Genomic DNA, 60,948 nt, shown 5'->3' with positions numbered 1-60,948 from the left:
TCTTTTCAGACCTGGGGTACTCGTTGGAGGTGCTTGGTCTGGGGATGAGAGCTGGGGAGCAGGCGCCCTCGTGTGCTGTGGAGGAAGCTATCCCCTGGTCTCTTGCACCTACTAGTTGCCAGGTCTGGACCAGGCCGAAGGTGAGATCCTAGTTCACCCCAAAGGTGAAGGGCCCTCCGCTGGGCCTCGGGGAGGAAGAGAGGTTCAGGGGGGAGGGGATGTCCATGCTGAGTCGTGAGGGGTGAGTGGAAGTTTGCCTGATGGCCGAGGGCAGGAAGGGAACTGTGGGCAGAGGGCACAGCTTGGGCAAAGGTGTGCAGACTGAGGAAGAGGGTATCCGATTAGAAGGCAGCAGAGTGAGGCTGGGCAGAAGCGGGGTCCTGTGTGTGTGTGTGTGTGTTTTGGGGGGGGGTGGTGAGAGGCAGGAGGGGGATTCTAGGCAGGATGGTCGGGTACAGGAAAGGCCGAAGGCCAGCAGCAGCTGGAGCCCAGGGCAGTGGGAGCATTACGGTTTTGGGGGGCACTGTGGTTGTCGGGTTGGGGGTAGAAAACATGCTCTGGCCCCCGGGAGGGGGCGATTGAGGGAACCTTGTCATGTGACCAGAGTGTCCATCCTAGAGTCAGTCACTGCTCCGCGTGGGGACGGGGAGGGCGCCAGCTGCTCTGGGACACCTCCCTGTCCCTCCCCCACCCGCCTCCCGCTCCTGTCTCTGTCACTCACAGGCCGGCCAGGCGGGGCAGCCATGGCAGCAGCGCTGGTCTGGATTCCGCTCCTTGCTGGCAAGTCGGGGCCTTCTTCAGGGAGAGGCCGGGATGAGGGGAGGATGCAGAGGCAGTTCCTCGGGGAGGGCTCGCGGGGCGAGGCGGGGTCAGGCGGACGTGGGGTGTCGATGTTGTTGCTGGTGGGGGAATCCAGGGGTCTGGGGCTAGGAGCTGGGCCAGGGCTCAGGCTCTGGTGGCCCTGAGAGTGCAGGTCCCGAGAGTCGTGGGCCCTTTAATGGCTGACGGGCCGGCTTCTCCCTAGGCTCGGGCTAAATTTGGCCCTGGAGGGTGTGGGGCCTGCTGGATCCCCTTTGCTCAGCTCCCATTAGCCGCTAGCGGGGGCCCTGATCCCCTGCATGTTAGGGGAGGTGGGTGAGGGCCCCAGAATGCCCACCCTCCTCCTGCACAGGCTCCCACCCCTCCAGGCCCCCGGACATTCAGCATGGGGTTCTCTTCTAAGTGCTGTTACCACACTCACGCCCCACCCCTCCCAGCCACACAGCCTCTGCCACTGTGACCCCCGCCAGGGCCTCCAGGGAGGAGCGGGGAGCTCCCTGAGTTCAAACCGGCCTCAGCCCTGGTCTCCGCACCACCAGGGCCCCGTCCTCTCCTGGGAGCCAGTGGAGGAGCCCTCTCCTCTCACACGCCTCTCCTGTCCCTTCGGGGCGTGGTGGGGAGGGGAGCAGATCCCGTGTCCCCGGCTCAGGCCAGTTTGGGGCTGTGGGTCCCCGCAGGTCTCCTGGCAGGGCTGGGGCGCCCCGAGGCCCAGCAGACCACCCTGCAGCCGGCCGTGGGCCGCTTCTTCGTGCACACCTTGGCCCGGGAACCCGCCCTGCGCCTCCCTGAGCACGTGGGTGAGAGGAGCCTCCCGCACCGGGGGCGGGTGGGGGTGCCTGGCCCAGGGCTGGTGAAGGCTCCTGTCACGGGCCCAATCCCTTCCTTCCCTCCCGCCAGCTGTCCCACCCGCTGTCCCCGTCACCTACCACGCCCACCTCCAGGGACACCCAGACCTGCCTCGGTGGCTCCGCTATACCCAGCGCAGCCCCCGCCACCCCGGCTTCCTCTACGGGAGCCCCACCCCAGAAGACCGCGGACGCCAGGTCATCGAGGTACCGGCAGGGCCCCGTGGGCGGGTGTCACGTCCACATGCATCGTTTATATACCTCTGACGGGGTAACAGCGCGGTCCTTTCCCCGCCAGGCCCCAGCTGCACGGCTTCTCTCCCCTCACCCCACCTCTCTGGCTGCTTCCCCACCCCCTGCAGGTCGTAGCCTACAACCGGGACAGCTTCGACACCACCCAGCAGAGGCTAGTGCTCTTGATCGGGGACCCAGAAGGTACCACCTACCCTGCCCACCCCCCACCCCCCCAATACCAGTCTTGGGGGATCTCTCCTGGGAGAGGGTGTGTGGAAGGAAAGACTTGGAGAGAAGTGGGGAGCAGGGCGTCCTGGGAAGCCTCGGGGGTTGTATCCTTGGCTGCTCTGCTGGCCGCCAGTCTGTGGGGTTGGGGAAGGGCGTTTGGGGCCTGTGATGTATGGGGTGCAAAGGAGAAAGGAAGGAGTCTGAGGAGATCGAGGGAGGAGCTTGGGTGGGGAGGCTTGGGAAGGATCTGTGCAGGGCTGGGTGCAGCCTGAGGTGCCAACCTGGCCCTTCCAGGCCCCCGGCTGCCATACCAGGCTGAGTTCCTGGTGCGCAGCCATGACGTGGAGGAAGTGCTGCCCTCAACCCCTGCCAGCCGCTTCCTCACAGCCTTGGGGGGCCTCTGGGAGCCAGCAGAGCTCCAGCTGCTCAACGTCACCTCCGCCTTGGACCGTGGGGGCCGTGTCCCCCTTCCCATCGAGGGCCGCAAGGAAGGGTAGGCATGTGACCCCGGAGGGCTTCCTGAAGGAGGAGGCACTTTGCTTCCCATCTGGGTGGTAGGCATAGAACATGGGTCTCCCTAATTTCCAGGCGGGGCATTACCCACCTTTGCACCCACCCCCTCAGCACGGTTCTACGTAGTTTCCCCATAAACATCTTTGCCAGACGCATCTGGCCACAAGCATTTTTGCTGCAAACGTTTTCCTGCATAACTAACTATCCGTGAGGCAATTTCACCATAAAGATAAGAGAATGAAAAATAAAAGAGGGATATTAAAAAGGAAATAAAGAAACATGAACATTTATAACAAATAAAAGACTTCATTGCAAAAAATGAAAATAACATTGTTTTTGGAGTCTTTGTTCATAGGATTATGAATTTTTTTTGCTTGATGACTAGTCTTGCTCAGCATCACATTTTTTTGTTCACTAAAGTTTCTTCCTTAATTAGGAGAGGTATCAGTTTCCAACTGGAGACTCAATCATTAATGCTCTTGAGGACTTGTGAGTTAGAGGCTGCCCCTTCTATTTGTGTAGCTTGGTAAACTGTTGGTTTTGACGGCTGGGAAGGAGGAGTATATTCACCAAAGGATTTGCAAACTGAGATGTGATCATTGTCTAGCGGAGCGCGGCGCCTGGCTTTACACACACCTTGGCAATCTGGCTCTACTGGTAGCTGCTGTCCTCCACGATTTTCAGACCGACACGGCTACGTGAGGGTTCAGATTTGTATAAAAATGGGAGTCCTGGGAGAACTTTGTCAATGGAGAAAGGAAACCAAACTGACAAACTACATTAAGTCCGCTGGAGTAAACCAGACGGCCCAACAGTCCAAGGGCCTCACTGTCAATGAGTTATGCAGAGAGCAGGCGCGTGGCGAAGATGTTTACGAGGAACCTTTGGACACGCCTCACCAGGCCCATCCACACCTCCCAGCTCCACTCCACTGGCCCCTTCCCTCTGGCCACACCCTCTGCTCCCTCCTGCCCCTCCTGCACCCAAACCCTGGTTATCTGGAACTCCAGCTTCCTGTGCCCATGAGGATGTAAAAGGCCCACCCTTTTAAAGGACATTCGTGGAGGGATAAGGCCCCCAGAAGCCTGGACTGCTCTGTGTACTCTCACCATAACCCGCTTTCAGGGTGGCCTTGTGACCCCCGCATCCCCAGTGCTGGGTGACACCCTCCCAATGGCTGACAGTGGCTTCTGTCTGCGTCCAGGGTGTACATCAAGGTGGGCTCCACCTCACCCTTCTCCACCTGCCTGAAGATGGTGGCGTCTCCCGACAGCCATGCTCGCTGTGCCCAGGGCCAGCCTCCGCTTCTGTCCTGCTATGACACCTTGGCACCTCACTTCCGCGTTGACTGGTGCAACGTGTCCCTGGTGAGGAGGGACCCTGGCTTGGGGGATGGGGGGGAGGGGGGGAAGAGGAAGAGGCATGGCCCCCATGACAGTCTGCTCCATGCCCCTACCCATCCCAGTCTCTCTGTTCCATTTTTTTCTCTGATTATCTGCCCCCCTCTTTCCTCTTACACACACACACACACACACACACACACACACACACACACACACTTCCACTTTCTACCAAAAGAGGGCGGCAGAGTCCATAACCCAGAAATCTCTGGCTCCTGAAGTCCCCAAATAACTCCCACAATGCAGCTCCCCACCAGGGGCCTCTGGGTGACCGCCGTCTGCTTCCTTGTAAGGCAGTGGTTCTCAACCTTCCTGATGCCGCGACCCTTTAATACAGTTCCTCAAGTTATGGTGACCCCCCAACCATAAAATTATTTTCGTTGCTACTTCATCACTGTCATTTTGCTACTGTGATGAATCGTCATGTAAATATCTGATATGCAGGATGTATTTTCATTGTTACAAATTGAACATAATTAAAGCATAGTGATGAATCACAAAAACGATATGTAATGATATATGTGTTTTCCGATGGTCTTAGGTGACCCCTGTGAAAGGGTTGTTCAACCCCCATAGGGGTCGCGACCCCACAGGTTGAGAACCGCTGTTCTAAGGTGTCCCCGAGTAAATCTGCCTGCGGTGAGGGGCAGGTAGTTGTCACTCACCACTGCTCTCTGGGTGTTGAGGTATCTCAGGTCCCTGGCCTGCTCCGTCCCTGTGAATTGACCAACAGCAAAGCCAGGGACGGTGATCAGCAACATTCCTGAGCCCTTGCTATGTGCTGGACACTACATTCAACCAGTTGTATTCTTACCGCCGCCCCAGGAGACAGGCACCGCTGCTAGCAACCCGACTTTACAGGTTGGGGAGCTGATGCCCCTACAGGGAAGTCATCTCAGCCAAGCACTTGTCTGGGTCAGGATGCAAACCCAGGCAGTCGGACCCTGGAGTGTACTCTAACCATTGTGCGGCCCTGCCTCTCTGAGATCCCTCTCCTGGCTCCTAGTTCAGTGCCTGTCCTGCTGGGTCACCAGAGCTGCCCCTTCCTGTGGTCGGATGGGGCAGTAGATAGTGGCGCCCCGGGATCACTGCCCTGCTCCCCCGGGCAGTCTCTGAGTCCACCCATCTGCTCCTGGGTCAGTGCTGGGCTCTCTGAACAGGTGGATAAGTCAGTGCCAGAGCCTGCAGACGAGGTGCCCACCCCAGGCGATGGGATCCTGGAACGTGACCCCTTCTTCTGCCCACCCACCGAGGCCGTGGCCCGAGACTTCCTGACCGACGCACTGGTCACCCTCCTGGTGCCCCTGCTGGTGGCCCTGCTGCTCACCCTGCTGCTGGCCTACGTCATGTGCTGCCGGAGGGAGGGACGGTGAGTGTGGGGGGCAGGGGGCAGGTTGTGGGACTCCTGTGGCACCTGTACTCTGTGGGGACCCAGACCCTCAGGGAGTGAGGTACTCAGACAGGAAGGGAGAGGGGGCCCCTTTCTAGGTCCTGCCTGGCACCGGGAGGGGGTTGTGGACAACAGTTAACCCCTCCCCCTGCTTTTCCACAGGCTGAAGAGAGACCTGGCCACCTCTGAGTGAGTAAGGGAAAGCGGGGGGCTGGGTGGGAGTCCCCTACCCTGTCAAGCTGGACCCTTCCACCTCCATGAGCAGTATAGACAAACCAGATCATTCTGAGAGGAGGGGGCCACCCTGGCCTCTGAAGTCCAGCCCTGGCTGGCTGGACGCTGGGCCTGACCTGGCCTGGGCTCGCCTTTGATTGTTTTGGCTCATGAAACTGTCTAATGTGGGATTGGACGGGGAGGGGACCTGGAGAAGCAGCTGAGACACCTTCAGCACACTCACACCCACACTCACACTCACACGCATACCCCTACACTCACACTCACACTCACACGCACTCACACTCACACCCACATTCATACCACACTCACACCCACATTCATACCACACTCACACCCACATTCATACCACACTCACACCCATACCCCCACACCCACACTCACACCCACACTCACACCCACACTCACACCCACACTCACACCCACACCCACACTCACTTCGCTCTGAGTCAGACACTTGGGCTTCAGGCCGGATTCTGCCACACAATTACTGTGACGCGTTCTGGCCTCGGTTGCTCTGCTATGGTTGGACTAATGTTCGTGGATGCTTTCCATTCCCCCAGCCCTTCCCAAATCCACCTCACCCCATTTTGCCCAGGTTTCCCCCAACCTTGGCCTTAACCCCTCCTCCAGGGCCCAGCCCACTCCCTTGAACCCCAAAGATTCCAGGAGGCAGGTGTTAAATAAGGCTCCTTTTATTCCCACTCTCTGAGCCGTTGCGGGCCTGGCCCCTCTGTTGGCTTGCTGGGCCTGCCTCCTCAGGTGCGGGGGCATTTGGCCACCCTGCGAGCCCCCTTGATTAGCTGCTTGGGTCCCTGCTTGGAACTCAGTAGAAACCTGCGCCCGGCCCGTGGCTTCCCCGGCTGTCGGCGCTGCCTCTGCTGCCCCGGCCTCTTGGCGTCGGGCTTGAAGCTGGAGGTGTGCTTCTTGCCCATGCGGAAGGAGCCCGAGGCCCCCTTGCTGGTCACCTGCCGGAGCAGGCCCTTGTCGACCAGCCCCTTGAGCACTTTCTTGAATCGCCAGTCGTTGCGGGCCATGTTGTAGCCCGTGGTGATGAGCGCCTTCTTCAGGGTGGCCAGGGACACGCGGCTGCGCCCCTTGTCCGCCATGACCTCCAGGATCACCTTGGAGATGCTGGGCTTCTTGTGGGCTTGGGGGCAGGCGTGGTGCCCCGTCTCGCTCTTGCTAGGGACTCCGGACACACTGGCCTGCGGGCCCGCACTCAGGCCGCTGTTTGAGGCCAACGGCGTGGTGGAGGGTGGCGTCGAAGTGTCTTTCTGCATCTCTTCCTGGGGTGGGTGAAGGGCACTGGGCACGAGGACCTCCAGGATGGCGGCTAGAAATTCCACTGGGTGGCTCCTTGGTGGCTGAGGTGTGTCCCAGCTCTGTTCCCGTCAGAGGCGTCCTCCGAGGGCTCTGGCCCAAGCCTTCCCTGGGTGGCCAGGAGGAGGACCAAGGATGGTCACCACGGCTGGGCTCAGCAGACTTGTGCCTCTGGCGCAGGGGCTGGTCAGGTTATTTCTGTAGTGACCTCAGAGGGACATTGTGAGGCCACCAGAATCCTGTGAGGGTCACAGTGGCCCCATTGTCCCCTCCTGGGAGGGGCAGACAGGAGATGCCAGACAGTGGGGGCATCTGACTTGCCAGGTACTCTGGGGAGAAGGGCTGTGGACCCACGCGTGTATACATGTATATGTGTGAGTGCCAGCAAATTTCAGGGTATCCTGAGCCCCCAGTTAAAAAAAATCTTTTTATTGATCTTGAGAGAGAGAAAGAGAGAGAGAGAGGAAGGGAGAGAAACATTGATTTGTTGTTCAACTTATTTGTGCATTCATGGTTGATTCTTGCATGTGCCCTGACTGGGGTTCGAACCCCCAACCTTGGCATGTTGGGATGATACTCTAACCAACTGAGCACCTGGCCAGGGCTGAGCCCCCAGTTTTAAACCCACCATTTTGACCCCACCATCTCAGCCCATTGATCAACTCCCTATACAAAGCAATGAACAGGCTTTTTTTTCTCTCCCTATTTTCCTTTTTATTTGATAGAAGTTTCCCCATGGAGATCAGTGATTTTCTATGTCCATTTTACAAGGGAGATTTTATTCCTCGGTTTCCTTTGGCCTCTGCCATCGTGACTGTAGACATTCTCTTCTGAGCAGCTATTTCCACCGCGTCCTGCGTTCGCCGGGCCAGGGTTGTAGCTCTGATGGTGTCAGGACAACCTGCCTCCACCAGTTTTGAATCAATAACTGATTGTACCGTGTGCGATATTAGCCCTTGTGGGTTTGGACTTTCTGTTGATTTATTTCTACAAAATCCTTTTTTCCCTCTTGTTCGGTCACTACCATTTTTCAGATTATCCTCAAATTGTGATTCTGCTGCTCGCTTTTCACTATGTCAGATTCACTGGTTGGAAAGGCCTGCAGTCTCGGCGACCCTCTCCTGTGATCCATGTGGTGGAGAGTGTGTGTGTGTGTGTGAGTGTGTGTGTGTGTGTGTGTGAATGTGTGTGTGAGTGTGTGTGTGTGAGTGTGTGTGAGTGGGTGTGTGTATGAGTGTGAGTGGGTGTGTGTGAATGTGTGTGAGTGGGTGTGTGTGAGTGGGTGTGTGTGTGAGTGGGTGTGTGTGTGAGTGGGTGTGTGTGTGTGTGTGAGTGTGTGTGAGTGGGTGAGTGAGTGTGTGTGTGTGTGAGTGGGTGTGTGTGAGTGTGTGTGAGTGTATGTGAGTGGGTGAGTGAGTGTGTGTGTGTGTGAGTGTGTGTGTGTGTGAGTGTGTGTGTGTGTGTGAGTGTGTGTGTGAAGCCTCCCCCTTTGTCCCTTCACCTGCCCCCGTGCTGATGTGAAAGGGCTGTGGGGACAGGCACCTCGGCTCTGGCTCTGGCTCTGGCTCCTGCTCTGGAAAAACATCCCCAGAGCATTTTCCCACCTGTGTGTGTTGCCAGAGTAATGAGACCCAGGTGTGGGGCTGGGAGTGGGGAGGGGGCCCATGACCGAAGGCCCTTTCCCCCACGGGGTCACTGCCTGCCGCTGCCCCCCGCCCTCAGCATCCATACCCTCCTTGCTCCCTTTCCCCCTCAGCCTCCCCTTGCCTGGGAACGGAAAATTGTGTTTTGGACAATTCCGCTTGCCAAATTCCAGACTCAAGAGCTCATTGTGACCCTCCCCTCGCCTTCGAGGGTGACTCCACCTCCTCCCTGCGGCCAGACAGCACTGTGTCCTACTCCTCCCTCCCCCCGCCCCCAGGAGGGCGGCCCATTCAGCAGGAAGCTGGGCGTCCTTCCTGGAGTCTAATCTGCAGGCTCTAGCTGGAGTCTGAGTCTGTGTCCACTAATCGAGGCTCGGACACGAATGGGGATCACGTGTCCTCCCCCAGTTGATCCGTAACCCAATGGCAGGTAGGGTTGCTTTCCCCTTACGTGGGACCCCGCCCCTTTAAGGAAACCAGTTCTTATTGTTGGTAATGAAAAGTCCGGGCTGTCTGTCTGACCTGGCAACCAGGTAGCCTGGGAAAATGTCTCCAGGCTGGGCCCCCCAAGTGTGGGTGGGTTTGTGTAGAGGGAATTGGAACCATCCCTCGCTGAAGGCCAAGCTCACCAGGCCTCCCTGCATGGAGGCCAAGTGGGCTTACCGGATACAGTAACACCAGGGACAGCAGCAGCGGAAGGCTCCCCATAACAGCAGCTGCCACTGGCTCCACGCCGGCCCGGACGCATTCCCAGTTTTTCCCGTATTAACTCATTTAATTCATACAGCAGTTCGCCTTGCCGTGAGGAAACGGCGGCACAGAGAGGTTAAGTCACTTGCACACGGCCACGCAGCCAGTAAGCAGTGGAACCCAAACCCAAAGCAAAGAAGTGCTGCCCCACTTCTCAGAATGAACTAAAGCTTGCCCCTCGACGGCAGAAAGCAAGCCCATGGGAACGTCAAATGAGAATGAGGCTGAGACTTCTGAGGGGAACTGGAGCTAGGGCTCAGGAAGGACTTCCCCAGGGTGTGGCCATCAGTCCACTCGGGCCTGTGGAGGGTGGGGCCTGGCGCAGGCCTCAAGGAGCCGTGGCTTGAAGCAAAGATAGGGAGACAGATTCAGAGTCTGGAGCTCAACAGTCCTGGGGGCTGACTGGGGGGGGAGGGGACTGGGGGGCGGGGGGCGGGTGAGGGGGTCAGGTCTGAGCAACCAGAAGGTGACTCAGCGAGGCCTGGCAGGACTTGGGGAAACAGCTTGGACGAAAGCCAGGGGGTAGGAAAAAGGGGAGGGTATAGGTCTGCCAGCCTGGGGTGGGGCTGGGAAGGGGAGGAGAATTGGATGTTCAGTGGTGGGAGAGAGTATTAGGGGAGGGAGCTGAGTGGTGGAGGGAGCCAAGTGGTAGAGGGCCATCTATATATATAAAAGCCTAAGCAACTGTTCCATCGACCATTTCCTATGATGTGCACTGACCACCAGGGGGCAGACGCTCAACGCACAGGCATGGGAACATGGAACAGACTGATGAATCTTTGAGGGAAGAGGGGGGAGGACAGGGAAGGGCGGGAAGAGAGTAACTAAAGACTTTATATGCATACTAGAGGCCCATTGCATGGATTCGTGCACTGGTGGGTCGCTTGGGGATCAGGCCGAAACTGTCAATCCGACATCCCCTGGATTGCGAGAGGGCACAGGCCAGGCCAAGGGACCCCACCAGTGCACGAATCCGTCCAGGGGGCCTCTAGTTAGAATATAAAAACAGGAAAGAAAGCCCAGGAAATGCTGGCCTCTGGAAATATATATCCACTGTGGTGTCCACTCATATCTTATCATCTTGAGAGCTCCTACCACCTGCCAGACACTTTTCTAAACACTCATTTAATCCCGCAGCAATCCTAGGCGGTAGCTCTATTATTAGCCCCATTTTACAGTTGAGGGAACTGAGACACAGAGTGGTGAAGCAACTTGTGGAGGACATACAGCTTTGAATCCAGGCTGTCTACACCCAGAGCCCCTGCCTCGGTCACAGGCCACGGAGCTGGCGCCATAGAACGTCTTGTTTGTCCTCCCTCCGCCCATCGCGTGTGTGAGGCTCCCCCGCATAACAGTAGGGAAGGCTGTAGGGGGGCTCAGAGGCAGTGTCAGGCTGGACCCAAAGTCGGGGGGCTGACTCCCAGGCTGATGACTCTGCCGGTCCTGTGCCCCAGCCTCCAGATGTTCCACCACTTCACCATCCGTGAGAACACAGCAGAGCTGCGGCAGATGGCAGCGAGGCGAGAGGTGCCCAGGCCCCTCTCCACCCAGCCCATGTTCAAGGTGCGCACCGGCCAGCACGAGCCCATGTTCAACATGCGCCCAGGCCAGCAGCTGCCTCCCCAGGTGGACAGCGCCCAGGTGCCCCTCATCCTGGACCAGCGCTGAGGGCCCGCCCAGGTGGGTCCAGCAGGGCAGTGCCAGCCTCATTTCTCTGGGAACAAGATGGCCTTTGTGTCAAGGTTGGGGCAGGTGGAGGGGGGTAGAGGGGGGTGGAGGAGGTCAAGGGAGGGACACACAGACCTGCCCACCCACTGAGGCAGCAGTGAGGGGTGGCTCAGCAGTGCGGGGTCCAGGCCCCCCAATTCCAAGCACTCGTGGTCAGTGTGTGGTCAGAGTGTCAGGGTGGGGAAGGCAGGAGAACCAGGGCCTGGACCTCACAACCCCCACTCTCTCCCCGCTCTGCTGTTCCAGCTCCAGCCTCGGCCTCGTCCTCCCTTCGGCCCCGACTCACAGAGCAGCCGCCACCCAGGGCCATATCCTTCCTCCTGATTCTGGCTCCCGGTCCGATGGCCTCCAGGCTTGGAACAAGCAGAGGGAGGAGGGGAGGGCAGGTGAGGGATGTCTGGGGTCAGGACACCCAGAATAAATACCTGCAGCTCTGCCCATCTACTGCTGCCCGTGCCTTCTTCTCAGCAGCCTCCCTGTGCCCCTCGTTGCCTTGGGGCCGATGGCTTAGGACCAAGTGGGGCTGCCCCTGTCTGATGGTGGGGCTCCTGGTCGAGGATTCCTGAGGAGGGCCAAGTCTCTGAACCTGCTCCAGTGTTCAGAAACAGATGGGCAAGGGCCCCCACATTGTCCCTGGAAGGGCCCCCAAAGTGTCCTACTCCTTTCTCTCTCTCCCCAGAATCCCTACCTTCAAAATATGCCCCGAATCCATCCCCTTCTCACGGCCTCCACTTGCCAGTCCTGCACCAGGGTCTCTCTCCCTGACCCTGAAACAGCCTCCCCTCGTCCTCCCTGCCCCCTCCCTGCCCCACCTGTCTCGTCTCCAACAGCAGCCAAGCCCATCCTTTAACAGGAAAAATCAGGGGGTCTTGCCCTGTGCTCGCACCTCTGACCTGTGCACCTCTCAAACCTCAGCACCCCACCCTCTTCACTCACCGGCCCCAGCCACACTGCCTCCTAACACACTCATTTTAGGCCCCGGCCTCTGAGGTTCCCTCTGCCAGGAACCCAGTCCACCCAGTGCACACAGCTACCTCCTCATTGCAATGTCAGATCCTCAGAGAGGCCCACCCCTCCTCTGAGAGCCCCCTCCTGCCCAGCCTCGGGGCCGGAAGAACTGTTCTGTGTGGTGTCTTGCTGGGGTCCTCGATCCAGGAGGGCAGGATGCTGTGTGCCCCTAGGGGGCACAGAGCCTGCACACAATAGGCACTCTGGAAAGATGCTCTGAAGGAATGAATGCAGGTCTGGGTTGCTCAGAGCTGGGCAAAGAGGGTGCGCCAGGCCATCGCCAACGTTTCTATCATCGTGTTCTGCTCCCCTCCCTGCTGGGCACCCTATACCCCCAGTTAGTTAATCCCATAGGCACCGGCGGGGGCCGGCAGGGGCTCAGTGTTGGCACTGTGTGTGCTCAATAGACGTCTGTCTTTGGGGGTTCACCCCCCAGCACGTGGGTTCTCTGGCGAGCAGGTGCCTCTGATTTCTCATTCACAATTTCCTCCTTTTCCCGGGGCCCCTCATTTGGCCAAACCAGGAGCTGCACGGAATCTGCTCAGATCGGAGCCGCTGGCCTGGGGCGGCTCGTCCTTGAATCCTCCCCCTGGAGGAGGGGGTCCCTCTGTGCTCCCACCTCGGGCCTCGGGCTCCTCCTGTGCCCGCCGCCGGGACGGGACGGAGGAGCTCAAGGCCAGCCCCTCACTGCCCTCTGCTTCCTGCTCTGCCTTGGACCTTGGCAGCGCCTTCTTCCCTGCGCAGCTCCAAGGAGCACACGGGAGCCTGGCTGCCGGCCTGGGAGGAAGTGGCCCAGACAAGTAGCTGGGAGGATGGCGTGACTGCACAGGACATCGAGCTGTGCCTGGTCACACTCACGCGCATGCCCAGCCTTCCCTGGCGGCACGGGAGGGCACGGCACACTCGGCACCCCTGTACTCACTGGGGGGTAGGATTCCACTGGGCGGTCAGTCCTGCTCCTCCCCACCCCCCCCACAGCCGAGGACACACAGCCAGTGTCCCCACCATCTCCACCAGGAGACTCCACCTCACGCCTTGCTCCACCCTCGGCTCCTGCCATCCCTCAGCTGGCACTGCCCACGTGGCCCAGGGAGTGGCCTCCACCTTCACCCTAACAGAGCCCCACACGTGGCCTGACTCTAGACGTTTCCTCACTGCCTCTCCGCCAGACACGGGACAGGGGCACCGCCCATGGTGGGCCCAGCCCTCACCCGCACACACTTCATTTCACCAGAGCCCCCTTGGCCTGCGTGTTGGGGTTCAGGGTCAGATGGAGCTCTAACACCTAGTTTACTCACAGACATTGATTGTGGCTGCCTCGGGCCCTTGTGAGGATTTGGGAGGGCCGACGAGTGCCCGGCACCTGGCGGCTCCCAAGCATGGAGACCTTATTACATACAAGTGCTCACGCAATCACCCCAAAACCAGAGGTCCGTGGGGTCTCCCTGCCCCCTAAGCTCCAGGTGAAGTGGGCTCAGTTTCTGTTCTGCACCCTGTGAAGAGTTCACGCTCTCCCCGTGAGTGGGGGGCGGAGGCTGAAACCCTGCGGCTCTGGGGCCTGGTCGGCTGCCCGCGCTGCGCCGTCTGGTGGGGCAGCTGCTGGCCCCCCGAGGCCGCCGGGCATTTGAAATGTGTCCTGTCCAAGTTGAGATGGGCGTCACGTGCAATGGAAATGGCAGCACTGGGGGGTATATTGGTTCAGTAAAGTCTATGCTTACAATGAACGTCACCTGTTTCTTTTTTTTCTTTCTTTCTTTCTTTTTTTAAATATATTTTACGGATTTTTTACAGAGAGGAAGGGAGAGAGAGAGTCAGAAACATCGATGAGAGAGAAACATCGACCAGCTGCCTCCCGCACATCCCCCACCGGGGATGTGCCCGCAACCCAGGCACATGCCCCCGACCGGAATTGAACCCGGGACCCTCCAGTCCGCAGGCCGACGCTCCATCCACTGAGCCAAACCGGCCTCGGCTCACCTGTTTCTTTTTATAGTTTTATTATGGCCGCTGGGACATTAAAACTACTTACGTGGCTCACGTTATATTTTGATCGGGCAGCGTGGGTTTCATGGCTCGTCCTTATCTCCACTCCAGATTGACCCAAACCCAGAACTCAGCCCCTTCCCTCGCCTGCTCCAGGCCCACTCACACCAGGCCTCTGTGCCTGCATCAGTTTTCCAAAGCCTCAGGGAGCGGGCAGGGCTCCCCACGGCAGTGAAGTCACCGAAAACTTGATTACGTGGCCGCCTTATTCTAAGGAATGTGCTTTGCTCGCCGCTCCATCCCATCTTTCTCTTCCGCCCTCTGTCTTATGCTGAGAAAACCCCACCTTCTCCAACCCGCATGCACCGCACTCACCTCCCTCGGCCTGGCCAGGGGCGTCCCCGCAGCCGCGGAGATCTCCGTGTGCGTGAAGGTCCGATTGCCCTCCGAGACAGAGGCGCCTTCTCCCAGGGCCTTGCCTCCTGCTCCGTGGGCATTGCCTAGCCTACCTTCGTTCCCTCCGGGCACACACCAGGAAGGGGACACAGAGACACAGCCGCTCACGGGCCCTAGCGACCCACTGGCCCCAGGACTTCAGGACGACGGTCTTCCCCCCGCCCAGCCCCTCCTAATTTCCCCCACACTCCTCCCTGCTCCGCCCGCCCCGCCCCGTTCATCCTCATCACACAGGCGGGCCCTCCCAGGCCCTGTCGTGCCCACGCACACACGTCCCCAAGGCTAGACCCAAGCCTTCTCGGCTCATACAGGGCCTCCTGCCACCGTGTGTGCGGGGGGAGCTGTCCCCACATTTACAGACCCCTCACCCATTCCCAACACACCCGCACACGTGCAAGGCCCCTGTGAACACAGACACACTTGCTCCTCGGTGGGTGGGCACCCAGAGAGGGAGACATTCTCACCCACACAGTGTGGCTGGTTGGACCCCTCTCACTCCCACCGCCTCCCACACTCACGGCCGCCTCGCAGCCTCCTCCTTGGGCGGGGGGGGGGGGGTGTGTGTGTGTGTGTGTGTCTCAGCTTTGAGAGCAGCCCCACGATCTCCCGTCCCACGCTCTCCACACGCCCCCCATCTGAGGCTCCCACACTCCAGCTAGGAACCCCTCCCAGCTCCCCTACTCTAAACCTCACCCAGCTCCGTCCAGGAAGGCCTGGGAGGCGCCTGGGAGGCGCCTGGGAGGCTGAGGGTTAAGGAGCTTGGGAAAAGGGAGGGGAAACCCACATTTTGGTCACAGAAAATCCTGCCGGCAGATGGGCTCACCTCACCAAGGGGACCCAGGATTCTGAGAGCAGGAAAAAAATAAAACATCCAAACAAAGCCACCTTCTTTTCTAGAATTTTCCATCTGGATCTGACTGAGAGGTCATCCGCAGGATCATGGCCCATCTCCTCACAGAGAAGCAAAAGGCGAGTCCCTCGGAGCAGCCCTGGGGACAGGGCCGGTGCCACCACGCGGGGGGCAGCAGGGTCTGGGGGAGCCGGTCCGCGCGGCTGTATTTAGGGCAGCCGTGATGTCAGCGGGAAGGAGGGCTGGAGTTGGGGATGTGGTACAATGGCCCCTTTGTCCCCCTCCTCTCCTGCACACGCACTGAAACCACATTCTGGCCTCACACCACGTGATGCAGACACGGAGCTGCACAGCTGGGCACCGCCACCCCCACAGCCCTGATGTCCCGTGTCCCCTCCGGTGCCCTCGCTGGGACATGTGCACACGCACACACACTCATGCACCTGTGGGTGGATTTGCATACATGTGGTGAGAGGCGTATTCACTCCTTGCCTAATGGCCATAGGTAGCTGCTAAAATTAATGACTAAAACTAATGACAATTTAAAATTGAGTTGCTCAGCTGCACTACCCACATGTCTGGTGCTCCGAAGCCACGCGTGGCTACGGCTGCAGCGTGGACAGCACAGGTGGGGTGCCGCCCAGCGCTGCAAGAGCCCTGGCCTGCGCCTTCCCCGCTGCCTGCTCCCACCCGTGGGCTGGCTGGCTTGCTCCTGCTCTCACACTTGCTCTCTCAGTTCCGGAAGGCACACAGCTCCACACTCTCACCTAGAAGGCCCGTGTCCCTCTCCTCCTCTCTCTTTAGTCTTTCCATATCCACGCACAGCCTCTGTGCCAGCCCCGCAGCTGAGCGCCCGGCCTCCGGCCTCCTGCCTCCGTCAGCTGCTCCTGGCCTGGAGGGAGGAAGGGTGACGACAGGGCAGCGCACAATGACAGCACTGCCTGGTACTGAGGCGAAGATGAGTTTGTGGACAGGGAGGGCTCTGAAAAGTCAGAGGGGGCAAACTCGGCTGGGGCGGCAGGAGGACGAGGTGACATGAGACATTTGAGCATGGCTGGGAGGGGAGGGGGAGGTGTGTGAGCAAAAGCAGACATAAAGGAAGTTGCACAAAGAAAGGCCTGGCCGTGGGAAGTGGGGTGCATGTGCGGGAATTTCGATCACCCTCTCTGGCTGGTGTGCAGGTGTGGGCAGGGGAGGGCACAGGGAGAATGCCCAGGTGCATAGCGGCCAGGTAGAGCCTTGGATGCCAGGCTCAGGAAGCTTCTGGATCCCCCAGGGGGCAGGTGGGGAAGGGGTGAGACTGCCCAGGGCCCCAGGGGCTGGAGGTCCAGGTAGATGGGGGTTACCTAGGCAGGTGCCAGCAGGCCACTGATGGATCAATCCATCAACACGGCCCCAGGTAATTTGCATATGACTAAGCCCTCCTTGTCATGCCACAGCTTCTTACCCTCTCTAGACTAATTCCCTGTCTACACTGTCCTGATTGTGTTAGAAGTGCTGATGATGAATTATTCAAGGCCATAATGAATGGCCATGACTGCTTAATGAGGATCGCAGGCTTTTCCATCTTTCCAGAGGCCGGTGGGAGGAACACGGAAGTTTAGGCCTAAGACCTTGGGTGGGAGGTGGGGGCAACTGTAACGTCTCCAGGCCTCTGGGTGCCTGGTCTGCTCCGGACTTCGGGCTCTCTGGATCCTGTGTTCCCACTGACTGCACGCTGTCTCCCTTCCCCCTTGGGGGCCTCAGGGACTCAGGCAGGCAGGGGTGTGGGCAGCAGAGGGGAAGGGAAAAGGGAGAGAGGAAGAAGCAGGAGTAAGAGGCAAGGATTTTAAAAGGATAAGGAATGGGCAGGGGGCAGGGGCTGGGCAAAAGGACCTGTCCAGGCCACCCCACCCCCGGGGGGCCTCATGTCTTGGGGACATAGAAGGCCAAGAGGGATCCAGTCCATGCTCAGCGCGGTTGGGGCCTGTCGCCTTCCAGGTGGCACCTGCACGTGCCTTGTCTGCAGGTCTCCCAGGCCCCTGGGCAGCCTCCCCGCTCCTTCCCCTGGAGTCCCGGAGGATGAGCAGGACCCCAGGTCTCCCCACAGGTCTCTGCCAGGCGCAGGCACCCCCTTCACGTGCTGTGCCGCCAGCTGCTCCTTCGGAGGAGCTCAGCAAGGGCGAGGCGGGGCGGGGGGGCCACATTCCCCTCCGTGTTTGCCCAGGGAGAGGCCTTGCTGAGGGCTTCTAGGTACCCTCACCGGTCCCACCTCCATCACCTAGTCCCCCAGGGGCAGTGCCTTCTCATGTCCCCCCAACCCTGCAGGGTGCCCACAGCAGGGGAGAGGGCAGCAGAATGGATGGCTTTGATGGGAAAGTGGGCATGAGGCTCTGGAGGGAGTTGTGTGTGTGTGTGTGTGTGTGTGTGTGTGTGTGTGTTGCTGCACATGTACTATAAGGGGGGAGAGGGTTTTGGGGAGACTTGTAAGGAAGCTTGCCTGAGAAAGGGAAGAAAATAGGTTAAGGTATACGAACAGTAAGAGGGAAGAAGAGGGACCAAGGAGGGTGCTAGATGCGGGGAGGGGATGAAATGGGCAAGAAAAGGAAGGAGAGCCCCCTCCCCCCCCACCTCCCTCCCCACCCCCGACTCCAAGGAAGGAAATGAGGAGGCCACTGCACGTATGTTGGGTCATTTCCACATGCTTTATTCCAGCAATCAAAATAATTAAAAACATCTCAAATTATTATACACATACAAAATAGGTACAGAGTCTTTTGCTTCCTCCCACCCCAGGGGGAAAACTGCTTTGTGCTTTGGGGAATTTGTGCTCTGAAACCCAGGAGGACGAAGGACAGACTAGGAGAGAGGAGTGAGGCTGGGAGGAGCTGAGGAGGAGGGGGTTTCAGAGAAGAGAGGTCTGGAGAGAGAGGCCCGAGCAGGCGAGGGGGTGGGGAGAGAGGGCGAGGAGTGAGTGGCACACGCTCTCCCCTGTGGTAAGTAGCACCTTGAGAAAATTCACATGCGTCTCCATCCATGAGAGAAAAAAAAACACCAAAGAATTCAGAAGACTTGGAACAAAAAGGAACATTTGCTGGCCTGATGGTCAGGGTGGGGCATCTCCACTTCTATAGCACCAGTGATCCTCTCGCCACCCCACCCCATCACAGAGATGTAGCACCTTTGATATAAAACGGGGCGCCCCTCCCATCCTGCCCCCGTCCCGCCCCCACGCCGTTGCCCCGGTGACACATAGAGAGGTAGTCTTTCAGCAACACAGTTACACAAGGAACGGAGCAGTCTCTCCCATCAGCCCTGGCGCACGGGGACCGACACGTTTCCACTGTCGTGGCCCCTCCTGACTCTCCTTCAAAACAGGCGATGCAGGGCCTGTGGCCCCCCAGCACGCCCTCCTCAAAAACGAAGAGGGGAATGTGGCGAGGCCCGGGGACCTCAGATGGTGAAGCTTCTTTGGCAGTCTGAGAACCCCAGGTTCCCCCGGGGCTTGGGGGTGCGGGGTGAGGGAGGGCCACTCGGGTGTTTTAGCATTGCCTTTGGTTGCTGGGCAGACAATGCATGGTTTCCTGTGTCTTTGGGGGAGACTTAGTTTTGGGGAACAGTGGAGGGGAGGCCCCAAGAAGGCATGGAGAAAGGAGCAGAAAGGGCAGCGTTGGGGTATCATACGCCCAACGGGCAGAAAAGGACTTATCCCCACATGGGTCTTCAAGCAAGTGGACCAAGCTTCCTTTTTTAAAAAGTTATTTATTTATTCTTTTTTTTTTGGTTTTTTGGTAAGGTTGAATGTGGTTTTGGTTTTTGGTCATGTTCAGTTGGTCAAAGATAAAAACTAAGTTTGAGAGATGAATGCAAAGGAAAAAAAAATTTTCCAAAGTCCATGTGAAATTGGTTCCCATTTTTGACTTTTGGGGGGGGTTCAGTTTGGGTTGTTTGTCTGTTTCCGAGGTCAGGGGCCATGGGTTTGGGTGGGAGGGAGCCAGGTGGGGGTGGAGGGAGTTTACAGGAAGCAGACAGGGCCAACGTTCATGCCGAATTCCTGGTCTGGGGCGCCAATGTCCAAGGGGGCCACATCGATGATGGGCAGGCGGGAGGTCTTGGTGGTTTTGTATTCGATCACTGTCTTGCCCCAGGCTCCGGTGTGACTCTGGGCGGAGGGGAGACAATGGGAGAGGGGGCGTCACCGGTGGGAGTGGGGGGCAGGGAGCATGAGGGCCTGCCTGGAAAGCCACGGCCCAGAGAGGGGCCCTTCCCCGGGGACTCACCGTGCAGCCGTCGTAGGTGACAGTGTAGGTGAAACGGCTGTTGCCCTCGGACCGGAGCTCGATCTCGTTGGAGCCCTGGAGGAGCAGGGACTTCTTGAGGTTGCCTGTCTGCTGGTCCAGGTAGGCCACGCTGTTCTTGCAGTGGTAGGTGAGGTTCTGGGAGGCCTCGGTGGACATCAGGCGCAGGAAGGTCAGCTGGATGGCCACGTCGGCGGGGTCGGAGTCCTGGCCGCCATACTCGAACTGCAAGAGGCCGGGAGAGCGAAGAGAGAGTGAGTGGCCGTCCTGGAGCCTCTAGTCCTGGCCCCGTCCCCCTGGAGTCCTCGGACAGCATCGTGACCTCCCACCCTCTGTCTGAGCCGGTCTTAGGGGCCCAGGACCCCAGCTTTTCCCCCCGGCTCTGTCCGTCACACCCAGCAGAGACCTAGAGCACCCAGACCTTCGCTCACGCCCCTCCTGCGCCCCCCGCCCCCCATCTTGTGAGAGTGGCTCCGGGGTTCAGCTCACGCACCTGGAATCCGCCGGTCATGCTCTCGCCGAACCAGACGTGCTTCTTCTCCTTGGGGTTCTTGCTGATGTACCAGTTCTTCTGGGCCACGGTGGGCTGAGTGGGGTACACGCAGGTCTCGCCGGTCTCCATGTTGCAGAAGACCTTGATGGCGTCCAGGTTGCAGCCTTGGTTGGGGTCAATCCAGTATTCTCCTGCAATGGGGCAGGGCGAGGCGGAGTCAGGGGAGGCCTGGGAGGCAGGGCGCGCCTGGGCATGGAACCCCTCGGGGCAGGAGGGGGAGGATGGGCACGGGGTGGGCGGGCGTGTCCTCACCGCTCTTCCAGTCGGAGTGGCACATCTTGAGGTCGCGGCAGGTGCGGGCGGGGTTCTTGCGGCTGCCTTCGGGGCTCCGGATGTTCTCGATCTGCTGGCTCAGGCTCTTGAGGGTGGTGTCCACCTCGAGGTCACGGTCACGGACCACATTGGCATCATCGGCCCGGTAGTAGCGGCCACCATCGTGGGCCTTCTCTTGAGGCGGCTGGGGCATGAAGCTGAAGTCGAAACCGCCACTGGGAGGACCAGGGGGACCAGGGGGGCCGGGAGGGCCGGGGGGACCCTGCAAGGAAAGGGAAGAGAGTGGGGTTCTCTGGGGTTTGAGCATCTCAGGGCTGGAGGGCCACGAGCAGACAGGACGGGGAGCTACGTACAACAGGACCAGCATCACCAGTGCGACCACGAGGACCAGGGGGTCCGATGGGGCCGGCGAGACCGTTGAGACCGTCTTTGCCAGCAGCACCGGGAGAGCCGGGGGGACCCTGCAGAGGGGATGATGGTTAAAGACAGTCTGCCCGGAAGCACAGCACCGCCCCATGCTGGGGAGCAGCCCGCCACCCTCCCCGCCTGGCGCTCATCATTGCTCATTCCCTCCGCTGGGCCAGGAGCCCAGGGGGAGGAAGGAGCGGGCGGGGGATGCCCAAGGCTGGGGAGATGGCTTAGGACTCTGCTTCCCCTCCCCCAGCCCCGTCTCTGGACCCTTCTCCAGAGAGGTGAGGAGCGCCTGTGTCCCAGGCCAAGGGCCCTGACGTGAACCTGGACTTGGGGCCCAAGAAGAGGAGGTGGAAGGCGAGACTTACTCGGGGGCCAGCGGGACCAGAAGCTCCGGAGGGACCTTGCTCGCCAGGAGAGCCCTGAGGGAGACACAAAGGCGATGCAGGCCCGTTTCGGGTCAGTGCGGCCAGCAGCCTGCCCCACCCCACCAGTCAGGGAGTCTGCAGGCTGAGACCCCCCCACAGGCCTTCCATACACCCTTCGCCCTCTCAGAAGCGCCTTGGAAATGCCCACAAATGTTTGGATCCCAGCCCTCACTAGGGAGAAGTGAGCATGACTATCCAGAGGGGGAAATTGAGCCAAAGTGCCCCCCGCCCCCCATCACACAGCAAGTCCTGGGGAGAGGGTAAGAGAAGACTCAAGGGCAGTTGGGGCTGGGGGAGGTACTCACAGGAGGGCCAGGGGGACCCTGGAGGCCGGAGAAACCACGGTGACCCTTGATGCCTCTGTCACCCTGTTCGCCTGTCTCACCCTTGTCACCACGGGGGCCTTGGGGTCCCTAGAAGAGTGGAGGAGACAGGATGTCAGGAGGAAGGTCCGTGAGCACTGAGTGGGGTGCTGTCCACACCTGGACAGGGTTCTGAGGACACGAGGGCCAGGGCAGGACTTACAGCGGGGCCACGGGCGCCAGCGGGGCCGATGGGGCCGGCAGGACCAGCAGGACCCTGGGGAGAGCAGAGAGGGCATTAGATCCGGGCCCAGGAGGCCCCGGCTGAGGGCTGGCCCAGCACGAGCTGCTGTTGAAACCACTCCTTGGCCAGATCCCCCTTTCCTCCCATCCTTCCCACTGTGCCCCTCTCTCCCAAGCTCCAGAGGAAACTATGGAATTCAGGCTTTGTGTAAGCTGGGCAGTTAACTGGGGACAACTCCATCCTCGGAGGCAACGGGCACTGTGGGGAGGGGCCTCGAGGCTGAGCTGTGGCTGTTTTCTGGGGAGCCAAGGGCCTGGCCCCCTTGCAAGACCTCCAGTCCTCCCCCCGCCTGGCTGAGGTCAGATGTCCGCCTGCAGGACCCTAGCGGCCTGGAGCGTCCCGGCCTGACCCAAAGCAGCCAGCGGGAGCCCAGCTACTTACAGTCTCACCACGGTCGCCACTCTTGCCAGCAGGGCCGACTGGGCCAGGGGCACCAGGAGCGCCAGGAGCGCCTGGGGGTCCAGCAGGGCCGGTCTCACCACGGTCACCCTGGGAGGGGAGAGGAGCAGAGGCCGGGTCAGCCCCAGATGAAGGGCCCGGTGGGGCCGGGGGAGCAGCAGACGCGGCTGTGGCCCGGGTGGGCGCAGCCGTCTCACCTTGGGGCCAGGAGATCCATCTCGTCCGGGGGAGCCCTCAGCACCAGGTGATCCCTGCAGGGAGCGGGAGAGAGGTCGGCATCAGCCAGGGGGAGGGAGGCTCAGGCCAAGGCCCCCATGGCCCTGCGGTGGGCACTGGCATCGCACAGGGCTGGCAACTGCTTACCTCACGTCCAGACTCGCCAGGGGGTCCAGCCAATCCAGGGGGTCCCATGGGACCAGGGGGGCCACGTTCGCCACTGGAGCCAGAAGGACCTTGTTTGCCAGGTTCACCCTTAGGTAGAAGAAAGGGTCAGGCCAGAGACGGGGCGGGGGGGTCCTGAGAGCCCCCTGGTCAGCTAGCACATTAGTCTTGCTGGCTCCACCCCCCATCCTGCACCCTCCGAGTCCTATGACAGTTCCTCTCGGGTCCCCCAAGATGAGGGGGCACTCACAGAGGGGCCAGGAAGACCGGGGAAGCCTCGCTCTCCTCGCTGACCGGGCAGGCCGACCACACCACGCTGTCCAGCAATGCCTTGAGGTCCAGGGGTTCCGGGGGAGCCCTGTGGGAGGCAGACAGCGGTGAGGGGCCCTGCCGTGGCCAGGGACCACTCTCCCCCAGCCAGGCCCCTCCGGAGCGCGCACTTACAGCAGGTCCATCAGAGCCAGGGGATCCTTTCTCGCCAGCAGGGCCGGGGGGGCCAGGGGGACCGACTTCACCGGGACGTCCAGCGGGGCCGGTCTCACCACGGGGGCCTTTGCCGCCTTCTTTGCCAGCAGGGCCAGGAGGGCCAGGGGGTCCAGCATTTCCCTGGATGAGGAGAAGAGGGGCTGTCAGATTCCACCGGATTCCAGAGCATCCCTGGGGCCTCCATCAGGCCCAGGGCGCTCCTGACAGCCGGTGCCCCCCGCCCCGCCCCTCCCAGCAGCGGAGTCTCCACCGGGGATACTCACAGAGGGGCCGGGGGGACCCACGCGGCCAGCAGCACCAGGGAAACCAGTAGCACCCTAGCCGAGAGGACAAGGAAGAAGTCAGGGGGAGAAGGGCGCCCTTACCTGGCCCAGCCGTCCCTTCCTCCAAACCAGCCGGGGAGCCCAGCAGACACTCGGAGTGAGCTACTCACAGGGGGACCAGCGCTGCCGCGGGCACCTTTGGGTCCAGGAGCACCAACGTTACCCTGGAGGGGAGCACAGAGGCGTCAAGGCTGGGCCAGCCCGGGGTCCAGGCCTGTGGCAGCTCGGGGCCGAGGGCGGGATACTCACAATGGGGCCCGGGGGGCCGGCGGGGCCAGCGGGACCAGCGGGACCAGCATCGCCTTTAGCACCAGCATCACCGGGTTCGCCTTTAGCACCAGGCTGGCCATCAGCACCCTGGAGGAGGAGGAGGAGGAGGAGGGAGTTAGTGAGTAGAGGGGAGGGATATGGCAGTGTCACAGGTCAGCTGCTGGGCTGGGGCAGCGACTCGGGGCAGGAAGATACTTGAATGGGAGACATCCCAGCCCCTTCCCCCTCCCGACTCAGGACGCTGCTTCTGTCTTCATCCAGGCCCCCAAGGCCCCCGGTCCCAGTTGGTGAGAAGAAATGAAGGGAGTCTTGATACTCACAGGGGGGCCAGCGAAGCCAGCAGGGCCAGGGGGACCAGGCTCACCACGGTCTCCCTAGAAGACAAGGAGGCCGACTGGAGAGAGGCCCTGGCGTGGGGGAGGCGGGAGGGGCGCTGGAGGGACAGGCGAGGAGGAGGGGCCCTGAGGAGGTTCTCCAGGGGCCAGGGATGACAGCCGAGGTGGAGGAGGGCAGGAAGGGCTGGGGGACGGCGGAGGAGAGAAGGGCCAAGGGCGAGGCGTGCACTCTGTACTCACGGGGGCACCACGAGCTCCAGTGGGACCAGCAGGACCGCTAGGGCCTGTTTCACCCTGAAAGGGGGGGCAAGAGGCTCAGGGTCAGGGTCCTCCCTGCGCCCTCCCTCCCTCCAGATTCCCCGCCTTCAGGCTGTCAGCCCCGAGCCACGCCCAGGCTTGCTGGGAAAGCTGCGTTAGGGAAGCCGGTAAGGAGGCAGCCACTCACCTTGTCACCGGGGGCACCAGCAGGGCCAGGAGGACCGATGGGGCCAGTCAGACCTCGGACGCCATCTTTGCCAGGGGCACCGTCAGCACCTTTGGGACCAGCATCGCCCTAGAAACACGGGACAGCCTGAGACCTGCAGCGTGGAGCCGGGAGGCGGCCCAGCGTGTCTGGCTGGTGTCGGGGACCCCGCCCCAGCTCTGCCCTGCCCCCGCGCCCAGGACCCCACAAACGTTTCCGAGGAAAAGGTGCTTGCAGAGGGTAAGAGGCCCTGCCTTGTGTAGAGGGATGAACAAGGGAGTCCCCCATCCAGGAGAAAGCCCCACCTCTCGTTGCCAAGGTAACTCATGGGGAGAGAAGGGCCTGGACCACAGCTAGAGGATTCATCAGCAGAAAGGCCGGAGGGGACGATGGCAGGGAGGGGAGAGAGGGGCCGAGGGACCCAGAGTGGACAGAGGAGGGGAGCCACACGGGGCTGGACTTACTCTGTCACCCTTCGGGCCTGGAAGACCAGCTGCGCCTCGCTCACCAGGCATTCCCTGAAGGCCAGGGGCACCCTGGCTGCCGGGGGCTCCAGGGGCACCAGCATCACCCTAAATGGCAACCAAGAGGACTGGAGTGAGGCCTGGGCTTCCAGGATGACGTCATAGCCTTGAGCCCCTCTTAATGTCTCCCAGGCTTGGTTTCGAGGCCTGGGACAGGCATCCGCTGAGAGTAAAGGCTCACAGCCAGCACTTCAGGCTGCACCCTGGACCCCACCCCAGCAGGGTCCCCCACCCCTCCCTCACATCTAGGTGGCTTTGGTCACAGCCAGGTGTCCCCGGCCGCAGGAGGGGTGAGACCCCGTCCCTGTGCTGTCCTTACCTTAGCACCATCATTGCCAGGGGCACCATTGGATCCACGGGGACCAGCAGGGCCGGGGGGACCTTGCACACCACGCTCTCCAGGGAAACCTCTCTCGCCCTGGGAGGAGAGGAAGGGAGGGACTCATGATGGTGGCTCCAGAGGCAGCCAGCCCGGGGCGTCTGGATGGGAGCGGCAGAGGCTCTACTTACTCTTGCTCCAGAGGGGCCAGGGGCACCGAGGTCTCCAGGAGCACCCTGAGGGGGAGGGAGGGACAGACAGTGAGCAAAGGCCACGGGGCCTCAGCCCTAGAAAGCACCTGCCCTCCTGCCGGGGGGTGGCCCAGGCTCTGCGATGAGAGACCAGCGCCTTTGTGGCACTGAACTAGGATCACCCCTCTCCTCTCTGCGCCCCCAGCTTTGGGTTGAAGGAAAGTTCCAGCATCTCTAAGCAGAAGTCATGCAGACTAGCAGCCGAGCAGCTCCTTCTAGAGCGTGTCCTGCACAGGCGCAGCTGCCTGCTTCCCTCTGTGCTGCTCCCTTCATGGTGGGAAGTCCTGCCTGGTGTCTAACCATTATCCCTCCAGCTGCCGTGTCTAGTTAGCTCGGAGGCCGGCCCCTCCCTCTGTACTCCCTGCATCCTGCCTCTTACCTGTTCACCGGGTTTGCCTGCTTCACCGGGAGGACCAGCGGGGCCAGGGAGACCCTGGAGGTGGGAAATGGGGGAGGGGAGAGAAGGGGATTAGAATTCAGAAGAGAGCAAAGGGGAACTCCCAACCCGCTCCCAGCCCCCGGACAGCTGTGAGGCCTCACCTGGAATCCGGGGGAGCCAGCAGGGCCTTGTTCACCTCTCTCACCAGCGGGGCCCTGTCAGGGGAGAATGCGGTCAGAAAGGCCCAGGAGAGGCGCAGGTGTCGCCCCGCTGCTGCCCCCCTGCGCCCCGCCCCGCGCAGGCCTCCCTGCAGGGCCACTTACAGCAGGGCCAGGGGCTCCCTGGGCTCCAGCCTCTCCGTCTTTGCCAGCGGGACCCTGTGGGGGGAGAGCAAAGAAGAACTCAGGGTGGTGAGGTGGCTGGAGGCAGAGGGGCAGGTGGGCGGGCCTGGGGCTGGGGGCCCGGGGGCCCTAGTGATGGGCAGCGAGGAGGAAGGGTAAGATGCTTACCACAGCGCCAGGGGGTCCGGGAACACCTCGCTCTCCAGCTTTGCCGGGTTCTCCCTGGGGGGAAAGTCAGGGCTGAGGGGCTGCAGTGGGAGAGCAGGGCGTCCCAGGTCCCTCCTGTCCACTCGGAGTGGAATTTTTAAAGGGACTTTCCTATCCACCAGCTCCGGGCCCTGGGGAAATGCCTTTGTGGTCCCTTAGCCTCTCCCTCGGACACATGCCCCTTCTGGCTCATCTCTCCTCCCTCTCCCCTTCCTTCTCCCCGTCATATGCCTGTGGTGACCTGAGCTGCAAAGGGCTTTCATCTCTTCTGATATCTCCTTTCAAACCTCAAAGAACCCCCAAGATTTGGGGGTAACTATTATATAAAGGGACTACCCCATCTCCGTGTGTGTATGGGGGAGAGGGTGCAGATCCCAATATTTATTTCCAGGGATAGGGCCATGGTAGTGGTGTCAGGAGAGGTCTTTCATTTTATGAATAGGGAGACTGGGGTCCAGAGAGGGGCCGTGAGTGGCCTGAGGCCACACAGCAAATCAGCAGCAGAGCTGGGCCCAGAAACCAGGACTCTCGCCTCCCCGTGTGTCTGTCCCCGGCTCTGTGATGCTCCTCCCTGAATACTCACAGCAGCACCTTTAGGTCCAGGGAATCCCATCACACCAGCCTGACCACGGGCACCAGGGGGGCCTGGAGGTCCGGGGCGACCATCTTGACCAGCGGGACCCTGGGAATGGAAGTCACAAAAGCCGAGGTGAGAACGGGGGGTGGGGGGGGGGGCTCAGGAGAGGGGAAGGGGGCCCAGGGAGGAGTGATACTCACAGTGGGGCCAGTTTTGCCATCAGGACCGGGGCTGCCAGGGCTGCCAGTCAGACCCTAAGGGAGCAGAGGTGTGAGTGGTGAGGGAGAGGGTGCGGAGGGGCGGGGAGGACAGTGGAAGCTGGGGCGGGGGCACTCCAGATCGCAGGTCCGTGGTCCTGCCCCAGAGCACCTCATCCCCGAGCCAACACGGGACAGGCAGGGGCCGGGCCAGGCTGGGCAGAGGGCTGGGGTCTCACCTTGGCACCAGGCAGACCAGCTTCACCGGGGCGACCAGCTTCACCAGGAGAGCCTTTGGGGCCAGCGGGGCCAGGAGAACCGCGTTCGCCAGCGGGGCCCTGGTTGGGGGGGTCACAGGAACAATTAGGGTCTCAGGCCTGGGCCTCTTTCCCAGGGGCCAGCATCTTCTTCCTCCCAGGGAGATGGGGGGTTTGGGGGGCATTGTTGGAGGTGGGAAGGCCAAGGTGAGGCCGAGTGTGGAGAGAGAAGCCTGTAGCCACAGCATGGGGCACAAGGGCTGGGCAGCGTGCGTGAGTGCGTGTGCATGTGCGTGTGCGTGTGCGTGTGCGTGCGTGTGCGCGTGCGTGCGTGTGTGGTGGGGGTGACTACATCTGAAAAAGGGAAGTAAAGGGCAGGGGGCAGCAGGGGCAGCCTCCAGCCACGAAGAGAGGTTACCTTGGGGCCAGCAACGCCATCTGCACCAGGGAAACCGCGGCTACCGGGTCCACCCTGCAGGAGGAGAGGAGGTCAGTGAGCTCAGACTTGGGGCGCCGGCTGGGCTGGCACTGGGGACAGAGGAGGGGGCTCTTACACGCTCGCCAGGGGGTCCGGGCAGGCCGGCAGGTCCGGGTTCACCTCGGGCTCCTCGCTTTCCTTCCTCTCCAGCAGGGCCAGGGGGTCCTTGAATACCAGTGGGGCCCTGGAGACAGCAGAGAGGAGAGGACAGCCTGTAGTGAGGGGCCTCCGGGCGCCCGCTCCCCGCTGGCTGAGGCTGGGCCTCCCTGCATCTCCTCCCAGGCGGACGGGGCTGAGCTGCAGGGGGACTTACGGGCTCTCCCTTGGCGCCAGTGTCTCCTTTGTTTCCGGGGGCACCAGGTTCACCCTGTGTGTGGGAAGAGAAGAGGATGAGCCATAAGATGGGGTGCTCAGTTGGCCTTGACCCCCAGACAAGGGCCACACTGGAGCCAGTGCGGAATGGGGCAGAAGTAAGAGAGTAGCACTTACGCTGTTACCCTTGGGGCCAGGGGCACCGCTGGGGCCCTGGGGTCCAGAGGGGCCTCGGGCACCAGGGAAGCCAGGAGCACCAGCAATACCAGGAGCGCCCTGCAGGGGGCAGAACAAGTTGAGTCAAGTTGAGTGAAGGGCACAGGGCAGGTGGGAGGTGGGCACCAGGGGCAGCTCTGAAACCTGCAGGACACTTACGTTGGCACCTTTAGCACCAGGCTGTCCATCAGCACCAGGGTTTCCCTGTGGCACAGAAAGAGGCGGGTGAGTGACAGTCAAGGACTCTGAGTTGGGGAGGGGCATGGGGCACCGAGGAAGCAGTACTTACAGCAGGGCCAGCAGCACCAGCAGGGCCAGGGGGGCCGGGTTCACCACGCACACCCTGGGGACCTTCAGAGCCTCGGGATCCTTGGGGACCAGCTTCACCCTGGATGGGAAGAAAGGACATGTCAGGAGCCACCCTGGTAGCCCAATCTCACCTTTGAAAGGTGGGGCGTGGGGGGTGGGGGTGAAGGGTAGGGACAGGAGACCAAGAGTCAGGACTCCAAGATCAGAGAAAGGGACCCCAGGACAAAGGTGTTGGGGAGTGGACTTCTCTCTTGCCACTCTGGGTCCCTCTGGTTTGGGGAGCAAGGAGACACCTTGGCCCCTGGGAGCCATGCTCAGAGGAGGGCAGGGGTCTCACCTTAGCACCAACAGCACCAGGGAATCCAGGAGGGCCAGCAGGACCAGTGGGACCCTGTGAATGAAAAGGAGATGTTAGCAAGAAGGAAAGTGGCAGCTGCCAGTCACACCCTGGGACAGAAGAGGTCTTGGGGTTCAGACCAACATGGCCCATCTCCAGTGTTATCCCCAAGAGCTCACACTGAGACCCTGCCCACTCCCAGGCGCTGAGGTCTAGGGGCCACACTTACAGGGGGTCCAGCAGCACCAGTAGCACCATCGTTTCCACGAGCACCCTACAGGGGAGGGAGGAAGCCTCGGTTACATCCACTGAGCATTGGCCAGTCCTTGTAGCTCCTGGGGGGCTCCTTCCAGAGCTCAGGGATCCCCCGAGGGACCAGGAGTACTTACAGCAGGGCCAGGGGCTCCAGGGCGACCTCTCTCACCAGGCAGACCACGGGGGCCCTGGCAACAAAACCAAGAAAAACCAAGTGAGATGGGGGGCACACCCATTTCCCTCAAGCTCCCATTGTGACCCGTACACCCTGCTCCCTCTCTTCCTTCTAGAACTGGACACACTCACCATCTGACCAGGGACTCCATTTTCACCAGGGCTACCAGGCTCACCCTATAGAGCAGAGAACAGAATTAGGCATTGGTTCAGGGTGGGACTGGGCGGGAGGTGAAGGACCATGACATTCAGACAGCCTCTTACCTTGGGACCAGCGGGACCAGCATCTCCCTTGGCACCATCCAAACCACTGAAACCCTAAGATAGAAAGGAGGGGGCAGGTAAGACTCTGTGGAGGGGGAGGGTCACCTTGACACCCACCCAGACCTGAGAAGGAGCCTCGGGAGCTCACCACAGACATTGCCCTGTCTCTGAGCTAGACTCAACCCAACTGGCCCAAGATCTCATCCAATCCCCTTCTCAGAATTTCTTTCCCAATGGATGTAAGTTCCTTTGGATGTCTACTCTCTGTCCCTTGAGACTTCTGTGGCTGCCTCCCACCATGACACACACCAGGGACCTTTGGGGAGGGGGTTGGAATGGTGGGATGCTGGGACTTTGGGAGCTTAGACGACTCATAGCGGACTCACTCTGTGTCCCTTCATTCCAGGGAGACCAGCTGTTCCGGGCAATCCCCGAGCACCCTGGAAGGAAAAGAAAAGAAAGGCAGGGCCATTAGAAGACACCACCACTCCGGACACAGATCCCAATCGAAGCCCAAATACAGGAGAGCTGGGGGCTGGCCACACTGTCTTGCTCACCTGAGGTCCAGGAGGCCCACGCTCGCCAGGACGACCAGGCTTTCCAGCTTCACCCTGAGAGGGAGAGAAAAGGCCGTCATGCCCATGTCCCTGGGCTGGAAACGTGTGGAGGGTCTGAATCTTCTTGGGATTGTTGAAGGTCAGGCTTAGGGGCGTAGCGCTTTATCTTTGAATTTAGACTGCAATCTAAATCTACCATGAAACCCTTGTTTGGTGAATTTTAATTTCCTCCAAAGGAATTTGTTTATTTCTGTCACCAGCATTTTAATCTCATCAGATGGAAAGCAGACCTGAGGTGCCCAAAGCAATGAAGCTTAAGGAAGTCACTTGCCCTGAGGGGCAGGGGTGGGATTTGCTTACAGTGGAGAGAAAGGAGAAACATCCCACAAAGGGTGAAGATCATTGTTGAAGGGCAGTCCTGTGCATCAGGGTGAACGTCCCCCTTTTCTCTGGGTATTACCCCCAAAGGCGGTGGGGCACTGGCTGGGGAGTATAGGGCCTTAGCTCAGAGAGGCAGTAAGGGTCAGGTGGTGTCTTCTCATGGTGGCCACTTACATCATCTCCGTTCTTGCCAGGGGGGCCAGGAGGACCACGGGGACCCATGGGACCCTAGAGGAGATAGGAAAAAAGGGGGTTACCATTACCAGGATAAGGAAAAAGGGAGGGAAAGGAGGCAAGGAAGACTCCAGATGGGAATGGAGAATCCATGTATTTGCAGAGGGAGGTGTATTTGTACACGGAGGACAAGTTGGGGAGGGGGCACTTACTGAAGCGCCAGGCTCGCCGGGCTCACCAGGGGGGCCTTGGAAACCTTGGGGACCCTGGAGGACAAGGAGAGAGGGGTGGGGTTAGAAGGGCAGGTTCCGGCCAACCTTTTCCCATCTCACCAAGAGATCCCAATCCTTCATCCCAATCCTCCCGCTAAAAGCCCAAAGCTCAAGATGGTGTGTGAAGATACCCCGGATACTCACAGGTGAGCCAGGGGGGCCAGGGAGACCACGAGGACCAGAAGGACCCTACAGAAGAAGGAAAGGAGGCGCTGATGACATCTCTGTGGGAAGGTGCAACAAGGGTGTAGTCTTGCTGTCTCCCATGGGTTCCTCTTGGGACCACCCAGTTGCCTTGCATTCTCTCTGGGCTCTGAGGTCCCAGTGGTCATCTTGACCCTCCTAGGTTATCTCTGCCACCCCCTATGCCATCACTGGCTCATCTTGTGTGGATGCCCATCGGCTCTTCTTCTGTCATCTGTACTCCCCCTGGTGGCTCACCATGGGACCGGGCACGGAAACTCCAGCGGATTTCTCGTCATAGCCATAAGACATCTGGGGAGCAAAGTTCTAAGGGAAAAAACCAGAGAGAGAGTATGAGAAAGTGGGGTCGGGACAGTGAGTTGAAAGGCAGGAGACGGCACCAATAATGGGACAGACATCATGTGCCTGCCGATGGGATGCACGGAGCAGGACAACATCACGTGTGAGATCATCCTGCCAAAAACCCATCGTGGAATCTGGTCATGAAGATGCAGCCGACCAACCCAAACTAAGGGACAGTTTACCAAACAAATGGGCTCTTCAGAAAAGCTCAGTGTCATGAAAGACAAAAAAAAAAAAAAAAAAGAAGAAGAAGTCGTCTGAGGAATGTTCCCGATGAAAGGAAAACTAACGAGACATAACAATAAAATGCAATTCATGATCCTGGATTGGATCCTGGAATTGGAAAAAATAATGCTGTAGAATAGGACACGGGTGACATTTGAATAGGGGCGGTATATTAAGTATAGTATTGCATCACTGTTAAATTTCCAAAATGTAATCATTGTGCAATGGGCCTGTACGAAAATGTTCTCCCCCCCCCCCCCCCCAAGAAATAACCACTAATGAATTTAGGAACAAAGGGACATACTACCAGCAACTCACTCCCAAACGCTCCAGAAAGAAAAAGAACCATAATTATATGTGTATATAGACAGAGACTAATAAAGCGAATGGGACACACTGAGCAGGGTATATGAGAGTTCTTGGCACTGTTCTGGAAGCTTTTCTTTTAAGTTTGAAGTTATTTCAAAATATAAAGACTGCCATCTGCCAAAACAAAACCAAAAACCGGGGGTGGGGAGGGAGGAGAGGGGCACTCGCCACTTACTCCTCCGAGGCCAGGGGGTCCAGGAGGTCCGGGGGGCCCGGGGGGGCCGGGAAGGCCAGGCTGTCCAGGGATGCCATCTCGGCCAGGGGGGCCTGCGGGTCCCTGGAGCGGGAGAGGGCAGGCGGGTGAGCAGAGGCCAGGAGCCACGCCCACCGCCAGCCCTCCACTGCCCAAAGCGCCACGCTTCTTACCCTCGGGCCTCGGGGGCCGGTGTCTCCTTTGGGTCCCTTTGGGGTTGGGAGAGAAGAAACTGGGTTAGAGAAGGGAGGGCCATGGGGAGCCAGGGGAGGGGTGGCGCAAGTCGAGGGCAGAGAATTACCTCGACTCCTGCGGTTTCTAGATCCGTAGGCGACACTAGGGGGAGAAGAAGCGCGGGTTAGAGGCAGGGTTTGCTCGGGCGCACCGGCCGCAAAGACCTCCAAGGCTTGGGCCGGGGCCGCTCCCCCGCCCTCCCCAGCCCCAGCCCCAGGCGCAGAGGAGCCCTACCCTCGCCGTCGGGGCAGACCGGGCAGCACTCGCCCGGGGGGACTACGGCGCCGGGGCAGTTCTTGGTGTCCTCGCAGATCACGTCATCGCACAACACGTTGCCATTGTCGCAGACGCAGATCTGACAGACCTCGGGTTTCCATACTTCTCGGTCGTGGTACCTGATGCCGTTCTGTACGCAGGTGACTGGTGGGACTGCGGCGAGACGGGGGGCGCGGGGCCGTCAGCCCCCGCCGCCGAGCTCCAGGGATCCCAGCCCTCCCCGCCGTCCCCTCCGTCTTGGAGACATATTTAGATTTTCCGTTTCCCGCCTCCTCCCCCCCCCCCTCCTCTCCCCAAATCCTTAAAAGCTCATAAGCTCATCTGCTCCTCATCAGCGCCAGTGACAGCGCCGAGGCGCCTCGCCAGAGCCGCTATAACTCTTTCCAGTTCTCAGGAATTTAAACAAAGCTTTAGGCGGGGGTTGCGTCCAACTCCGACCTCAGCCCATTGGTGCTGAGGCCAAGGGAAATAAAAAGCCATTGGGTTGGGGGGCGGGGAGGGGAGGGGGAATAGGAGGGGCCCCATCCCGAGGGCAGGCTGGTGGGGAGGGGTCTGGATGGCGCCCGGAGGAGAGGGGGGTGGGGGTGGGAGGAGAGATGGGAGGTTCAGCCCCCATTCCTCCAGATTCCCCAGGCAGGTGGGATGGCGTGGGCGGGGCTACGAGGATGGGGCGGGGCTGGTTGGCGCGGGGTCCCGCCCAGAGACTTGAAATATACCCCCAGAGTTGGATACGCCCAAACCTCCAGCGCCCATACGTATCCAAAACCTTCTCTCTGGGACAACCCCCGTTTCCCAAAGCCAGCCAGTGCTTCTGGGTCACCCCGCAGCCAAAGCACCCACAAGTCCGCAAGGAGTGATGTAGTTAACCCGGCCACCGCACCAGCGTCTACCCAGACGGCCACTAGGTGGCGGCAGCACTAAACAATTTCCCTGGATCGGACGCTTCTTTAGAGTCAGGGGCCACCCCGCGGCCAGCTTTATTTTCTAGGTCTAGAGGTGGGGTTCACCCTCCGCAATAACCCCCGCTCCCCGCTCCAGCTCCTGCGCGGGGAAGCGCGGGACAGGGAGGAACGGTTCTCAATCTTGATCAGCAGAGGGCGCAAGGACCCCCGCCCTGCCCAGTCCTCTCCCAAGTTTCTCATCCTCCAACCCGCCCACTCTCTGCGCCCCCTCCCCCCGCGGCCCAGCACCCCCGCGGCCCCAGCAACACTGTCTAGCCTGCAGAGGGCAAACAATCTTTCCCTATGAATCATCCCACAGCCTTCCTGATGGTTTTTACGTCTTGGGCTCCAAATGCCTAGCTCGGCGCCCCCATCCCATCTTCGACGTACTCTCCCCGCGTCCCGCGCTCAGTCCCCCTTTTCCCCGGCGGTACCCCACCGTGCGCGCTCAGGACCCCCGCCTGTGCTAACGCAAGTGGCGCTCCATCCTCCACTCCCGCTCCCGGGGGCGTTCATCCCCACCCTCCCCACCCAGGGTGCCAGAGAAGCGCCCTCCGCACCCCCCTTCCATCACCGAGTCCCCGGAGCACCCCGAGTCTCCGTTTCAGTGGCGGACTCCCGGGGCCGGGCGCAGGTTGCGACACCAAGTAGCCCGGACTCTGCAAGGTTTGGGACTTACTGTCTTCTTCTTGGCCCCCCTCTTGGCCGTGCGTCAGGAGGGCGGTGGCCGCTAAGAGGAGCAGGAGCCGGAGGTCCACAAAGCTGAACATGTCTAGACCCTAGACATGTAGACTCTTTGCGGCTGGGGTGGGGGTTAGCGTCCGCTCATGCGTGGCCTCACAGTCCGCGTGCCTCCTGCTCCGACCCCGAGGAGAAACTCCCGTCTGCTCCGACCGGTGGCCCGGGCCCCTTTTATACCATCCCGACGGCGAGTGGGGAGGAACCCGGCCCCTAGGAGAGGGGGAGCCGGCCGCCCGTCCCCCAGCCAATCACAGCCGCCTGGCCCGGCCCCCAATTTGGGAGTTGGAACGGAGAGGAGGAGGAGGAGGAGGAGGGAAGAGAAGGGGAGTCCACCGCACATCTCCCCCCTTCGCAGCTCTGCCTCCCCAGCCCCCCAAGCCAGCCCCGGCTAGAGATGCTACTGCTGGGGTGCGGCTAGGTCCTCAATGTAGTGTAGGCTAAAGAGTGGGCAGGGGAGCCCCTTCCGCTTTCTTCCTGGGACCCCCAATCTGGAAGAACTGGAATTGGAGAGCAGGGTGGAGAGCCTCCCAAAGGTGGAAGGATTGGGGGTGGTTGGGAGAGGGTCCTCCTGGCCATGCCTTACGAACCCCCCATCCCAGCCGTGGCAAGAGCAAAGGGATGGGTATGAAGAGGCCGGCTGGGACCCCCCTAAAACAAGAGAACTCGAGAATTAAAAAGATGTGCCTGTTTAGGGGTGTCTTCTGGTGTGGCTTGGGTATGGAGCTTAGGAATATTTGGGGAACACGTTAGAGACGCCTTTATAGACATTAAGAATCAGCTACTCGGAGGGATGCTGGCGAGAGGGGTCTTTCGAGGATGTTGGTCCTTCTACCATGCCCGCAGCTCCCAGACTCAAGCACGCGCTCCCAGACCCCAGGCACAGTGAGAGAGATGGGGTGGGGAGGCCGAGGCCCTGGGTGAGAAATTGGACTTGGTGGTCTCTTCAGAGAGAAGCTTTGGTGCTGAGTGAGGGGGCAACACGGTTTGGGTGGGCAATTGCCGGGACCCTTCCAGCCCAGGGGGGTGAGTTTACATTGGGAAAGGCTGTGGCGACTGGTGGCTTAGGAAAGCGCCCTGGGCTAGGGTCTGCTGTGGCCCTGGCCGGGGGGCAGCACAGGGAAGCAGGAGGGAACACAGGGGGAGGCCACCTCCCTGGAGACAGGGCGCTCCTGTGGGAGCTGCACAGAGTCCTGTCCCTGGTTGTACCTGGCCTGAGGGTTGGGGCACAGCGGAAAATGTGGGAGTCTGGGGGAGATGTGTATTTGGGGGTTTGGGGTGAAATTGCAGGGGGGGGGTGAGTAACCGTATTTTACAGGCTGTTTCCCACGTCCAACGTCTTTCCTGAAAACCTAGGGCATTGCTCTCTGCCTCTCGCACCAGGAGAGGATCACCTGGGCACCCTGAGAGGATGTGGGGACCCCAAGAACAACAGGCTATATTTGGGGACGGTACCTCTAGAAGACAGTGTCCTTTCTTCTCCATGTCCCCACCTCCCAGCAGTGTTCCATCCCAACCCCAACCCTGTCCAGGTCCTGGTCCTGCCAGAATCTGTGGGCCCAGGAGAAGGCAACGGGGGTCCCATTGCAATGTCCATCAATTCCTATCCTTTCCCAGAGCTCCCCGCCCCCATCACTCCAGAGCTGCAAACGTGGAAGCGGGGAGTCCCTCCTCCCCCAAACCATCCAAGATTCCTTTGCCTCCCCCCCCCCCGCCCCTTTCCACGCCCTCCCCCAGCTGGTTTTGTGCAACGAAGGCAAAGGGAAAAAAAAGACCAGGGGAAGAGAAGGGGAGGGAGCCACGTAGGCCGTGGGCAGCCAGGATGAGCGGTGCGGGTGGGGCTGTGGAGGGGACGGCAGGGGCTATAATTAAAGGGAAAATATAGAGTTTCCAGAGAGGCAGGCTGGAGACGGCAATGGCGGGCGGGACCTTCATCAATTATCCCCACCATGTGGCACCAACTGTGGCCCAGGATCTGCCCCCGCCTAGTGCCAGCGACTGCAGGGCAGGACCAGGGGGCTGAGGTGCTGAGATGGCAGTTCCTTTAACCTCCAGTGTGGGGTGTGGGCAAGCGGTGCCCCGCAGCAGAGTGTGAGGGTCTCGTTCCTCAGGAAGGTCAACCCTGTAGACTGGTCATCTGGGGCAGGGTGTCACAGGCTTGGGGTGACAACTGGTGTTACCTGGCCACCTCCCTGCTTGCTGAGTGTTCTCCACCAGAAGGCCTGGTGCCTACAGCCCCCTCCCCACATGCTCCCCTGTCCAGGCTGTCCCACCCCCTCCACCCCCCTTAAAAAGAGATGACGCCTCAGAGATGTGGCTTGGAAGTTGCTACATTGTGGGCCTGGAGTTCTGAAGAGCTTCCAGGGACCCCTGGGGGTGTGGGTGCATGTGACAGCCACCCAGCCACTGCCCCACTGGCCAATGTCAGACTCCCACCCCAGGGGCTCCAGGCAGAGGGCTCCTGAGCATCCTTTACACGTGGCACAGAGCTGAGGCCCAGGGCCTTCTCTGCCACTTTTTGACTTGAAACGCTTGGCGGGTGCCCAGCCCGAAGATGTGTCTTTAATTTCTGCAGCATGACAGCGAGAGGAAGAATGTGCTTGGGGTCTCCTCCCAGCCTGGCTGGGCCTCCTTGGCCAGGACTGAGGGCTTGAGACTGGGGAGAGGGAAGGGGGAGGGAACTGGGGCTGGAGAGGGGAGGAGACGCCACCTCATCTTTAGGAAACTCTGAAGCTCTGGCTTCTGGTGGAATGTAAGACTTTGTCCGGCATTTGGAGCTGGGGGGGGGGGGGGGCGGGGAGCGAAAGCCAACGTCTCCTTCCCCCACGTCCAAGAAATGGTAAAGTCATCAGCACTTAGGGGGAAAAATTCCTCAAGCAGAAAAACAGAAAGAGGAAAATGCTGAGCTCTGAGTTCACTCTCTCTCCAAATTTCCCCAAGTGCCCTCTCTCCACAAGGTGGGGGGCAGGCCTGTGCTCCCCAACTCCCCATCCCTCTGGAGCCCCCCAAGCCCCCAGCTTGGACTCCGAGGTGTGGGACGAGGGAGAAGAGGCAGCCCAGGTGTTGGTGCACCTGGTGAGCAGGTGGCCAGCCTTTTCCAGCTGCTGTGGTTCCCGAGGTTCTGTTGCCCCCCTCCTCCCTGTTGGAGCATCCCCCCAGAATGCTCCTCCCCTCCCCCTCACTGGGGATAGAGAAAGGCTCCCTAGGAGTGGGAGGGGATGGGGAGAGAGAAGGGGAGGGTCTAAGAGTGAGACTCCAGTGAAAACCTTGGTCTTTACACATCTTCATCATGGAGCCCTGCACCTGTCCTGTTGAGGGCAGTCTGGGGACAGACCCCAGGGGTGTGGGCTCCCCTCTTCCTTCCCTCCCTCAGCATGGCGCCATCCAGGCCCTTTGGTCCTTAGCTGAGCTCCTCAGCTTCCAGGCACAGCTCGGCCGCTCTATGCCTCCGCTCCACCCAAGTCCTTTGGCCTCCTGAGAGTCCCCCCTGACTTTCACCCCTTCCAGGTGAAGAGGGAAGGTGATGAGTCAAGTCTGGCTGTGTTGTGTCAGGGTTGGGAAGGGGAGGAGGAACCCCCATAGGAAACTGAACGACAATAGGAAAAGTAGGAGAGCAAGGGGGAGAGGGGTGGTGAGTGTCATGTAGGCAGAGGGAAGATTGTGCTAGAACAGCGGTTCTCAACCTGTGGGTCGCGACCCCTTTGGGGGTTGAACGACCTTTCACAGGGGTCGCCTAAGACCATCGGAAAACACATATATGATTACATATTGTTTTTGTGATGAATCACTATGCTTTAATGATGTTCAATTTGTAACAATGAAATTGGGGGTCACCACAACATGAGGAGCTGTATTAAAGGGTCGCGGCATGAGGAAGGTTGAGAACCACTGTTCTAGAAGGAGGGAGAGTTAGACGCTGCAGAGAGAATTCATATGATGAGGAAAATGTTCACTGGAGGTAGCAACATGGCAGCTACATGGCAGCTGTTTTGGTGGAGTGACGGGCGAGGAAGCCAGACAGGAGTGGGCTGAGGAGCCGTGGGAGACCTAGAAAAGGGGTCAGAGTGCAGACAGCTCGGAGGAGGAGTGTGGCTGTGAAGGGGAGGAGAGTAGATACCTCATTCTCCGTCCCTTCCGCCTTCCCTTTTTCTTTCTTTCTTTCACTCTCCCCACTCCCACTCCCACTCCCACTCCTGATGCCTTTGTGTCCTCTGCCTCCCTCCACTTTCTCTCAGTGGGACTCAGCTTCTTTTAAATCCTTCCACTCTCTGGAGCATTTTTATGAGCTCCAGTTGCCTTTTTTGTTGTTGTTGTGGCTCTTCCTCCCTCTTTTCTTTTCTTCCCAGGTGACCTGAGTCTCAAATACGTGCACCCAGGCCCAGGGTCCACCTCATTCTCTTCTAGAGCAAGCGCTCGGCCCAGGGTCTTGGAGAGAAGGCTTCCTTTCTAGTTGTGGCACATCCTGCCCCAATTATGGTCTCCCCCAGCTCGAGAGGGGAACGTTTGGGGGGCAGGAGAGCCAGGAAACGTGGCGGGATGAGCTGGGAGGAAAGGGCTGGGGCATGGCCCATAGGTGCCACTAGGTCTAGGACCCTCCTCCTAATTCTGCTCCATAGGCCCAACTCCGGCCACCCCGCCCGGTCCCGGCCGGTCTCAGCTGAGAATAACGGGCTGGGTGGGGACGTTGTCAGGCTTGGGGGGGGGGGGCAGTCCTCTCTTCCACTCCGTGCTGATCACAAGCGAGGGGCCAGCTCCCATCGTCCCTGCTGGGAGGTGAGCTACAGGGCAGGGGCCTGCGTATCTCTCGCCCTCGCCGTGTCTGGAGGCAGAGCAGGTTCTCAGCACAGGTTAGAGAGGGTGAGTTCATTGAAGTGTTATTTATCCCTTTCTGGTTTGGTTCAATAAAAACTGCGCTTGTTCTATCCCATTCCCCAATTCTTTCCTTTTTTCTATTCTTTTATCTCCTCCACCCTTAACCTTTTCCCTCTACAGGTCTTTTTCTTCCTTTTCTTGTTCTTTTCGTTCCTTTTCCCTCTCTCCTCTGCCTCTGGCCGGTTGTCCCACTTCTCCCCCCTCCTCCCCCCCCCCCCCCCCCACACACACACACTCTTCCGGCATCTCTGGTGCTCCGCTGGGCCCTGTCTCCTGATGCCCAACCTACAGCGGAGAGCAGGGAGCGCAGCTGGGAGGGGCGGGTCAGAGGCTTGGTTCACAACCAAATGTCTGGTTGAAGTGTTCAGGATATGGATGGAGAGGTTCCTTTGAGGCTTAGATTAAAAAAAAAAAAATAAGTGAATGGGGCAGCCTGTATGAGGCAGAGTCGTTCACTCCCACTCCCATTTTCCCCACAGATAAGCCTCAGCCACAGATGTCTGGTGTCTTCCACGTCTACATCTGCTACCAGTCCTTCCTCCAGCAAACCTGGAATTCTGGGCTGGAGCGGGGGACCCCACCCTGCTGTTTTGCACCAGCCCTGGGCCGAGCATCCCTTTGGACATAGTATGATCTGGATACAGAAAGGATCCAGAATTATTCATGAAACAATTACTTTGCATTCAGTGTCTGCCTTCATGGAGCTTATGTCTGGTAGAGACGGGCATGAATGAAATTACATCTATGAATTTGTAATTGCAACTGTAAAGTTTATACAGGAAAGGAACGCAAAGCTCTGAGTGGCAAGCATTCCAGGGAGTCTACTTTAAACCTGGGGACCCAGTAAGGCACCCCAAATAGGTTGACATGACTAGAGATAACTTAGGTAAGGGGTAGATGGCAGGGGAGGGGATTGAGGTGGGCATGATGGTACCACATATGCAAAGGCTCTGGGGCAGGAGGAAGCATGATAAGTTCTAGATGCCTACAAATCCCAGAGAAGGCCAGTGTGGCTGGAGCACAGGAAGCAAAGTCCAGGCAGGCCCCAGAAGCCCACTAGGGGTGTTAGGCTTTGTCCTGGGGGCTTTGGGCCCCATAAGGTGTCTGAAGCAGAGAGGGTCTCAATCACGTCTGCTTTGAAAGGATCGTAACGGTCACTTGGTGGAGTAGATGCTGAAGGAAGGCTGTGGAGGAAGGTGGCTGCTGCCGGTGCCCAGGGGAGAGCTGATGAGAGCCTGGACCAGTTGAAGGAAATGGAAACAGAGAAGAGGATGGGTTCTATGGGAGGCAGAAGTGACAGGCGCTGGGGTTGGATTGGACTTGGAGTGTGGTGGTGGGGAGCACAGATGGTTCCTGGTCTTCTGACCTGAGAGACAGGAGGTGTGGTACTCTGGAAGAGAAGAGGCTCAGCAAGGACCCTGTTAGGGAAAGAAGACCCAAGTTCAGTGTCTATTGCAGACACTCTAGTCAACTCTATTGAGTGGATGGTTACTACAGACTTCCTGGGGTCAGCCTGTGCTGAGGAGTACTCTGCCCTCAGAGAGTGGAGAGTCAGGAAGGGAAATAAAAGGAACACAAACATGTCTCTCACTCGAGGCAGCACTGGCTGTGTGACTTTGGGTAAGTTGCTTCATCTCCCTGAACCTCATTTTTCCAATCTGTGAAATGGGGTAGCAGTAGTAAGGCCACTTACTGGCCTGTGTCATTTTCAGTAAATGGAAGCCTCGGGGAGGTACAAAGAGCGATGAGAATGGCAATGAGAGATGAGGTAGGTTTTATGGAGGAGGTTGCTTTTGAGTTGGGCCCAGGAGGGCCAGTGTCAGGGTTTGAATGTAGGGTTGGAATGGGAAGGTGGGAGGAAAGGCATGCTAAGCCTGGGAAGACACACACACACACACACACACACACACACACACATTCTTGAGGTGAAGGGGGAGGGAAAGACAGAAGGCCTTGAGCAGAGGAAACATGGAAGATAAGGCTGGACATGGAAGGTAGGCTGGGGACAACTTAGAGGCTTGGAATTCTAGGAGAGGAATTTATATTTAATTTCGTGGCCATAGAGAGCCAATAACTGCTTTTGAGCAGGGTATGGCTGTGAGCCTTTTGCCAAGGACTTGCCCAGAGAACCTACACCTTGGTGACAGCAGAACTCAAGTTAGAAGGCTGTGGCCCTGAAGGGGAAAGGATGATGCAAGGAAAGTGGGTGGGATTTGTGGATCTCAGATCAACAAGAAAACATGGCATGGGAGCAGGCAAAGAGGTAGACCAGATGACCCCTCCAAAGTTGGGTTTCAACTTCTACTAGATTTTGGAGCCTTACAGTCTTAAGGTGGAATATCATAGAACAATAGATGTTCTGGGAGGAAACATTGAGTTCATTCTTCCCTGCCCTCCCCAACTTGCACAGAGGAGAAACGAAGGCTTGGAGAAGGGAAGTATCCTACTTAAAGTTACACATTTGAGATTGAGGGGTCAGAGGTAAAATCTTTGCCTCATTTCAAGATCCTGAGGGGTGGGGGTTAAGGAGCTAGAGAGGTTAGGAGAGCAACTGGGGTTGGGGGCTCGACATGACACGGGGATCCCAGAGAATACCAGTCCAGGCCTGTGGGGATGTGGTGAGAGCTGCTCTCAACTCTCAGCTGAGCCATGTGGCCAGAGGGGGAAGGGAGCCTGGTGGGCAGAGTAGAACTGCCACATGGTAGAGGCTTGATGTGAACCATCTGGCCTGGGCGGAGTGTGGGCGGCACGGAGGGAGGAGCAGGAGCCGGGAAAGAGGCCATGGTGGGCGGGTGGATGGCGGGTTGGGGCTGGGAGTGGCCACCCAGAGGCCCCTACCTTCTAGACTGCTGCAGTCCAGATGCCTTCACAGCCATGGCCTGGCCCATCCAACCCGCTGACCTCATTCCCAGCTCCCCTCCCTTGCAGGCCCCCCTCTGCCTGCCACGTAGACTGGGCTTTAGCTGCATCCACTGCTTGGCAAGGAAGAGTAGACAGGACATGGGTGCCCTGAGCCCAGAGCCCTGCCAGATCAGACAGACTTGGGGGAGCAGCTGTGTTCCCTGAACCCACTCTAGGCCCGTTTCCCCTTCTAATGATGAGCCCGATAAAGGGAATGGAGTGGGGTCATGGGAGGAACATGGCCGTGAAGCAAGTTGGAATGGGCAAAACCAAGGGGGGCTCTTGGGAGGTCATGCCAGCCACCCCCCTGCCTCTTCGGGGTAGGAGAGTGTTATTCTCAGGCCCGGAAGGGGTCGGGACAGGGCATCTTCCTCTTCTCAAGCAGTTCTCAGGGAAGGGAGCTCCCTGGAGGTGTGTGTGGGGGTGAGGGTGGGGGTTGGGGGTTGGGGGCAGGCGAGGCTTCACTGGCTGCTTTGGGATGGAAAGGGGGAAGCACATCATCCCCCTCCCCTGGGCATCTCTATGACCCTCCCTTCCATCCTGCCCCCAGGCCAGAGCCTCTCCTCAGCTCTGCCTCTTGACCTTCCGCCATCCCCTGGCCTCCCTGCCCCCCAGGCCCTGGGTCCTCTCTCCAGCTGCCCCAGCTGAGCAGGGGGCTGTCCCCGCGCCTCTGCTCTCCAGGCGTTCCAGGCCTGTGAGTCATCTGGAACTCTGCTCTGGCTGCTGCTTCCCTCCAGAGGCTGTGGACCCTCTCTCCCCTCCTCCTCCAAGCCAAGGGCAAGGGTGCCCCTCCCAGGCAGGGGCCCTGGAGGAGGGGGAGGGAAGCCGCGTGTGAGACCAGCGAGGCCCTGCTCCCCCAGGGCAGTGAGGAGGGGACTCAGAAAACTCCCCCAGACTCAAGAGACAGAGTTTCCGGCCCGTTTTCCTGTCCTAGATGGGGAAACTGAGGAGGGGCGGGCGGGGGCGGGAGGCCGAGGAGCCAGAACTTGGGTGGACTCAGGCTCCTCCTCCCTCTGTTTTAGGGCTCAGCGTGGCCAAGCTGGGAACCGGCCCAAGCCTCTTTCTGAAGGGCCCTCCCTACACTCAAAGCCAGGTCTGGCAGGAAAGCTGGAGAGAGGCCACTGCTACCGCCTCGCCGCAGACTCCAAGGGTGACACGTCCTGACTGGGTGGGGAGTCCACGTTTGCAGGAAAGGGGGAGGCCGGGGCCTGGACCTTTCCCACAGGCTCCTGCACCCTGGGAGGCTGCCTCCATCCGCCCCTCCCCTCTGCCTCTCCTCCTGGGCAGCCCTGTTCCTCCTCCTCCTTTTCTCCCTCCTCCTCCTCCTCCTCCTCCTCCTCCTCCTCCTCCTCCTCCTCCTCCTCCTCCCCCTCCTCCAGCCAGAAGAAACAGCCGAGGATGGAGGGGAGGCTGAGGGGAAGGGCAGGAGTTGGGGAAAGTCCCCAATGCCCTCCTCCCCAATGCCCCCTTGTCCCCTTCTTCCCCAAGTTCCTGCTCCTCAGCCCTGGATTCGTTGTCTAGAAACCAAGGATCTAGTACCCGACTGGCCTGGCGACGTTGGCCATCTCAGATGCTATTACAGATCCTGTCTCCTCACCTGCAAAATGGGGCCTGGGCAGAAGCCCCTCCCAATGGGGCTGGTCTGTACTTCTGTGTCTTCCCAGTCAGACAGACAGACAGACATGCAGGCACTTACACACACACACTCACACCCACCGACTCACATACCGTCTCACACACACCCCTTCACCCGCGCGAGCGCACACGCTTTCACATACATTTGCGCGTGCACGTGGCCCCTCGCTTGCTTTGGGTGCAGCCGCCGCCGCCCCATTTTCTATTTCTCTTTTTCTGACAGCGCCCCTCCCCCCGCCGCCCCATATCTTTTCTCATTCCTATTGCACCTCCTCCCCTTCACCTCTCCTTTATCATGTCCTCCTCCTGAGGTCACCGGCAGGGCCAAGGCAAGAAGAGTGGGGTGTGAGAGGTGAGCTTCAGTGAGGCCAGACATCTGACCCTGCAAGGACCACTCCCACCCCCTCTCAGGTCACTTGGCTCTTGTTGAGGTTCTGGGTGGGAGGGATGTGAGAGGGGGAGAAGGAAGAGAGCAGAGAAAGGCTTGCTCTTCTCCACCCAGCTGGGGACCTGCAGGCGATCCCCCTCACTTCTCTTTCCTGAACTTCGTGAACATTCACTTTCAAAAGCCTCTGTGCCGTGGGCATCCGGGGGCCTCCTGTTCTGCATGATGATGTTAGCAGCTTGCTCTGGCTGCGTTGCCCCAGGCTGCACCCTTCTAGGAACTTCCACCTAAGGGAATCTGGTCAGAGCTCAGAAAGGACTGTTCCAGGGGATGAGCTATCTGTTGGCCAGAAGAGGCGTGGGAACTGGGCAGCAGCGCTCACCCCTCAGACCCAGCCTGACTCAGGAATAACCACAAACATCTGTACCAGGCTGTGTTGTAGCACAGAGCCCTCTGAGGTGCGTGCTGTGATTGTCTCCGATTTCAGAAGAGGAAAGAGAGGCCCAGAGAGGTTAGGTCAGTTGGTTGAAGTCACACAGCTAGGTAGTGGCTGAGCTGGGATTCAAACCCAGGCAGCCTGGCTCCAGAGCCCAGAGGCTTAACCGCTACTCTCGACAGGTCCAGGAGACCCAGGTTGGATACCAAGGGATGCCCTCCTGCCTAGTCTGAAGAAGCAACTGTGACACAAACATGCCACTCCATCTGTGTGCACAGATGGGAAGGTGCGCAGTGTCACGTGGCAGGAAACTGACCACAGGCGTCGCCACTGCAGCTGGGAGGCCCTTCGAAAGTGCTGCCTCCCTCCCGTCTGCAGAGGAACTTTTGTGAGCTGACAGCACCACACACGTCATCTCCTCTAATCCTCACAACAGCCCCGGGGGATCAGTCTTCATCCCTCAATGTTACAGGGGGGAACCTGAGACTCAGAAGGGCCAAGGCATCGTCTAAGAACCCCTTCCTGGAGCCGAGAGAACTTGACAGCCAGCCCAGGCTTCTTCTCGTTGCCCTGTGTGCTCCCTAATTACAAATCCACGCGACCACTAGCCACACATAGCCACGTACAACAGACCACGTGTAACTGGGAAGATTCAGCCCTCAGTTCTGTACCAAATGGCACTCTGCTCCTCCTCACTGGCAGTCCCCCCAGGAAGGTCTTATTCTGCAGGTGAGGAGAAGCCCTGTGCTGGGGACCCCCCCAGCCAGGAAGTGGTGAAGCTGTGACTAGATCCCGGGCCTGCCTGGCCTGGCCACCGAGCCATCATTCTTCTTATTGCACGATACTACCTGCCATCCTCTTCATCATCCAGCCCAGAAGCAGCCTTGCACACGACCCATCCCCACTGAGCACACAGGAATGTAACAGATACAGGAAAGTGACACCCAGGATGCACCTGCACGATGCAGGCTGTTTCTTGGTGTTTTCTGGGTCCCAGGCTCTGACCTAAGGGCCGTAGATGCATTAGCGCCCTGAACGGATACAACAATCCTATGATGTAGGTTCTGTAAACGTCCTGTCCTCATTTTACAGGTGAGGAAACTGGGGCTCAGAGAGGTTAAGTAACTTGCCCAAGGTCACACAGCTAGGAAGTAGCAGAGCTGAGATTTGAACCCTGCCTCTCACTACTATGCTATAGCCCTTTCTCTAATCTGACTGGGTACCACTCAGTCTGAAACCACTACCGAACACCCTGCTGTGCCCAGCACTGTGCCAGTCCCTAAGCACCCAGAGGTGAACAAGGCACAGGTCCTCCCTGCCTCCTCCACCTGCCCCTACCCAGCACCACACAATAGATGGGGCTGTGCCCACACTCCCTCTCCCGCCTTCCCATAGAGCCTCCTCTCCAGCCAGCGAGGACATGTGGATCTTGGCTCTGGTTTGCATTCGACACCCAGTGAGGGAAAACACTGAAGTGGTGCCAAAGCCTGAATGGGAACACAGAGACAGGGAGATGCAAATAGGGCAGGACAGCTGGGGGCCAGGGCTGGAGCAGGGGCTGGGGTGGGGCCGTCTCTCTACTTCTGCCTCCATTCTGGTCCTAGGCTCACATCTATTCGGTCTCTCTTCATCTCAGATCTTCTCCTGGCATCTCTGGCCGATTCTCTTTCTCCATTTCTGTCTCTCTGTGTATCCATCTGTCTCCTGTCTTTCCCTGTCCCTTCACTGCATGTCAGAGGCGATCATCCCCTGTGGGGATGGATGATGGATCAGAGGCTTGGTCACCCACCATCAGAGTGGACGTCAGCTCTGTCTCAGGATCCTTCGCACCGGCCTCCTCTTTACAAAGGATCACAGTTCTCTCCTCTGCAAACCTTCCTCCCAGGCTCTTTCTGCCCCTGAATTGTAATATCTGAGGGTCAGCCTAGGCTGCAGGTCTGAGATGTGTCCTGCCTCCCCCTTCAGACTGGCGGAAGAAGCCGTGTCCCTCCCATCAGACAGGGAGCTCCCAAGGATAAGGATTATGCCTCCTCATTCAGACTGAGCTCCCCGAGGACAGGGACTGTGTCTCTCCCCTCCCCCCCAGACTGGGGTTCCTGAAAGGTAGAACCTGGGTTTCCTCCATCAGACTGGGGGCAGGGCCTGTGTCTCCTTCCTCCAGAGTCTCCTGGTCTGTAGCTCAGGCTCTGCCTTGGGAAATATTTAGCAGGGATGAAGCGACTAAAGCGCTCCCCACCCTCCATATCTCCCTCCAAAGACCACTCAAACTTTAATGTCCACCCCACTCTTGTGAGCCCAGCGTCAGTCTCCTCCCCTCCCAGATGGGTCCTTCCTTCCCTGGGGCAGCTGGAGATCAGGAAGACAGGGATATTAATGTACAACAATCTGTAGAAAAACCTGTGGGCGAGGATCCTGCCCAATCACCAGTCCTCTGGCATCCCAATCCTACCCAAACCCAAGCACAGCCTCCTCACCTGTCTTTCTCCTCATTTCTGGAGGTATTTAGAGTTCATTGGTCTGATGGTCTCCGAATGCTATTTAGAAAAAACAAACCGTTTCTTTGGAATGATTTGAGAGTTACAGAAAAAGTTGCAAAGCGAGTCTAGAAAGTTCCTACATGCCCCTCATCCAATTCCCCTAATGTTAACATCCGACATCATCATGGTACATTTGCCAAAACTAAGAAGGCAACATCGGTACATTAGCACGAACTGACTCCGGGCTTCATTCAGGCTTCACCAGATGTTCTACTAATGTGACGTCTCTGTCCCAGGACCCCATCTGGGATATCACATTGCCTTTGCTCATCGTGTCTCGTTGGTCTCCTCTGTTCGTGATGGTTTTTCAGTGTTTCCTTGTTCTTCACAACCTTCACAGTTTTGAGGACGCGTGGTTACGTATCCTGTAGAATTTCCCTGTGTTATTTCTCAGCAGGAAAAGCCCTTCCTCAAATGAAACCCTGTGCTGAGTCCTGGGATATGAGCAGAGACCAAAGTGGGGTTTCCGGGGCCCCAGCAGCAACGGGAAAGGCTGTGGGGGGAGCCTGAATATGGATCTCCCTGCTCCCCACCCCGAGAACTCTAAGAAACCCCTAGGGGGTCATGGAACCCAGTTTGAAAACCACTGACGGAGGCCCAGCTCTGCTCAGTGCATGGTTCTTTTCCTATAACGCCCTGGACAGGTAGCGATAGACCCAGTCTCACATATTCCCCGTGACAGGCCCATCAGCGTTTCTGAGGAAGCTCTGATGCTGGAAAGGCTTTGACAGCTGCCCCTCCCCAGCCTCTGTTGTAGGCTCACCTGGGTGTGCTGCCCAGGGACACCCTACGGGACTGACACCCCCTTTCCCAGCTGACAGAAACGTGGCAGCCCGTGGGCTCCCTATCCCTCTCCAGGTATCACTGTCAGCCAAAGGGAGCTACTTTGCCAGAGGTCAGGCTCCTCCTCAGAGGCAATCATCCTATGACTGGTTGATGTGAGGGTACAAAAGCTCTGACCCCTTGCCCGGCTGGCATGGCTCAGTGGTTGAGCATCGACCTATGATCCAGGAGGTCATGGTTCGATTCCCGGTCAGGGTATATGCCTGGGTTGTGGGCTTGATCCCCTCATGTGTGGGGCATTCAGGAGGCAGCTGATCAATGATTCTCTCTCATCATTGATGTTTCTCTCTCTCTCTCTCTCTCTCTCTCTCTCTCTCTCTCTCTCCCCTTCCTCTCTGAAATCAATAAAAATATATTTAATAAATAAAAGACCTGTATATTGAAAACTACAATATATATCTCTATATCTCTATATCTCTATATCTATACTAGAGGCCCAGTGCATGAATTGTGCACTGGTGAGGTTCCTCAGCCTGGCTGGCAATCAGGGATGATCTGGGCCAGCTGGCCAGCAGGGAGGGACCACAGGAGGTTGGTTGGCCATGAAAGGTTGGCTATGGGAGCACACTGATTACCAGGGGGCAGCTCCTGCATTGAGTGTCTGCCCCCTGGTGGTCAGTGTGCATCATAGTGACCGATTGACGGTTGTTCAGTTGTTCAGTCACTTAGGCTTTTATATATATAGGTATCTATATCTATCTATCTATCTATCTATCTATCTATCTATCTATCTACACATATTTTTTTTAAAGCCCTGACCCCTTGTCTCAAGGGGGAAAAACTCTGAAGGGCCATCTCAGCTCCAGAGCTACTAGTGGGGTAGATGAAGCCTCTGCAGTTGAAAGCCTCCCTCTGCCCAGTCCTTCATTCACTACCCAACCAATCTAGTTCCCTCGGGTTTTGGAGAAAGGCCATCTGCATTGGAGGATTATACATTGTTTGAAAAACAGTTTCCTGTGTGCTGCAGGGCCTTGGTAGAGGTAGAGTGCCTAGCAACCAGGGACACCAGGTGATCATGTGGCTGCAGCTGCCTACCATGAGCTGGTTCTGACAGACCCACCATGTTTCTGTGAGTCTCCTCTCCTTCTAACTGAACTGTCTGGGTGTCTGGTGATTACATGGCCTAGATCTCTCTTGAATGTCCCCATATGTGGCCATCAGTGCTCCTTCCACTTAACATATCAGCCAAGAACATGTGCTTCCAGCTAGATGGGGCCAGAGATCAGAGTAACAAGACACACATCCCCACCCTCCAGCTCATGACTCAGAGAGGAGACTTAATGGCTATAAAAAGTTTCCCAAAGTGTGGTTCGTAGACGATTGCGGAGGTCCCTCAAGGTCTACAAGTGATACACAGGTGCTGGCAGTTTCCAAGGAAAAAGGATGGAATGATTTTACCCATACACTTGACATGCAAAATTAAGATTTTCACCGCCATCCCATTATGTTCTTTTTAAAAATATATATATATTTCTTTATTGATTTCAGAGAGGAAGGGAGAGGGAGAGAGAGATAGAAATATCCATGATTAGAGGGAATCATTGATTGGCTGCCTCCTGCACGCCCCTTACTGGGCATTGAGCCCGCAACCCAGGCATGTGCCCTTGGCCAGAATCAAACCCGGGACCCTTCAGTCCGCAGGCCAACGCTCTATCCACTGAACCAAACCGGCTAGGGCCCCATTATGTTCTTGATAACTGTCTCATTCTTCAGCACTGTGCATGTGCTACAGGTTCAAATTTGGTTGATCTACCTTGGCAGTTTGTGTTGGGCGATATATTTTCAAGTCATTTATGGGTTTTTGGTGATTGCTTTTGTGATGTGTAATATCCTCAACTCAACTATGAAGTTAATGGTTCAAAAAAATGGCTCAGAAAAGAGCGATAAAAATAGTAACCCAAATACTACAACTGAGAGCAGTGTTATAAAAGCAATTAGCGAGCAGGAATCTAGTCTAAAAATGTACATCTCTAAAAACTGGAACATGTGCGATGATTTCACAGGAACAGCTGAGCTAGAAAAGTCTAAATAATGAGTCCGATACTGAATATCCAGCACTGGACTTCATTGGACTGGCTACCCATTCCATCCTAATCCCCAGTGTGTGTTTGTTATGAAACTTTGTCAAATAGTGGCATACAGCCATCAAGACTTTCACATCGTTTTCAAACACAGCACAGTGACCTTTCTGGTAAACCATTAGAGTTTTTTCTTTTCCAGAACAAGAGTAAAACAAGCTTTCCAGGACAAAATTGATAGATCCCTCTCCCCAGCCCCAGCCCCACACCACTAAAGGCAGGAACAAAAACCAAGCTACTCAGGCAAGCATTGAAGTTGCATTCCTCTTAGTAAAACAGATATGCGTAACACGATCAGAGAAGCTTGTGAAATAGCTTCTTAATGACACGTTTCTATCGGTGAGAGTACAGAACCAACTTCTGGCAAATTTCCTTTATCGAATGACAGGGCCAGGCATCGCATAGTATCCATGGCACGCATTATGAGAAAATAGTCTGGTTTTAACCAATCCTGCTATCTTGTACTCCTCGTTAAAAATTGTGAAATTTTGCTTCCCTAAGATTAGGTTCGGACTATCACAAGTATTGACTATATTGCCGTCTGAGCAAGCTGTGTATGCTCTAGAACTGGTCTCCAGGGGCATAATCAATGACTTGAAGAAATGGTTTGATCTCAGCTCTCTTTTCAAAAATTCATGTGGGCCCACGTGTGCAAAGTTGGTTTAAATCAACGACGTGTAGAGCCCAAACACATTAGCCTATGCGTGGTTCTTATATCAGAGACAAGGGTTCAGTAACTCTCAGTGTTATCACCAAGAGCCCACGATTCAGGAAAAAAAGATTCTGTGCTGAAGTGATTATTTTGTGAATCATGTATGAAGTGAAAAGATGGCTTGGCAATCGCTGCCGAGGGAGCACCAGGAAGGGCACCCCTTACCAAGGATGAAAGAAGTTGTGCCTCAAAGCCAGCTTCTGTCTGTTTTCTGCTCTTTCCCCAGCATTTTGGCAATGCCAGCTGCTGTCCCCAAGATCCCTTCTCCCCTTCTCTCTCAGAGTAAATAATATTCCCAAATTTTAGTTGGATGCATAACCACTTAGGATAAAAAAGACCTCTCCCCTACTCCCTTTCAGCTAGGTGTAGTCATGTGACAATGTTCTGGCCAATGGGATGTGAGCTGAAGTATGACTACAGGTCCTTATAGGGAGTGAGTATATTTTTCCACCCCATTTTCCTCCAACTACTGCTTGGAACCTCGTGTTGTAGACAGTCACTGTGGAGCACACTGATGAGGGCAAGACCTAAGGGTAGCAGAACAAGAAGAAAGAAGGATTCTGGATCGCTGGACAAACTAATGAAGAAGAACCACCTTTCTAGCCCTGGACCACCTGTCTCTGGGTTATTTGGATGGAAGAGAAATACAGTGGGGCCTTGACTTACGAGTGTCCCAACTAACGAGTTTTTTGAGATATGAGCCGTCTCTCGGCCGATTTTTTGCTTTGAGTTGCGACCTAAAATTTGGGTTACAAGCCAGCTTCAGATACCCCACCGCTAGTTGGCGCAGCGAACGTCACAGTGAACGCTACAACATCAGCCCAGCATCACGTGCCATTGGAATGGTGAAAATTGATTTGACATACGAATAATTTGAGTTACGAGCTCCGTCACGAAACGAATTAAACTCGTAAGTCAAGGACCCGCTGTACATTGATCCACTGTTATTTTGGATCTCTGTAATGAGTGGTCAAACCTAAATCCTACCCACTACGGAGGTGAAGGACATAGTGAAAAGTGTCACTCCAATCCTGTTTCACTCACTGAGTGTACTTCTTTTCAGCATCCTATGCAAAGACAGAGGCAGCAAGTTCAAGTCCATTTTTCCAGCTATTCTACTAGCTATGGAGGGAAAAGGTTCCCACAAGGCATTTTGAAAAGAATGATGACATTTTTTCATGTCATTATTGATCATCCCACTCAAGACCACTTCTAAGGTCTTAAGTAACCTGCTCTGATGGCCATATGTTCAACATTTCTATTGCCCAAACATTGACAAACTATTACAATGTTCACTGTTTACTATCAAATTAGCAGAAATTCTTAAGACCAAACTGTGGTGTGACTCCTCCATTATGAGACTTTGATTCCTTCTCAACCCTTGGTGATTTTTGTTTCTGAGCAAGAGAAAGGCATCAGCGACATATTACGAAGATGATTTAAAAACCACATCCAGATATTACATCAGAATGTAAAGAATTCTTTCCGAGGTCATTCAACCAAAGAGAGGATTATGGCTCCGTCAGTCACTCTCTCTCTCCAGGTGAAATACTCAGCCTTGTGACTTTTGGAAGCCCCATCCCTGTTGACCTAGTGTCTGAGAGAGCGGAAAATAGAAACAGCTGTGATTTCTGGATGCTTCTTTGGTCTGAATCCACAACCCTCTGAAAGAGCCACCAAACATTTGCTGCCATTTCTAATGACCTGTAATTGTGGTTTAGGATTTTCTAATTTAGTACAAATAGGGAGTAAGAAAAGAAACAGACAGGATGTGAAAACTCCTATGGCTCCTTACTGTCACACGGGCATCGGTACACTGGTGGCACTTTCCAGAGGGTATCACCCCTCTCACGATGTGAAACGAATATCCTTCATATTACTTTTGCAAAGGTGCATTTTTATGCTTTTAGAAAGACAATGTTCTTTCTGAATGTGCTCAGCCGTGGTGGTCGGTGTGCGCGCTCAATGCCCATTGAGGGATTTTTTTAAAATATAGATTTTATTGATTTTTTACAGAGAGGAAGGGAGAGGGATAGAGAGTTAGAAACATGGATGAGAGAGAAACATCGATCAGCTGCCTCCTGCACACTCCCTGGTGGGTATGTGCCCGCAACCAGGGTACATGCCGTTGGCCAGAATCGAACCCGGGACCCTTGAGTCCACAGGCTGACGCTCTATCCACTGAGCCAAACCGGTCAGGGCTGAGGGATTTTTTGATGCTAAGAGTGTGGAGAACATGCTCCCCTCTGCCTGGGATGGCCACATTCCACAGCCGATAAAGAAATCCCTAGAGGGAATCCAGAGCGGCCCCTAAGGCCCTGCAGCCCTGCTTGTCTGGCCCAGGCCCGCCTGCCAGCTGGACTGACCCTCATCGCAGCCTCTCCCAGTGAGTCACAAACTTCTGCTCACAATGTCCCATCTGCTCCACTCCAAGTCTACTGTGGAGGCATTCACGTTCCCATTAAACGGCTAGCAGCCGAAGTCCAGGGACTTCTCCCAAGGCGGTGGGGGAAGGGCCAAGACAAAAACCCAAGCCTTTCTATGTCCCCAGAAAGGCTCTTCCCCCCACACTTAAATGTCTGAAAAACAGTCTAAACCAGGGGTCCTCAAACTTTTAAAACAGGGGGCCAGTTCACTGTCCCTCAGACCGTTGGAGGGCCGGACTATAGTTTTTTAAAAAAACTATGAACAAATTCCTATGCACACTGCACATGTCTTATTTTGAAGTAAAAAAACAAAACGGGAACAAATACAATATTTGTATTTGCATGTGGCCCGCGGGCCGTAGTTTGAGGACCCCTGGCCTAAACTATGGATAATGGCTACGGACTTAATGAGTGACAGACACCGCCACCCCCCCCCCACCCCCCGCCATCCACCGCCAGCTTACATTGCCTCCAGCTTCAGCACAGCCCTGTGAGCTATACTGATCATTAATTAGATCCACTTTACAGATGAGGAAGCTGAGGTTCAGAGAGGGTAAGGAGCTTGCCCACTGTCACACTGCTGGGAGCACAACAACCTGAGGCCTGACAGTCAAGAGCCAGCTTTTAACCCCACCAACGGCCGTCCCTTTGGGCTCCGAGTCCCCCCTCTAAAATCTCTGGATCCCTGAGTTCGGATCTGAGCTGCTCTCTTTTTGGCTTTGCCCGGCCTCCTCTGAGGATCTCGGCACCAGCCTCCCTACTTCTCTCCCGCCCCTCCTCGCTCCTGTCCGCCCCCTTTTCCAAAGGCCAGTGGTCTTGAGAACACCTGCTTGCTCCGTCCTCCGCCTCCTCTGGGGAGGACCTGAGCCTTCAGCTGCCCCAAGGCCCTGCTTCCCTGGCGCCCATGCCTCCCACTCGTTGCTCCGGATTGGCAGGGCGCTGCACTGGGGCCAGTGCACATGTGGCCTGTGGGCCCTTGGGGGCCTGCTGGGCCCCCGAACTCCCTTCCTGGGCCTGGTTATGAAGCTGGCCCCCTCCCCGTGAGCTTTGGGGCCCCCACCAGGGCCAGGATGATCCCTGATTTGAATTCTCCGCCTAGATGATTCCTGTCACGCACACCCCTGCCTCTCCTGCCCCCCTCCCTCCTCCGCACACACTTCAAGGCCAGTCCTGTCCCCTGGCACTCATTCTCCTGTGTCTGTAAATACAGGGGCTCTTCCTGCCTGACCCCAGGCCCCCCGGGTCTGGCCTGTACTGTCTGAAACAGACACCCCACTTTAACGCCACCCCCACCTCCTGCCGGCTCCCTCCCAGGCACTCCACTCGTGCCCCACTGCTGCCAGAGGCTCCCACGGCACCCTTACTGTGCCATCCTCCAGGGCTTCTGGGCACAGGTTCTAATCGGCTTTGAGGTCTTGGTGCTGGCCGCCCCTCCTCTGACCAGAACATCCTCGGCTCCACCTACTGTCCCAGCCCGCTCTCCTGTGTCTCCAAGGCCTCATCCCCGAGGCTCACCTTGGGTACCACTTCTGCAGGGAGCCGTCCCTGACCCACCCCATCAGGGTTCGCCCACAGGACCTGCACTTCCCCTCCTAGAGCCTACGCTCTGCTTGGCTGCTTGTACTCTCTGATCTGTCCTCCGACCCAGCCTTCTTGGCGGATTGGGGCTCATCTGTCACATTCATCCTGGCCCCTCGCAGGGTGCCTGACCTGTAGCTGATGGCCAGTGAGTCCGGCAGGAGCAGTGGAGTGCAGCTCTTGAGGGCTTGGGCTCCGGGCTTAGACTTCAAATGCCAGCCTCTCCTTTCCTCAGCTGTGTGACGTAGGCACCTTCCCTTTTCCTTGCCTCAGTTTCCTCATCTCTGAAATGGGGACATACTAGATTCCCTTCAGAGGGTTGTTGTGAGAACTTAAGCGCATGGAACAGTGCCTGGCATAAGCAAGCATGCACTATATCAGGTCATATATAGCCATCATTCATCTTATGGGTGGTGTTAAGGTACTGTTTTCCTCGATGTGTCTCTTCCACTAAACAGTGGGCTCCTTGGATAGGGGGTCCAACCTAATCTTTTCTCAATTCCCGACTCCGCAGGGCCCTGCCCAGTGCCTGGCAGGGGGTTGTCCCTTGGGTCTGGGTCCTGGTCCAGGAACTCTGTTCTTCTGTGAAGCTCCCCTCTCCTGCCCCGGTCAGCATCCTGACCTCCGACTATTCCCACCCCACACCCCTCTCCTGAGGGCTCATGTGCCAGGAAAGCCTGGCCCCCTGCCCGCTCACTCAAGGGCGGTCCCAAAATCCAAAGGAGAGATCTGTCTTTCACCACCACCCCCCCCCCCCCCGTACCTCGCCAGCTTTCAGAAATTCTAAAGCACAGGCAGCTCTAGAAAGAGCCCTGCACTCGGTGAGGGGAGCCTCCCTCCCCAATCCTGGCTCTGCTACTACACAGCTGTGCAACTTTGGACAAGCCGCTTTACCTCTCTCAGCCTTACTGTCCGCATCTGTAAAATGGGAATCCTCCCGGCCCTGCCTCCTCATAGGGCTGTCCTGATGCTCAACGGCACAAACAGGAGACAGGGTGCTTTGTAAACAGGCGGTGTGAGGAAATACGAGGCACGGTGACCGTGGAGTTGGACGTGAGGATCAGAAGCGAGCCTGCGGGCGTCTCTGGTCAGCGCCGTGCCAAGGGCGTGGCCACTGGGCGCTGGGCTGGGCAGCAAGCTGTTATGAAGTGGAGTTGACTGGGGATAAACCCAAGCCCAAGCTTTGTCCAAAGTCGCTCAAGGCCTTCTGTTTGGACATTGTCTCCCTGCCACCTGCACTCACCACTTTTTCAGGAGCACCTTTAGGTGGCCCTGGGTGCCCCCAGACTCCCACTGAATCCTGACGCTCAGAGGGCCGGCCACGCCTGGCTGTCAGCCACAGCTCCCTCCGCCCCCTCCTCACCCCGCCTTGAACTCCAGCCCAGCTGAATTAGGAATTTCCTAACATTAGTCATAATTCTCTCAGTTGCAAGTGCCAACAGACTAACTCAAAGTGGCTTAAGCAGAAAATTAAATATACTTGGCTTATTTAGCCAAAAAGTCCAAGTACAGCCGGATCTATGGGCTAAAGTGATACTACGAAGACTCCGTTTCTTTCTGATTTTTTGCTTTTCTCTGAAATGCTTTTTTTTTTCCCCCCTTTGGACAGCCTGGCTCCATGTGGTGGTCCCAGGCAGTTCCAGGTTTATTTTCTAAAAACTAAGCAACCCCAGGAGAAAAACAGAGCCTCTTTCACAATAGTTTAAAAAAAAGCACAAACCCAGTGTTGACCTATATTGGGCTGAATGGAGCCCTTCCCTAAACCAGTGACGGTGGCCAGGCGGATGGAATATGCTAGTTGACCTGGGCGCATGCCCACGCTAGTGACACATGGACCAAGAGTGGGGGAGGGGCCGTTCCCCAAAATAAAATCTGGATGCTGTTTCTGGGAGGAGGGATGAATGCGAGGGAAAGCAGAAATAATAGATATCCAAAAACATTCCATCCCTTGGCTGCCGGCGTATAGACACACACCTACTTTTTCCATACCCATGATAGTTCTAAGCTTGTTGTCGCTATTTTTTTTAAAATTATTATTATTTGGAAATAATTTCAAATTTACAGAAAAGTTCCAAGAATAGTGGAGTAAGCATTTGAGAGTAACTTGCCAACATAACGTCCCATCACCCCTGAATACTTTAGTATGTAAAGCCTACGATGACATTCTCCTAAATAAGCACAAAACCACCATAGAAATGATAGCTAGAGCCCTGGCCTGGTGGCTGAGTTGGTTAAAGCATCGTACCATCCCGTCACCAAAGGTTGCAGGTTCAATTCCTGGTCAGGGTGCATACCTAGGCTGTGTGTGGGTTCAATCCCTGCTCAGGAGGCATCCAGGTGGCAACTGATAATGTTTCTCTCACATCGATGTTTCTCTCTCTCTTTCTCTCTCAATCAATGAAAGCATATCCTTGAATGAGGATTAACAAAATAAATTATAAGCTATATTACTATAATGTATTCATGTTTGCCATTTGTCCCAATAACGTGCTTTGTGGAAAAAAGACCCAATCCGGTATGATGCATTGCATTCAGTTTCCATACTTCTTTAGTCCCTTTTAATGTGGAATGGCTCCTCAATCTTTCCTTTGACCGTGGCTTTGTAAATTTTGAAGATTATAAGCAAGTGATTCTGTAGGCGCACCCCCCCCCCAAGTTTTAGTTTGTCTGATGTTGCCTCATTATTAGATTTAAGCTATGTATCTTGGAGAGAAAAGTCACAGAAGTGCTGCTGTGTTCTCACTGGATCATACCAGGTGATGCATGATTTCAATTTGTCCCGTTACTGATTATATTAACATTGATATTTTTATTGAGACGGTGTCTACCAGACTTGCAATACCCTTTTGGTGCACCTCTGTTGTTGATGTGCTTTAGCAGATATTGCCAGAGTTTTTTCCAAAGTGGTTGTACAGATTTGCTCTCCACCCAACAGTATAAAAATTCCAGTGGCCACATCCTTGTCAACACTATTGCTGGTTTTTAAAATTTTAGTCATTCTGAATGTGTAGTGGTGGTATTTCATTGTGGTCTTAATTTGCATTTCTCTGATAATCATGTTGCACAATGTTTCATGTATTTATTAGCTGTTTATCTATCTTCTTTTATGAAAAAACATACTACCTTTTGCCCATTTAAAATATTGTTCTGTCTTTTTCTGTTATTTTGTAGGATAAGCTTAGTATATGCTCTACGAGTCATTTGCCATTGGTAATATCTTTCACTCTGTGGCTTGCCTTTTCACTTACTGATGTCTTTTGATTTTACTGAAATAAAACGTTTCTTTCGATTAGCTGTGTATGCTGTTCAGGGATTCTTTGCCTAATTCTAAAATAATGGATTTTTTTCTTTTACTATCCTTCATCATTTTCTTCTAGAAGATTTTTTTCCCCTTGTACTGTCCACATTTGGTTTTAGAGGTCATTTAAAGTTTTACCAAAGGTGTATATGTACACGGTTTAAGAGGCAAAACTTTACAAGATATGTAAGGAGAAACATATGTAAGGCAGTCCTATAGCCCTTCATACTTATTTCCTGCTCCCCAGAGACAGTGATTTTCAACTCAATCAGCTGACTTTTTAAAGAGAAATTCTCTATATCTCTAAATAACAACCTTTTGCTGCCAATTCTTAATTTTTCAGTTTTGGGGATTCTCTTTTGCCTTCCCAGTATGGAAGATAAGGAGTTCACTCTTTTTAACTCCTCACCTCCATCACACTCAGTCGCACTTCCACTCTCATCACCTTCCCAAGGTGGTCACATGATCGCTGTGGTTGGGCCAGTAGTCAGCGTTTACCCAGCACGCCTGGGCCCTGGTTATTCGTGTCTGAGCTGAGTGGGGCACTAGGGTCACTCTTGGTCTTTGTTCTCCTGGGGTTTGCATTTCTCTTGCTTTGCTGCTGCTGAGGTTCATTTGTTTTCCCTTGTAATGAGCACTGCTTCAAGCCCAGTGTTCCCGTTCCCACACATTCGGTATCCCGTCAGTTTCCTCTTCTTGAAGCGGTCCCCTCTGCAGACTTCGTGGGTTTTTAAAAATCCTCACCCGGGGATATTTTTCCATTGATTTTTAGAGAGAGTGGAAGAGAGAGGGAAAGACAGAGAGAAATATTGATGTGAGAGAAACACACCAATTGGTTGCCTCCTGCATAAGCCAACCAGGGCCAGGGCTGAGGAGGAGCCTGCAACCGAGGTACACCCTTGACCAGAATCGCACCCGAGACCCTTCAGTCCCCAGACCGATGCTCTATCCACTGAGCCAAACCGGCTAGGGCTGTTCTGCAGACTTTTGATCCACCACAATCGCTCTGCTCTCCAGCCCCCAGGAACAGCTCTCCTGCTGGAGTCTCCTTAGGGTTCCCCTTACCTCTCTCCTACACCTGACCTCCTCGTTTCCTGAAGCCCGTGTCTTCCTCTTTCTCATTCTCTCATTTTTGAGAAACACACCCTCCCATAGGTTCTGGAGAAGGTGTGCAAAGGGGATATAATTTCTGAAACTTTGAACATGTGAAAAGGTCTTTAGTCTACTCTTATACTTAACTGATAATTTTACTGGTTTTAGAATTCTAGGTGACAATTTTTCTTCAGAATTTCGAAGACATATTTGTATTGTTCTTCACATTTGGATTAATGATCCACCCAGGACTAATTTTTCTGGATGGTGTGAGTCAAAGTTCATTCCCCTCCTGCCCACAAGGATATTACTATTTAATCCTCTGTGAGGATTAAAAAAATTTTTTAAAGCCTTCTTTTCCTCTCAGTAACATTCTGTAGTTTTCTATGTGGAACATAAACACATTTTGTCAGATTTATTCCTAAGTATTTTAATTTAAAAAATACTATTATTGATGAAATATTTTTATTTTCTAATTGCTTATTGTCATCTTAAAGAGATACAATGGAATTTATTTAATCTTATACCATATCTGTAGATTTTTAAAAATTTTCCAACTTACATAGTGATACCACTGACGAATAACCATTGTTTTTGGTGTTGTGTTTTTTTTCCTTTTCAAGTCTTACCTCTTTTTATTTTTTCTTGCCTTATTGCACTGGCGAGGACCTCCCATACAATATTACATAGAAGTGGTGGTGGTGGACATCCTCATCTGTTCCAATCTCAAGGGGATAACTTTCAATACTTTACCATTAAGTGCGATATTTGCTGTAGCTGTTTGTGTGTGATATTACCGAGTTAAGAAAATTTCCTTTTACTTGTAGTTTGCCAAGAATTTTATCATGAATAAATGTTGAATTTTTATCAAATGCTTGTTTCACATCTATTGCTATCCTGTATACTTTCAATCTGGGGGATTACACAACTGGTTTTCACATGTGGAGCCAAACTCACATTCCTGGAACAAACTCAAATTTGTCAGGAGGCATTGTATACCGCTGGATTTGATTGCTCTTTGGTTTAGAATGTATATCTATGATTTTTTCAGAAATTATTCTGTAATTATCCTTTCTTGTAATGTCTTGCTTTGGTTTTAATATCGAGGTTATGCTGCCCTCATCCAAAAAGTTGGGAAGTGTTCTCTATGAGAGTTTATGTAAAACTGGGGTGGTTTCGTCCTTTGATGTTCAGAAGAACTCACTGGTGAACCATCTGGACTTGAAATGCTCTTTGTGGGAAG

General features: G+C 56.7%; 3 protein-coding genes across 4 annotated transcripts; 1 reads left to right on the top strand and 2 right to left on the bottom strand.

Annotated features, from left to right (window-relative positions):
• Positions 1-588: 588 nt before the first annotated feature.
• SGCA (sarcoglycan alpha) lies at positions 589-11,550 on the top strand. 2 transcript variants are annotated; one of them, XM_081109145.1, is made up of 10 exons: positions 589-780; positions 1,497-1,616; positions 1,717-1,871; positions 2,027-2,099; positions 2,421-2,619; positions 3,844-4,006; positions 5,200-5,408; positions 5,592-5,618; positions 10,834-11,059; positions 11,354-11,550. In XM_081109145.1, exons 1-9 carry the CDS (start codon positions 744-746, stop codon positions 11,045-11,047), a joined length of 1,197 nt encoding a protein of 398 aa, XP_080965271.1. In that variant the 5' UTR covers positions 589-743; the 3' UTR covers positions 11,048-11,059; positions 11,354-11,550. The 2 variants fall into 2 exon arrangements, with proteins under 2 accessions (XP_080965271.1, XP_080965272.1); XM_081109146.1 differs by lacking the exon at positions 1,497-1,616 and having other exon boundaries at positions 603-780.
• Positions 6,351-7,487, bottom strand: LOC308531993 (histone H1.9-like). Its single transcript, XM_081109147.1, has one exon. It carries the CDS (start codon positions 6,944-6,946, stop codon positions 6,422-6,424), a length of 525 nt encoding a protein of 174 aa, XP_080965273.1. The 5' UTR covers positions 6,947-7,487; the 3' UTR covers positions 6,351-6,421.
• Positions 11,551-18,077: 6,527 nt separating the features above from the next.
• Positions 18,078-34,944, bottom strand: COL1A1 (collagen type I alpha 1 chain; the record flags this gene model as incomplete). Its single annotated transcript, XM_081108964.1, has 49 exons — positions 18,078-19,545; positions 19,664-19,906; positions 20,175-20,365; positions 20,487-20,769; positions 20,861-20,968; positions 21,287-21,340; positions 21,652-21,759; positions 21,872-21,925; positions 22,334-22,441; positions 22,549-22,602; positions 22,715-22,822; positions 22,983-23,090; positions 23,177-23,338; positions 23,482-23,535; positions 23,652-23,705; positions 23,791-23,898; positions 24,132-24,185; positions 24,387-24,440; positions 24,592-24,699; positions 25,074-25,181; positions 25,453-25,551; positions 25,670-25,688; positions 26,083-26,136; positions 26,244-26,297; positions 26,406-26,459; positions 26,592-26,645; positions 27,253-27,312; positions 27,644-27,742; positions 28,080-28,133; positions 28,216-28,304; positions 28,453-28,506; positions 28,629-28,727; positions 28,827-28,871; positions 28,957-29,055; positions 29,314-29,367; positions 29,543-29,587; positions 29,703-29,756; positions 29,875-29,919; positions 30,007-30,060; positions 30,393-30,446; positions 30,564-30,617; positions 31,119-31,172; positions 31,331-31,384; positions 31,535-31,579; positions 31,832-31,900; positions 32,706-32,807; positions 33,025-33,059; positions 33,192-33,386; positions 34,854-34,944. The coding sequence occupies 49 exons, from the start codon at positions 34,942-34,944 to the stop codon at positions 19,399-19,401; spliced, it is 4,206 nt and encodes a 1,401-aa protein (XP_080965090.1). The 3' UTR covers positions 18,078-19,398.
• Between the last annotated feature and the right edge of the window lie 26,004 nt (positions 34,945-60,948).

The sequence above is a fragment of the Myotis nattereri genome (genome assembly GCF_964212035.1).
Source record: "Myotis nattereri genome assembly, chromosome: 16".
Taxonomy (NCBI): Eukaryota; Metazoa; Chordata; class Mammalia; order Chiroptera; family Vespertilionidae; genus Myotis; species Myotis nattereri.
The sequence above is the reverse complement of the archived record's forward strand: the minus strand, read 5'-3'. Positions and strand labels throughout refer to the sequence as shown.

What these genes read in the sequence shown, in the direction of transcription:
- LOC308531993 (XM_081109147.1), bottom strand. Translation starts at nt 6,946, where the DNA reads ATGCAGAAAGACACTTCGACGCCACCCTCCACCACGCCGTTGGCCTCA.
- SGCA (XM_081109145.1), top strand. Translation starts at nt 744, where the DNA reads ATGGCAGCAGCGCTGGTCTGGATTCCGCTCCTTGCTG. An exon ending in CTGGATTCCGCTCCTTGCTG is followed by an intron (nt 781 to 1,496) that starts GCAAGTCGGGGC and finishes GGGTCCCCGCAG; the next exon opens with GTCTCCTGGCAGGGCTGGGG. An exon ending in ACTGGTGCAACGTGTCCCTG is followed by an intron (nt 4,007 to 5,199) that starts GTGAGGAGGGAC and finishes CTCTCTGAACAG; the next exon opens with GTGGATAAGTCAGTGCCAGA.